This window comes from Budorcas taxicolor, chromosome Y, assembly GCF_023091745.1.
Source record: "Budorcas taxicolor isolate Tak-1 chromosome Y, Takin1.1, whole genome shotgun sequence".
NCBI lineage: Eukaryota > Metazoa > Chordata > Mammalia > Artiodactyla > Bovidae > Budorcas > Budorcas taxicolor.
Genome location: NC_068936.1, coordinates 10,631,764 through 10,703,852, shown reverse-complemented (window position 1 = coordinate 10,703,852; position 72,089 = coordinate 10,631,764). Strand labels below are relative to the sequence as shown.

General features: G+C 44.3%; 1 protein-coding gene and 2 pseudogenes across 1 annotated transcript; 1 reads left to right on the top strand and 2 right to left on the bottom strand.

Moving 5' to 3' along the window:
* Positions 1 to 19,013: 19,013 nt before the first annotated feature.
* LOC128070988 (zinc finger protein 280B-like) lies at positions 19,014 to 42,729 on the bottom strand (annotated as a pseudogene).
* Positions 42,730 to 43,884: 1,155 nt separating this feature from the next.
* Positions 43,885 to 44,388, bottom strand: LOC128070996 (heat shock transcription factor, Y-linked-like; the record flags this gene model as incomplete). Its single annotated transcript, XM_052663992.1, has 1 exon — positions 43,885 to 44,388. A coding segment is annotated over exon 1 (504 nt), but the record flags the coding sequence as incomplete, so codon positions are not given.
* Positions 44,389 to 62,703: 18,315 nt separating this feature from the next.
* LOC128070987 (testis-specific Y-encoded protein 1-like) lies at positions 62,704 to 64,766 on the top strand (annotated as a pseudogene).
* Positions 64,767 to 72,089: the final 7,323 nt, after the last annotated feature.

Sequence of the window (72,089 nt, the reverse complement as noted above, 5' to 3'; positions counted from 1 at the left end):
TTATGAAGTGGCTTATCAGAATCCTTTGATTGTTTCTAGAATTGAGTGAATTTGGTCTAATTCCTATGTTGTCAATCTGGGGTTTACTGGGAATGATTAAGTCACTGAGGAAGGTCTAGTCTCTTTGAGTTGAATTTGATTCCTTGAACTGAGTGTGGATATTTTGCCTTAGTATTAGGAGCCCAAAGAGTGTTTAGGGGTCAACCTAGATATTTTCTGGGGATTCCTAAGCATTTCTGTGATTCATATGAGTAAAGAATCTCCAGAAGTTTGTCTGATTTCTGTAGGAAAAGACTCAGTCTTTTATCTAGAAGTTGACTAAAAGTCAACAGAAGTTGACTGTGCTGTATGCTTAGTTGCTCAGCTGTGTCCAACTCTTTGCAATCCCAAGGACTGTAGCCTGCAAGGCTCCTCTGTTCGTGGGATTCTCCAGGCAAGAATACGGGAGTGAGCTGGCAAGAATACTCACTGATGCTGACTACATATTCCAAAATATAAGGAGCTCTTTGCTCCTGGGATAATAAGAGATCTCATACATTGTTTTCTTGGGATGAATGTGTTAAATCTTAGTCCGCTACTGTGAGTCTTGATTTTTAATGGAGGATTTGTCTTCCTTTGATGAGTCTGGTTTCCCTGACCAATCTCTGTTCATGCATTGACTCTCTGTTCTTGTACTGAATCTGATACCCTGAGAGGGATATGGGTCCCTGAGTGATATTTTGCATTCAAAATATGTTATCTGGTAATAATGGAGTAATCTGAGTCAACATTTCTGAATTACCTGATGTTGGCCAGTAGCCCTCTCAAGTGTTTTATCAGAGACCTGAGCTGACTGTTTAAGTCCTGATCAGGTCTAGAGTCCCTGAATGTTACTAGATCCTTTGACATATGTGTGGAGGTCATTAAGACACCTTTGCAGTCCTTTGAAGTAGATTTCTACTCTTGAATTACTATGTGAACATGATTTATGTTAGTATTTAAACCCCAAATTGTGCTTTTTTCTGTGTGTTTTTATTTAGGTATGTCTGAAAGTAAAATGAAAGTGTGAGTTGTTCAGTGATGTCTGACTCTTTTTGACCCCGTGTTCTGGGGCCTACCAGGCTCCCCTGCCCATGGGATTTTCCAAGCAATAAATCTTCTGTATAACAGGATTTCCCACTGGAGTGGGTTGCCATTTCCTCCTCCAGGGAATCTTGCCAACTTAGGGACTGAACCTTCAGGTCTCCTGCATTACAGTTGGATTCTTGACCATCTGCTACCAGGGATCAGAGTTCGGTGGGTGTTCAGTTCACTTCAGTCGCTCAGTCATGTCCGACTCTTTGCGACCCCATGAGTCGCAGCACACCAGACCTCCCTGTCCATCACCAACTCCCGGATTTCACTCAGGCTCACGTCCGTTGAGTCAGTGATGCCATCCAGCCATCTCATCCTCTGTCGTCCCCTTCTCCTCCTGCCCCCAATACCTCCTAGCACCACAGTCTTTTCCAATGAGTCAACACTTCGCATGAGGCGGCCAAAGTACTAGAGTTTCAGCTTTAGCATCACTCCTTCCAAAGAAATGCCAGGGCTGACCTTCTTCAGAATGGACTGGTTGGATCTCCCTGCAGTCCAAGGGACACTCTCAAGAGTTTTCTCCGACACCACAGTTCAAAAGCTCAGTTCTTTGGCACTCAGATTTCTTCACAGTCCAATGCTCACATCCATACATGACCACTGGAAAAACCAGAGCCTTGACTAGATGGACCTTTGTTGGCAAAGTAATGTCTCTGCTTTTCAATATGCTATCTATGTTGGCCATAACTTTTCTTCCAAGGAGTAAGCATCTTTTAATTTCACGGCTGCAGTCACCATCTGCAGTGATTTTGGAGCCCCCCAAAATAAAATCTGACGCTGTTTCCACTGTTTCTCCATCTACAGGTGGGTGTATATCTGTAGAATTAAGTCTAGTTTTCTTATATAGATCTCTGTTCCTTTGATTACTTCAAATTTGTCTTTCTTATATCTTTCTATCACATGGCTCTGGAATGAGAATTCTTGATCCCTTCTAAGGAAGGGCTCATGCTAAAGCTGAAACTCCAATACTTGGACCACCTGATGCAAAGAACTGACTCACTGGAAAAGACCCTGATGCTGAGAAAGATTGAAGGCAGGAGGAGAAGGGGATGACAGGAGATGAGTTGGTTGGATGGCATCACTGACTCAATGGAGATGAGCTTGGGTAAACTCCAGGAGTTGGTGATGGACAGGGAGGCCTGGCACACTGCAGTCCATGCAGTCACAAAGAGTCAGACACGACTGAGTGACTTGAATTGAACTGAACTATGCATAAATGTTTATAATGGCTATATAATCTGTTAAACTTCTCCCTTGATCATTATGTAGTGTCCTTCCATTTCTCTTTTAATGGTTTATATTTTCAACTCTATTTTGTTTAATGTGAGCATTTCTACTCCTGCTTTCTTTGGATTTCCATTTTCATGGAATAACTTTTTCATATGGAAAAGCCCCTCACTTTCAGACTGAATGTATCCCTTTGTCTGAGGTGGCTTTATTGGAGAGTATGTATGTTCGTTTGTTTGTTTGTATGTTGTTGTTTTTAATCCATTCAGCCAGTCATGTCTTTTGGTAGGAGCATTTAATCCATTTACATTTAATGTAATTATAGGCATATGTGAACCTATTGCCATTTTCTTTATAGTTGTGGGTTTATTTTTTGTAAATCTTTTATTTACCTTGTGTTTCCTGATAGAGAAGATCCTTTAGCATTGTTGAAGTGCTTGTTTGCTGGTAGTGAATTCATTCAGCTCTTGCTTGTCTGAGAAGCTTTTGATTTCTCCTTCTAATCTGAATGAAATCTTTGTTGGGTAGGGTAACCTTGGTAATAGGTTTTTCCTTTTCATCATTTTAAGTATGTCCTGTCATTCCCTTCTTGCCTGCAGAGTTTATGTTGAAAGATCAGCTGATATCCTTATGGGGATCCACTTCTTTGTTATTTGTAACTTTTCTCTTGCTGATTTTAATATTTGCTTTTTTGTGTTTAAGTTTTGCTAGCTTGATTAATACATATCTTAGAATGTTTCTCCTTTGGTTTATCCTGCATGGGACTCTCTGGGCTTCCTGGACTTGGATGACTATTTCCTTTCCCAAGTTAGGGAAGTTTTTGACTATAGTAGCTGTCTCAACTATTGTCTTATAGATTTTCTTTTTCTCATCTTCTTCTGGTACCCCTACAATTTGGATGTTGGTGTGCTTAATATTGTCCCAGGTTTGAGATTTTCCTCATTAGTTTTTATTCATTTTTAAAAAAGAGAGATAAGGTTTATTCAGGGAAGAAACACACTCCTTAGACAGAGTATGAGAGATCTCAAAAGGCAAGAGAGGCACCAGGATTTGGGGTTGTAAGTTTTTATAGGGGTGGGAAATTTATTCTGCTTTGCTTTGGTTATTTCCATCACACTATTCCAACTTATTTATCCATCCTTGTACCTCAGTTATTCTGCTATTGATTCCTTCCAAAGTATTTTTAATTTTACTTTTTATGACTATTATATCTGGTTAATTTTAATTCTGCTAGATGACCTACACCTATGTATGGAAATAGCAAAAACAGTGCTAAGAGGGAAGTTTACAGCAATTCAACCTTACTACAAGAAACAAGTGAAATATCAAATGAACAATCCAAACTACACCTGAAGCAACTACAGCAAGAACAAGAAAACTCAAAGTCAGTAGAAGAAAAGGAATCATAGAAGAGAGAGCAGAGGTAAATGAGCAAGAAATGAAGAATGTGGTAGAAAACATCAGTAAAAGTAAAAGTTGGTTCTTTGAGGAGATGAACAAAATTGATAATCACTTAGCCAAACTTCGCAAGATAAAGGGGCAGAGATTTCAGACTAATAAAATTCAAATTGGAAAAGTAGAAATCACAACAGTGTATAAATACAGATAATCATAAAAAGCTATTACAAGTAATCATATAATGATACAATAGACAACAAAGAAGAAATAGACAGATTCAAAGAAAAGTACGTGACTGAAGAAACATTTTAGAAAGGGAAAAGAGATTCATGACAAGTGATGATTTCAGCTGTAAGTAAAAATCTCCCAAAGCACAAAAGCTCAGGTTGCGAGAGCTTCATTAGCAAATTCTATCAAATTTTCAGAGAAAAACTAACACCTATTTTTCTAAGACTTTTCCAGTCATGGAGGGAAGAACATTTTCATATCTATTCTACAAGGCCACCATCACCCTGATAGCAAAACCAGACAAAGATCACAAAATAGGAAATTATATCAATACAATTCATAAATATAGATGTAAAAATTCTCAACAATTCTAGCAAACAAACTCCTACAACACATTAAAAGGGTCATACGCAGTATGATACTGGCACAAAGACAGAAATATAGATGAATGGAACACAATGGCAAGTCCAGAGATAAATCCACGCACCCATGGACACCTTATTTTTGACAAAGAAGGCAAGAATATATAATGGAGAAAAGACAGTCTCTTTAACAAGTGGTGCTGGGAAAACTGGTCAACCACTTGTAAAAGAATGAAACTAGAACACTATAAGACCAGAAACTATACAACTCCTAAGGAGAACATAGTCAAAACACTCTCCAACATAAATTACAGCAGAATCCTCTATGACCCACCTCCCAGAATATTGTAAATAAAAACAAAAATAAACAAATAGGGCCTAATTAAAATGAAAAGTTTCTGCACAACAAAGGAAACTATAAGCAAGGTAAAGACAGCCTTCAGAATGGGAGAAAATAATAGCAAATGAAGCAACTGACAGACTTATTAATCTCAAAAATTATACAAGTAACTCTTTCAGCTCGACTTCAGAAAAATAAGTGACCCAGCCAAAAAATGGGCCAAAGAACTAAACAGACATTTCTCCAAAGAAGACATACAGATGGCTAACAAACACATGAAAAGATGCTCAACATCACTCTTTATCAGAGAAATACAAATCAAAACCACAATGAGGTACCATTTCACGCCAGTCAGAATAGCTGCTATCCAAAAGTCTACAAGCAACAAATGCTGAAGAGGGTGGGCGTAAAAGGGAACCCTCTTACACTGCTGGTGGGAATGCAAACTAGTACAGCCACTATGGAGAACAGTGTGGAGATTCCTTAAAAATTGGACATAGAACTGCCTTATGACCCAGCAATCCCAATGCTGGGCATACACACCAAGAAAACCAGAATTGAAAGAGACATGTGTGTCCCAGTGTTCATTGCAGCACTGTTTATAATAGCCAGGACATGGAAGCAACCTAGATGTCCATCAGCAAACGAATGGATAAGAAAGCTGTGGTACATATACATTCAGCCATTAAAAAGAATACATTTGAATCAGTCCTAATAAGGTGGATGAAACTGGACCCTACTATACAGAGTGAAGTAAGCCAGAAAGAAAAAACACCAATACAGTATGCTAACACACATATATATGGAATTTAGAAAGATGATAACGATAACCCTATACGTGAGACAGCAAAAGAGACACAGATGTATAGAACAGCCTTTTGGACTCTGTGGGAGAGGGAGAGGGTGGGATGCTTTGGGAGAATGGCATTGAAACATGTATAATATCATATGTGAAATGAATCCCCAGTCCAGGTTCAATGCATGATACAGGATGCTCAGGGCTGGTGCACTCACTGGGATGACCCAGAGGGATAGTATGGGGAGGGAGGTGGGAGTGGGGTTCAGGATGGGGAACCCCTGTACTCCCGTGGTGGATTCACGTATGGCGAAACCAATACAATATTGTAATTAGCCTCCAATTACAATAGATAAATTTATATTAAAAATAAATAACTGTCATCACCCACACAAAAGGTAAAAATATAAATAAATAAATAAAAGGATCATATATTATGATCAAGTGGGGTTTATTCCAGGGATACAAGGATTTTTCAACATATGCATATCAAATAATGTGATATAATATACCGTATTAACAAATTGAAATGTAAAAGTCATATGATCTGCTCAGTAGATACAGAGAAAACTTTCAGCGAAATTCAACATCCAGTTTTGATAATAATTCTCAAAGAGGGAACCAAATTCAACATTTGTTGTTGTTCTGTTACTAAGTCTTATTCAATTCTTTGCAGCTCCAGGGAGTGCAGCACACCAGGATTCCCTGTCCTTCACTATCTCACAGAAACTTGCACAAACTCCTGTCCATTGAGTCAGAGATACCATCCAACCATCTCATCCTCTGTCACCCACTTCTCTTCCTGCCCTTGATCTTTCCCAGCATCAGGATCTTTCCAAAGGTATCATTTCTTTATTTAAGGTAGCCAAAGTATTGGAGCTTCAGTTTTAGCATCAGTCCTTCCAATGAATATTTACGGTTTATTTCCTTTAGGATTGACTGGTTTGATATCCTTGATGTCCACAGGACTCTCAAGAGTCTTCTCTAGCTTCACAGTGCAGAATTATCAATTCTTTAGTGCTCAGCAGTTTTATGGCCCAGTTCTTACATCACTGCATGACTTGAAAAAACTATCTCTGACTATATGAACCTAAAGCGATGTCTCCACTTTTTATACACTGTCTAGGTTTCTCATAACTTTTCTTCCAAGGAGAAAACATCTTTTAATTTCATGGCTTCAGTCACCATACACAGTGGTTTTGAAGCACAAGAAAATAAAATCTGTCACTGTTGCCACTGTTTTCTCCACCTACTTGCCATGAACTGATAGGACTTACATGGTCTTGAATGTTGAATTTAAGCCAGCGTTTTCTCTCTCTTCTTTCATCCTCATCAAGAGGTTCTTTAGTTCCTCTCAACTTTCTGGCATTAGAAACCTATAATCTGTGCATCTTAGGTTCTTTATATTTTCCCCAATAATCTTGATTCCGGCTTGTGCTTCATCTTGCCCCGTATTTCACATGATGTTTTCTGCATATAAGTTAAATAAGCAAGGTGACAATATACAGCCTTGATGTATCATTTTCCGATTTTGAAACAGTCTGCGGTTCCCTGTCTGGTTCTAACTGCTGCTTCTTGACCTCCACCCACATTTCTCAGGAGACAGGTAAAGTGGTCTGGTATTCCCATCTCTTTAAGAACGTTCTACATTTTGTTGTGATACAGTCAAAGGCTTTGACATAGTTAATGAAGCAGAAGTAGATTTTTTTCTGAAATTTCTTTGCTTTCTAAATGATCCAGTGAATGCTGGCAATTCAATCTCTGATTCCTCTGCTTTTTCTAAACCCAGTTTGTATGTCTGGAAGTTCTCAGTTCATATTCTGCTGAGGCCTAGCTTGAAGGATTCCAAGCATAAACTTACCAGTGTGTCAAATGAGCACAAGCGCACTGTAGTTCAAACATTCTTTGGCATTGCCTTTCTTTGGAATTAGACAATTGACATTTTCCAGTTCTGTGGCTACTTCTGAGTTTTCCCAAGTTGATGGCATATTGAGTGCAACACTCTAACAGCATCATCTTTTAGGATTTGTAATAGCTCAGTTGGAATTCCATAAACTTGAGTATATATTGTTCTTTGTAATGCTTCCTAAGGTACACCTGACTTAGCACTCCAGGATGTCTGGCTATAGATGAGTGACCACACCATCATGGTTATCCCCATCATTAGGATAGAGCTCTTTTGTATAGTTCTTCCTTGTATTCTTGCCAGCTCTTCTAAATTTCTTCTGCTTCTGTTATGTCCTTATCATTTCAGCCCTTTATCATGCCCATCCTTGATGAATGTTCCCTTGATATTGCTAAGTTTCTTAAAGGGATCTCTAGCCTTTCCCATTCTATTGTTTTCCTCAATTTCTTTGCACTGTTCACTTAAGGAGGTTTTCTCATTTCTCCGTGCTTTTCTCTGGAACTCTGCATTCAGTTGGCTATATCGTTCCCTTTCTCCCCAAACGTTCATTTCTCTTCTCCCCTAAGCTATTTGTAAAGTATTCTGAGACAACCATTTTGCCTTCTTGTGTTTCTTTTTCTTAGGGATGGTTTTGGGTCACTGCTTCCTATACAACGTCGTGAAATTCTTTACATGGTCCCTCTGGCACTCTGTTTACCATTTCTAATTACTTGATTAATCACCTCCACTGTGTAGTCGAAAGGTATTTGAGCATCTTACCTGCATGGCCTAGCGGTTTTCCCTACTTTCTTCAATTTAAGCCTTAAATTTTCCAATAACATGGTCATGACCTGAACCACAATCAGTTCCAGATTTTCTTCTGTTAACTGTATAGAGCTTCTCCATCTTAGGCAGCAAATAATGTAGGCAATCTAATTTTGGTTTTGACCATGTGGTGATATAAATGTGTAGAGTCATCTCTTGTGTTCTTGTTTGTTGAGGGTGGTTCTATGACCAGTGTGTTCTCTTGGAAAAAAATTTGTTAGCTTTTGTCCTGCTTCATTTTGTACTCCAAGGCCAAAATTCCCTGCTTACTTCAAGTTTTTCTTGACTTTTACTTTTGCATCCCAATCCCCTATGATGAAAAGAATGTCTCTTTTTGGGGGAGGGGCAGGGTATTAGTCCTAGAATGTCTCATAGGTCTTTATAGGACCATTGGCATTAGTAGTTGGGGAATACACTTGGATTACTATGATACTGAATTTTTTATCTTGTAATTAAACTGAGATCATTTTATCACTTATGAAATTGCAGCCAAATACTGCATTTCAGACTATTTTGTTAACTCTGAGGCCTACTTAAAGGCTGTTTATAACAAACCTACTGCTAACATGGTGAAAAATTAAAACACTTCATCTGAAATCAGGAACAAGACAAGGGAGTCAACTCTCACCACTCTTATTCCTCATAGTTGTGGAAGTTGTGGTTCTAGCCACAGCAATCAGAAAAGAGAAAGAAACAGAATCCTGATAGTAAAAGAAGTAAAACCCTCTGTTTGCAGATGACATTTTTTCCCTTTTCGCCGCAAACCTAAATGGTGCCACCAGGAAATTAGTAGCACTAATCAATGAATACACTAAAGCAGCAGAATACAAGCGTAATAACACACAAATCAATGCACTGATATACATTCAGAAATCTAAGATCATGGCATCCAGTCCCATCATTTCATGGCAAACAGATGGGGGAAACAGTGGAACTAGTGACTGATTTTATTTTTCTGGGCTCCAAAATCACTGCAGATGGTGATTGCAGCCATGAAATTAAAAGATGCTTACTCCTTGGAGGTAAAGTTATGACCAAGCTAGACAGCATATTAAAAAGCAGAGACATTACTTTGTCCACAAAGGTCCATCTAGTCAAGGCTCTGGTTTTTCCAGTGGTCATGTATGGATGTGAGAGTTGGACTGTGAAGAAGGCTGAGCGCCAAATAATTGATGCTTTAGAACTGTGGTGTTGGAGAAGACTCTTGAGAGTCCCTTGCACTGCAAGGAGATCCAACCAGTCCAACCTAAAGAAAATCAGTCCTCGGTGTTCATTGGAAGGACTGACGCTAAAGCTGAAACTCCAACACTTTGGCTACCTCATGTGAAGAGTTGACTGATTTGAAAACCCCTGATGCTGGGAATGATTGAAGGCAGGAGGAGAAGGGGACGACAGAGGATGAGAAGGTTGGATGGCGCCACCAACTCAATGGATATTGGTTTGGGTGAACTCCGGGAGTTGGTGATGACCAGGGAGGCCAGGCATGCTGCAGTTCATGGGGTCGCAAAGAGTCAGATACGACTGAGCGACTGAACTGAACTGAACCTCCTGACTAGTGAGCCACAGAAGCCAATGAGTAAGTTCACTGGGGGTGTCTGGGAATGATTTTCCTCCATGATTAGAGAGGAGTACCTTGAGGCCTCTTTCCTCCTTACTTTCCCTTTTCATTTGAATGCTGGCATGTTAGTATGTGGTGTATGGAGCTGTGGGAACTGTTTGAAATCATGAGGCAATGTAGCAGAAGTGAAAAGCCAAAGATGTATAGAAAAGTAGAGCAAAATGATGGAAAGTGATACTTGGTGAATTTTTGGACCAACTGAAACAATCTAAGGTACACCTACTTCTAATCTTGTTAGGTGAGCGACTGTTTAAGTCTTCGTTACAGCTAAAAGATACTGAGCCTCCTCAAGACAGTCACTGGCCTTCAATTATTAACTGAGTGAACAGAGGGTGCTTGATGAATATATATGAATGCCTCCACTTGGGGGGCATTCCGTGGTATATCTGCTGCCCTGTGAGGTTCTGTGTCTACAGGGTAGAAACTATACAAGTGTCCTTTTGGTTCCAGGAGCACAAAAAACCCTTTCCTGCCTCTGGGGGCTCTATACTTTTGATAGCTGGGTCAGGGCAGGCCTCTCTGGAGGGGTGATATTTAAGTAAGCCCCAGAGAATGGGAAGGCAGGGGCCATGCAAATGTGGGGGGAGGTAGTCAAGGGTGAAGGCACAGAAAGTGCAAAGGCCCTGAGGAGTGTTTGAGCTTGGAAAGTCATGTTCACTGCTGCCTAGTATGCCTCTTGGCCCACAGTGTGCACTTAATATTTGTGGAATGAATGAAAAAAGGAAGGGAGGGAGAAAAAGAGGGAAGGTGAGTTTCTCAAAGCAGTCCTCGGAGGACACAGCTTTTTCTCTTTTGCCCAAACGAAGCAGAAAATTACCCATCATGGGCAACAGATGCTGTCTCTTTCATGCCTTTCAGCTCCCCCACTCTCCGCCCCTCAGCCTGGCTGAGCCTTTCATTCTCTGCAAGGATGGATGTTGGTGGCTGCCTGGCCAATCCAGTCCCTGTTTAAACAACGTAATTTATTTTTCTGGGAGGAAATGAGCAAAGGAGAAAAAACTGTCTCAGCAGCTTCCCTCCCAGGCCTGGTGGTTACAGTGCCCAGGTGGATTTATCAATGGTGGGGAGGTGGAGACAAATAACCTGCTAAACTGGAAATATTAACAACACTGTCAGCTGGAACAGCCAAAGCACCCTGTCCTGTCGTGGCATTTCACACTGCTCAGGTGTCCACAGCCTGGGCTAATGAGGCCCACCCATCAGGCCAGGGGAGATGCTGGAGCCCAGAATTTCTCATTAATGGGCTGAGGCTGCTGCTTCAGACACTGGTAGGAGTTTTCAGGGGAGCTTGCCATATGAGGGTGGTGTATCCTAGTTTTCTTTGGTGGACTCCACTCTCTGCTTATCAGCTCAGGGGTGTGGAACAGCAGTGTTTGAAATTCCTAAGTCCACCTCCTTCCTCCCAGGTGTTTGCAGCAAAACACATAGCAGTTTGCATGTACCAGCTGTGTGACTTTAAGTAAATTAACCTCTCTGAGTCTCAAACATGTCCTCTATAAAATGAGAGGGGATAGTACCCACTTTGTGGGGGGAGGGGTTAGAGGATTAAATAAAATGATGACATCAGTAATCAAGAGTAGTGGGTAAGGCCTGGGATTAGGTAGGGTGGCAGTTACAGCCCCACCACCTGCCTGCTGGCTGTGATGGAGACTGCTGGCTGGCTCCCTGCATTTTTTCTTCCCTTCTCTCTCATAAAATGCTCCCATATTTGTTTCTTTCCTTGCTAGGCAGGAGTGGCTGAGAATAAAGTCTACATCTTCCAGCTTCCTTTGTGGCAAGGTGTGATTTTCTGACTCAACAATCTGGCCAAATGGATTTGAGCAGCAGTCATGCTGACCCGTGTCAGCTGTGCTCTTAAAGGGAAGAGGAGTCAGTCCCTCTTCCCTCCCCCTTAACTTTCCTGGTGCAGGGGCAGTGCAGAGGTTGAGGGGGTGAGAGGGCAGCTTAGACTGTGTGGTAAGAGCAGTACTTGGATTGGAAGAGCAACAAAGACAGAAGCGGCCTGGGTCCCTGGTGCTGTCCCAGCTCTATGGGCAGCGAATGAGACAGAGACAGCTCTCGATTGTTTAAGCTGCTGGTCGGCATCCCGGGCAACACAAACCCCACTGCACAAAACCTGGCCTCGCTGGGGACTACCTCATCCACTCCCATAGCCTGGATTCAGTGATACACTGCTCCTGTGGACTTTGCCGAAACAAGACATTGAGGTGAGTTTTCATTATGTGGGCACTCCCCACCCCCCCTTATTTAAGGTATTTTATTAGGTTCTTGCAAATTTAGCTCAAATGAATACTTTTATACTTCTGAATTTTTAGTAATGATTTTCACCTTAAAATCCATTTCCTTGATATTAATACAGCTGCATCTGCTTTCATTGTTAGTATACACACAAATACTTTTTCTGTATTTTTCAACTGTTCTATGTATTATGAATCTTTCACATTCAGCCAGCTTAAAAAAAATCAAAGGTCAGAAAATCACTGACTTTGAAATTTTCCTTCATTCCCATATATTGTGATGAAACTTGGTTTTATTTTTATATCAGATTACTTTGTGTTTTCTATTTGTCATACGTCTCCTGTTTTCTTTTATAACTTCTCTGCCATATAAAAAAAAAATGTATTTATCTTTGGTTGTGTTGGTCTTCATTGCCATGAGGCTTTTCTCTACTTGAAGGTGGCAGGGGCTACTTTTAGTTGTAGTGTTCAGGCTTCTCGTTGCAGTGACTTCCTTTTTTGTTGATATAAATTCATTTATTTTAATTGGAGGCAAATTACTTTACAATATTGTAGTGGTTTTGCCATACATTGGCATGAATCAGCCACGGGTATACATCTCTCCCAATCCTCATCCCCGCTCCTACCTCCTTCCCCATCCCATCCCTCTGGGTCATCCCAGTGCACCAGCCCAGAGCACCCAGTTTCAGGCATCGAACCTGGACTGGTGATCTGTTTGACACATGGTAATATACATGTTTCAATGCTAGTCTCCCAAATCATCCCACCCTCGCCTTCTCCCACAGAGTCCAAAATACTGTTCTATACGTCCATGTCTCTTTTGGTGTATCGCATGCAGGGTTATCGTGCAGTCGCTTCTATTGTTGTCCAGCACGGACTCAGGCCAAGTGGACACAGAGGTTAAGCCTCCGGTGTTCTAGAACACAGGCTCCGTAGTTGTGATGCATGGGCTCAGCTGCTCCATGGTATGTGGGATCCTCCTGGATCAGGGATCGAACCAGTGTCTCCGGCATCAGCAGGTGAATTCTTTACCACTGAGCCACCAGGGAAATCCCCTCTTCTTTGCTTTATTTTTAATTGGATTCTTTGTTTATTCAGACTTTCCCCTTTGTTCTGTGCAGATTCAGACTCCTGTGTTCTTTCTCTGCTGGCTTCCCTGGAAAGAGACCCTCCTCTAAGTTTCTGAAGATGGGTTTAGCTTTCTCCCTCACTCCCGCATCCCCCACAGTCACAGGGAGTATTAACCACGCCGGCTTTGGGTCACTGAGGGCAAACTCTGCACAGTTCTTCTGCTGCCCTTCTTGGTATCTGTTCTCTGAAGGTGTGACAGATAAAAGGCAGCTCAGAGAGGGCTGACACTGGCTGAAGGCCACACAGCCAACAATGGCAGAGCAGGGATTTACGGCAAAATGTGCTCTCCTGGTCACCTGTTTCTGTGAGAGCCAGGTGGCTGTAGGGTGAGCTGAGGGAGGCACCCGAAACATAAAATTGAAAGAGGCACCTCCGGGACTTCCCTGCAGGCACAGTGGTTAAGACTCTGTGCCTCCACTGCAGGGGGCATGGGTTCAATCTCTGGTTGGAGAACTAAGATATCAATAAAAAAAGAACTCTTGTATTCAGCTTTCCTCATAACTCAGTAGATAAAGAATCCACCTGCAATGCAGGAGACGCCAGTTCCTGGGTTGGGAAGATTCCTGGGTTGGAAGATCCCCTGGAGAAGGGATAGGCTACCCACGTCAGGATTCTTGGGCTTCTCTGGTGGCTCAGCCGGTAAAGAATCTGCCTGCAATGCTGGAGACCTTGGTTTGAACCCTGGGTTGGGAAGATCCCCTGGAAAGGGAAATGCCACCCCCTCCAGTATTCTGGCCTGGAGAATTCCACGCACTGTATAATCTATGGGATCACAAAGAGTCGGACACAACTGAGAGACTCCACTTCACTTCACTTTAGTTTATAAAGAGGCATCTCTGTCAGCTCTACCTCCTCCTGGCTCACTAAGGGAGGGCGACCCTAGACTAGGCGACCCTAGTTCTTGAAGAATGAGTGACTGTGAAAAATTTAGGGGTGTGATTTTTGACTGTTGTCATGATATGGGGGGGCACTACACATGGGGGCAGATGCTTGCTTCATCGCATGCCTTAGGCTTGAATGATTTTCAAATGTTCTGCCAGATAGTTAAATAAGTACAAACCCATTCATAATAACCTGGGTTGTTCACAAAAACCTTTATCTGCACTTTGTCACCTATATTTAATAAAAGTTTTCCAGGGCTGCAATTATTGTATAGACTGGAGAAGTCTATACTTTTTCTTATTCAGAGCCTAACCATGGGCTGCTCTGCAGTTTGTGGCAATCACATGATGGCCACAGTATATCGATGGCTTTGCGAATGGCTGCGGCTGCACACTTGCGTCCTCCTGCATTTGCCAGGCTGAATCCTCAGTGATGGCACATTTGGGTGCAAGGCTGTGTGCTCGTACATTTACCTACTGGAACACATGCTATTGTGAGTATAAATACATGTGTTCTCAGTCGTGTCCAGCTTTTTGTGATCCTATAGACCCCAGGCTCCTCTGTCCACAGGATTCTCCAGGCAGGAATACCAGAGTGGGTTGCCATGGCCTCCTTCAAGGGAGCTTCCTGACCCAGGGATCAAACCTGTGTCTCTTATGTCTCCTGCGTTAGCAGGTGGATTCTTTAGCACTACCGCCACCTGAGGAACCCTTGAGCATAGATGACTTTCTCTTATTTCTTAAAAAAAATTATTTTAATGTGGATCATTTTTTTTTCTCCCTGTTATTTTTATTGTCTTACTCTTATTTTTGCAACATAGTTTTATTTTTTTATAAATGTATTCATCTTATTTGGGGGCTAATTACTTTACAAGATTGTTGTGGTTTTGCCATACATTGACATGAATCAGCCACGGGTGTACATGTGTTCCCCATCCTGAACACCCTTCCCACATCCCTCCCCATCCCATCCCTTTGTGTCATCCCAGTGCACCAGCCCTGAGCACCCTGTCTCATGCATCAAACCTGGACTGGCAATCTATTTCACATATGACAACATATATGTTTCAATGCTATTCTCTGAAATCATCCCACCCTCACCTTTTCCCACAGAGTCCTAAAGACACACACACGTGTGTGTGTGTTTAAAGTGTTTGAACCAACCACTTGTTTTGGTTTTCTAATGTGTGATACCTGTTACTTAGATTCCTAAGGTCAGTCTCTCAGTTGTCTCTGAGTCTTGGCAACCCCACAGATTGTGTAGCTCTCCAGGCTCCTCTGTCCATGGGATTTTCCAGGCAGGAATACTAGAGTGGGTTGCTGTTTCTTTCTCCATGTTACTTAGATTACTAAGCCCTTCCAAACTAGATAATCATTCTGCACACCTGTCACTTAAAAGGAACCCAGGAATGCAGAATGCAAAAGTGAGAGTCTACACTGGGGGCTCCCCTCCACCCTTCAGTGTCGAAATCTGACCAGATATCTGCTTGCCCCCACCAGCACGCAGACCCCTAGGCCTCATCTCGCTTCTCCCACCATCAGATCTCATGGCTTGTGCTCTGAAAAAAATCAGAGTGTCTTCTTTTCAGACCCTTACATATGTTCCTCCAATTCAGAACAAGCTTCTGAAGATATGGAAGGATGTCCCACCTCACTCCCACAGACAGAAATGTCTATTTCAAACAACAAAAGCATCTGTCACCTATTCCATCCACAAAGGAAGCAAGAACAAACTTCATGAAGCATGTACATTCTGACTCAAAACCTCCCAGGCAAGGAATGGAGCATGATGAGCTACACACATACACAACACACACACACACACACACACACACACACACACACACACACGCACGCGCGAACTTGGGTACAAAGGTGTCATAGTGCAGCACTGTCTGCTACACAAATCCTCTAGAAGCACCATAAAAACATCCATGCACAAAGGATCTGTTACATACCCAGTAGACCATCCAGACCACCACAGAGCATCATGGAGTCGCTAAGACAAGTCGTGAGTCAGACCTCAGGGCACTCAACGTGGAACAAATTCCACTTTCATGTTTAAACACACAAGCACCCATCTGTTTCTAAAAGGATACCTAAGAGTATAGTACTGACACAGCCAAGCGAGGGGATGCAGAGAGAGTGGGAGAAAGATTGACGGATTTCATGCAATGAAAATGAATATTGGGACTTGCCTTGTGGCTCAGTGGCTAGGAATCTGTGCTCTGAACGCAAGGCGCTTGGGGATCCATCCCTAGTCAGGGAACTGGATCCCAGGTGCTGCAACTCAGACCCAGCACACCCAAATAAATAAAAATAAGAAATACTTAACAACGACAAGAGAAGTGAATGTTTTCCCATGTCCACATGTCAGTCTCAGTACTGAGAAATGTGGAATAAAAAGACACCTTGGGATAAAACTGTAGCTGGCATTCCAGCATCCACCCCTGAAGAGCAGTTGTTTTGACCACTGTGTAGTAAGCAAATCCTTTGGGGTATTGCTTAGAACCCTTTGGGGTTTAAACCTGCTGCTGACTCCTGTGAACACCCTTCACAAAACTTCAAAAACTTCTCCTCTTTAAAAGTGCAGAGGTTGGTAAAGTGACCCCAAAGAAACGAAACATCACGACACTATCTCTCAGATCCCCTCCACCTTAAAAAGCTTGGAAATGGCCATGTGGGGGTACTTGTTTTCGCATTTAGGAGGACAATAATCTATTTCATGGAGCAATGAAACTGCTCCATTAATGTGGCAAAGAATGAAACTTTTTTTTCCTTTTTGCCATTCTAAACCTCCTTCTTGGATGTTATTTTGGTTCATATATATGTATATGTATATCCTTTGGGATATGTCTTCAAGTCCATACTAAACACAGGAGTGCAGGGGATCAATTTACTTTTTAAAATTTACAGCCAATCTTGGAAGACTGGACTAATCCTATTAAAAAGGGCAGGTCAACACTGCACTGTGAGTGAGCCACCTCTGAAATACCAAGTTGAGGATTACTTCTGTATATAAAAGCAATCACGGGTATTTCTTGGCTGTGAGGTGTTTAAGACTCTGGCACTATCATTTTGGGACCTTGAGTTTGATCTCTGGTCAGCGTACTAAGATCTTGCAAAAATTCCATGGACTGCTCCAGGCCAGAACACTGGAGTGGGTTCCCTTCTCCCAGGGATCTTTCCAACCCAGGGATTGAACCCAGGTCTCCCACATTGCAGGTGGATTATTTCCCACCTGAGCCACAAGAGAGGCCCGAGAATACTTCAGTGGGTAGACTATCCCATCTCCATGGGATATTCTCAACCCAGAAATTGAATCCAGGTCTCCTGCATTGCATGGCCTTTCCTGGTGGCTCAGAACATATAGCGTCTGTCTACAATGTGGGAGATCTGGGTTCAATCCCTGGTTTGGGAAGATCCACTGGAGAAGGAAATGGCAATCTGCTCCAATATTATTGCCTGGAAAATCTCATGGACAGAGGAGCTTGGTAGGCTACAGTCCATGAAGTCACAAAGAGTCGGACATGACTGAGCGACTTCACTTAGCCTAACTTCACTCCCGCGTTGCAGGAGGATTCTCTACCAGCTAAGCCACAATGGAAGCCCAAGAATACTGGAGTGGGTAGCCTATCCCTTCTCTAGCAGATCTTCTCAACCCAGGAATAGAACTGGGGTCTGCTGTATTTCAAGCAGATTCTTTATCGGCTGAGCTGCCAATGAAGCCAGCAAGTTTTGTAGCCAGCATGGCCAAAAACAGTTACCAGTATCTCCAAGCTGCCCAGCAGTACTGTTCTAGTTCCTGTGTGTAAAAGCATCACATCCCCAATTTCCCTGACAACCTCAAATTACCCCAACTCCTATTCACAATTTGCTTTCGAATCAAGTATGCTAGCCCACCCCAAAGCGTGGATGTGGATGTCCATGTACATCGCTCCATATTAGCATAAGGCCTGAAAATCCGGTACCCTGCCACCTTGGGTTAAAAATGGCCCATGATATTTTGCTTCATTCAGAGCATCAGCTGTTGCCAGGAATAAGATTTAAGGAATCAAAATCACTTCATAAATCAAAAATTAACACTCAGCAGTAATGAAAGAAGGAGTCTTTTTCAAAACTGACCTTACAGAACCAGGAACTCCACTCAATACTCTGTGACAAGCCAGGAAAAAGTGAACTCACTCAGTCATGTCCAGCTCTTTGCAAACCCATGGACTGAAGCCTACCAGGCTCCTCCATCTATGGAATTTTCCAGGCAAGAATACTGGAGTGAATTGCCATTTCCTTCTCTAGGGGATCTTCATGATCCAGGGATTGAACCTGGGTCTCCTGCATTGCAGGCAGATGCTTTATCATCTGAGCCACCAAACAAGTACAGGAAAAGAATGTAAAAAAAAGAGTGGATATAAATATATAGCTGACTCACTTTGCCGTATACCTGAAACTTACACAATATTAACTATTAACTTAAATATGTTGCTCAGCTGACAACTTGTGTCTGACTCTTTGTGATCCCATGGACTGCAGCACGCCAGGCTTCCCAGTCCTTCACTACCTACCAGAGTTTGCTCAAACTCGCGTCCACTGAGTTGGTGATACCATGCAACCATCTCATCTGCTGCTGTCCCCTTCTCCTCCCACCTTCAGTCTTTCCCGGAATCAGGGTTTTTTCCAATGAGTCAGCCTTTTGCATCAGGTGGCCAAAGGATTGGAGCTTTAACTAAGTTAAATATACTTCAACATAAAACTAATAATAAGAGGTAATCCTTTAAGATTGTGATGTTGGATTCATCCTTAACCAAGAGATGAATCACTCTTGTACTTCCTAAGTGTACATGCTCACACATGTATGCACAGACACACACATGCTGACATTGAGACTGCCACAGTTGACACAGGGCAGCCAAGAGACTGCACACTTTGCTGGCCTGCTCATCTCTGTCTGTCAACAAGGCTTGACACCCAGGTCTTACCTTTTCACCTTCAGCTTCAGGGTCTTATGCAACCCCTTCACCAGGCAGATGGCCTCCTGTCTAAACCTGGACAGACCAATGTCGTTGATGCCCACAGTCTCATGTCCAGCCAGCAGTTTGTCCATGGCTGCAGCTTTGCTCCTTTCTTTGACCTGCAACTCAGAAAGAGGGTCCAGGAACCTTCCCCCACACCAAAAGAGCAAACCAGTCCCCAGAACACAGACAGGAGGATGTGTCGGTGACAGCTCTGTGCCACCTACCAGTTGTCAGACTGGCTTCAGGATAACCCAGAAGTGAAGATATCCAACTTGGGCCAGGATTCCCTGTGGGAGACAAGGGATGCACCCTTTTCCTGGTCTGTACCCCTCATCTGGTTTGTATCTGCAAGGCCTACCTCTTATGGAAGGGACCCCAAAATACACCAACACTCAAAAATACACCAGAAACGGGGGATCCAGGGAGATCCCTTCGCTTTCTAGATCTCCTCCCCGCCCCCACCAAAAAAAAAAAGAAAAAAATACGGGTGTTATAAAATTATTGACTAGTTATTTCTCACTCATCAATCCTGCACCTAGAGCTTTCCTGGGGATCCCATAGTTAAAACTCTGCCTGCCAGCACATCAGACATGGGTGATATCCTTGCTCAGGGAAGCGTCCACATGCCACAGTGCAAGTAAGCCGGTGCACGACAACCACTGAGCCTGGGCTCCAGAGTCCAGGTGCTGCAACTACTGAGCCAACGTGCTGCAACTACTGAAGGTGGTGTGCCCTAGAGCCCATGCTCCACAACGAGAGACGCCATCACAATGAGAAGGTCACATGCTGCAAGTGGACAGGGGCCCTTGTTTGCCACACTTGGAGAAAGCCCACATGCACCAACAAAGTCCCACCAGAGCCAAATAAATAAATGAATGAATAAACAAATATTTTAGAAAGGTCCTGCACCTAGGACTTTTCCTGTAACAGCTTTCTTTTAATATTTTATTTTTTTTATTTATGTAACAGCTTTACTTAGCTATAACTCAAGTAAACACCAATCCCCTATGTACATATGAATGAACTGTACTCCGAGTGGTCGAACTTTCAACACCCACCCAGTTGAGAACAGGCTTCCTAAGCCCAGAAGAAACCTCATGGCTGTCAGCAGTCACTCCCCAGCCCTCCTGGGCCCTGGAAACCATGTGTGGGTCTTGGATATACCTCCTATGGACACTTGATATACACAGAGTCATACAACAGGTGGCCTTTTGTGTCTGGTTTCTTTCACTCATGATGTGTTTTCCAGGTGCATCCCTGTTGACCTCTGTGTGGGAACTCCATTCCTTCTTATGGTTGAGTGATATTCCATTATACCAATTGACCACATTTGATTTATCTGTTTATCAGGGATGGATATATTTACATTGTTTCTACTGTTTGGCTATTGAGCCAGTTCAGTTCAGTTGCTCAGTCATCTCTGACTCTTTGTAACCCCACAGACTGCAGCATGCCAGCGTCCTTGTCCATCATCAATGCCCAGAACTTACTCAAACTCATGTCCATTGAGTCAGTGATGCCATCCAATCATCTCATCCTCTGGCATCCCCTTCTCCTCCCACCTTCATTCTTTCTCAGTATCAGGGTCTTTTCCAGTGAGTCAGTTCTTTGCATCAGGTGGTCAAAGTATTGGAGTTTCAGCTTCAACATCAGTCTTTCCAATGAATATTCAGGACTGAGTTTCTTTAGGATGGGCTTGTTGGATCTTGCAGTCCGAGGGACTCTTAAGAGCCTTGTCCAACACCTTCTCCAGCACAAAATATTTGCAGGTCAAAAGCATCAATTCTTTCGTGCTCAGCTTTCTTTAGAGTCCAACTCTCATATTCATACATTTGGCTATCAGCACACATGAACACTTGTATACACATGTTTGTGTGTGAATATGCGTCCTTATTCCCCTTGTGTGTAAAACTAGGAGTAGAATGGCGGGGTCATGTGGCAACTAGATTAAACATTTCCATGAACTGCTAGACTGATTTTCTGTCATGGCATAGAGTCTTAGGTCTGGAATGTGGGAACTAGTTCCCTGACCAAGGCATTGAACCCATGTATGTAAAACATTTCCTACTCAGAGTTATACACAGTATGTATACAAGTATATTGGCTGACTCCTTAAAAGGATTTTATGATTTTATGCTGAGAATTTTCAATCTGTAAGTCCTTAACTCAGCTTTTATTATATAGTAATAACCCAACTAAGCATTTAGTAAGCCATCAATTAACCAACCTACTTTCAGTACCAGTGCCCTGGAAACTGAATGCTGTGCTTAGTCTCTCAGTCATCTCTGACACTTTGTGATCCCATGGACTGCAGTATGCCAGGCTCCTCTGTCATGGAGGTCTCCACACAAAAATACTGGAGTGGGTAACTGTTTTCTCCCTCCAGGGGAATCTTCCAAACCCAAGGACTGAACCCAGGGTCCCTGAATTGCAGGCAGTTTCTTTACACCCTGAGGCACCAGGGAACTCCAAAAATACTGGAGTAGGTAGGCGAACCCTTCTCCACTAGATCTCCCCAACCCAGGAATCGAACCTGGGTCTCCTGTACTGCAGGTGGATTCCTTAATAGCTAAACTCTCAGAGAAGCCCTATGGCCCATGAATCAAATCCAGCCAGCTAGGACTTCCTGGTGGTCCAGTGACCCATGGTGGATTCATGTGGATGTATGGCAAAACCAATACAATATTGTAAAGTAATTAGCTTCCAGTTAAATATATATATATATATATATATATATATGTAATGAAGATAATGGAGTTCAAAACAAACAAACAAACAAAAAAGACTCCATGCTCCCAATGTAGGGAGCCTGGGTCCCATCCCTGTCCAGGAAAACCCAACATGCTAGATGGTGTATCCTATCCTCCCCCTGCAAAATATCTACACACCTGTCTTTTTTATTGGGGGGGTGGGGTAAATAAAATTTTACTGCAATACAACTACACCTATTTGATTATTCACTGCTACTGGAGAGAATGGAATAATCTGGGGCCCATAAAGCCAAAAATAATTACTACTTGGTTTGTTACTGAAAAAAAAAAATGCCAACCTCTGTTCTACACCAAAAAGCCATTCTTTTTACAAACTGCTAGGAAAAGTAGCAAAAAAGATGAATGTTTATGTACAGTTTTGAAAGTTTGCTGTGCTCCTACTATATAACAGGGTTGACCTGAAAATCAGTTCCAAACTTTACCAGGCACTAAAGCAAGGAAACATTCCTCCTCTGGGAGTCACAGAGCTGGAAATGCAGCCACTGACAGGCTCATGTATGAAACCACATGGTACTTGGACTTGTTTCTCCGCCTGGACCTGAGAACAACACATTAGGATAACAGAGCCAATTATTTATTGTAAGCTGACACGACAAACAAAATGACTACCCCTAACAGAACCACGAGCAATTCATTTGGCGAACAACTGGTTTTAAATTCTAGACAATTTTCATCCCAACATAATGACAGATCCCAACATTAATAAGCTGCCACCTGGCCAAGATTACATACTCACCCAGAACCAGCCAAGGTTATGGACACGTTGTGGAGAGCTTGTATTTTGACATGCCCCAGCTGGGAGGCCCAGGGGCTGTTTCCAGTCGGAGGGTTGGTGGGCAGTTATCTGGGGGGGTGGGGGGGTGGGAGGTGGAAGTCCCAGAGAAAAAAAATGGAGTGAACAACAGGGGAAGGAACTTAAAGACTGGAAAGGCAGTGATGGAGGCTGCCCACACAGAAAACAGACCCACGAACAGCAAAGGACAGAACCCTTGGGCTTCCTGGAAAAAGAGGGTGAAGGAGCAGGTTCAGTTCAGTCACTAAGTTGTGTCTGACTCTCTGCGACCCCGTGAACGGCAGCACGCCATGCTTTCCTGTCCATCACCAACTCCCGGAGTCCACCCAAACCCATGTCCATTGTGTCAGTGATGCCATTCAACCATCTCATCCTCTGTCGTCCCCTTCTATTCCTGCCCTCAATCTTTCCCAGCATCAAGGTCTTTTCAAATGAGTCAGCTCTCCATGTCAGGTGGTGAAAGTATTAGAGTTTCAGCTTCAACATCATGGAGGAGAAAGAAGGGGCGTGTGTCCCAAAAGAGACAACAACCAGACTCGCACAGAGCTGTTGAATTTGAGCATCACAAGAAAGCCTTTAGGTGAAACCATGATGATGGAGGAACATGCAGGATTTTAGGACAGGTTCTTAAAGTAGCACTCCCTACAGCAACCCATCATCTATAATGACTCAGCCATGACCTGGTGGGCTTTTCTTTCTCATCCCCACAAATCCTTGCACACAAGACTCTCTCAAAGTGCTGTCATTAGCGTTTGGCTAAGGGACTCGCCTGGTGGTCCAGTGGCTAAGACTCCGCGCTCCCTAATGCAGGGTGAGGGGTTCAATCCCTGGTCAGAGAACTAGATCCCACATGCCACAGCTAAAGATTATTTTCTTTAACACAAATTTATTTTAATTGGAGAGTGATTACTTTACAATATTGTATTGGTTTTGCCATACATCAACATGAATGTGTATACGTGTTCTCCATCCTGAACCCCCCCCCCCCTTCCACCTCCCTCTTCGTACCATCCTTCTGAGTCATCCCAGTGACCAACCCCAAGCATCCTGTATCCTGCATTGAACCTGGACTGGCAATCCATTTCATATATGATATACATAATTCAATGCCATTCTCCCAAATCATCCCATCCTCACCCTCTCCCACAGAGTCCAAAAGACTGTTCTATACATCTGTGTCTCTTTTGCTCTCTCGCATACAGGGTTATCATTTCCATGTTTCTAAATTCCATATATATGTGTTGGTATACTGTATTGGTGTTTTTCTTTCTGGCTTATTTCACTCTGTATAATAGGCTCCAGTTTCATCTACCTCATTAGAACTGTTCAAATATACACAATGGAGTATTACTCAGTTAAAGATTCTAAATGCTACAGTGAAGACAGAAGAGCTTCGAGGAAGATCTTACTTGGCCAAAAATATGCATATATATGTTTTTGAACGAACATCTGGCTTCACCCTGAAGCCCAGAGCATATTGTGTCGCTTCCCTTCGTCTGCAAAGACTGCCCAGCTCCTCCTCCAGCCACAAAGACTGCATTCCAAGGCAGCCCATCTGCCTCTCCCAAACCATACTCCACCTACACTCCCAGCAAAAATGGCTCCAGGTTTGAGAGACAGAGTAGCTGGGGATCCCTGCCCTCCTTGGCTTCCTCACCAAAACAAAGCATTTATTCAACATTTTTCTCACTCATGGTGAAGAGTGGCAAATAAGGCAGCTTTGAAGACCTCTAGTCTGAAATCTTGACACCATCAAACTTCTCCCATGAGGGAAACGTCGTTAGGCTTGAACCTGGTGAAGCACAGACCTGAAGCTGGACCTAGGGACCCAGGAATATGGCTTTGCCTGCCAGCTCTGTATAGTGTATCATATCTTACATGTGATAAGTCGTGCCTTAAGTGCATCATTCATTCCAGACATGTACATTCCTTTTATCGCCAGTCAAGAGAGTGCTGGGCACTGCCAGTTGCAGAGGGTACTGTCTGCAGGAGCCAACAATGGAGCAATCCTGTCCTACAACCCCCAGGCAAAGTTCTCAGCATCGCTTACTGTAGATCAGAAACAACAACAAACCACCCTGTACAAAAAGGCAAGCAGACAAGGATAAAGGAATCCACACCCCACCCACAATGCCTGTAATATGCACCAGTCAGAAGGAAAGCCCCAAGCTCTCTCGCCAGGTTGAATACTCTGACTTAAGATTATTCACTGGAATTTGGCTTGTAAAACTCCTCTTGAGGTCCCCAGTTCAGTCAGTACATTTCAATCTGTCAGTCGTGTCCAACTCTTCTCGACCGCATGAATCACAGCACGCCAGGCCTCCCTGTCCATCACCAACTCCCGGAGTTCACTCAAACTCACGTCCATCGAGTTGGTGATGCCATCCAGCCATCACATCCTCTGCTGTCCCCTTTTACTCCTGCCCCCAATCCCTCCCAGCATCCCTCCCAAAAATGAGCATACTGCTTTGCTGTCCTTATGCAAAGATTTATCCTGAAAACAGCAAGAGGGAAGAGGGAAAAAAAAAAAAAAAGAAAGAAAACCACTCATTGGAAGTCTTTTTGGAAGCAAGCTTTCATATTTCATTCAATGGACTTTACAGATGATGAAAGATGTTTACCTACGAAGGCCACGGGACCCCCAATTCTCATGAGAGTCAGGACCTACTTAGGAAGCGACTGGGTCATGGCAGTGGGGGTAAGAGGGGCAAAGCTTGTGGATGGCGATGAAAGACCTTCCCTGGACAGCAACTTGAAAGGCCCGGCACAAATAGGGGTGTATAGTCCATGAGAAGGGGTCCGAACCCAGGCCCCCGAATGAAGAATTTCAGCCTGAGGAGTGCAGTGCCCTGGCAGGGGAGCTGTTAAAGATAAGTACAGGAAGAGGAAGATGAGGAATTTGACCTTGAGTTTCAGAAACCTGAAGGATACCCTGGAGGCAGTGGTGGGTGGAGTGTGGGGGGGCTCCCAGAAGGACAGACATGGAAGCAGGGGAATGATCCTGTATCATGTGAGCAAATGCAGCTTATCCTTTAGGTAGACAGGTAAAAGCATCTCCCCCACCCAGAACAGATCACAGATCGGCAGTGGTTCAAAGCAACACAGGGCAGGGAATACGAATGTAAACAAGGACTAAGTGAGCTGGGAAGGCAGGTCAAGGGACATACTCGATGGACATTAAGGAGTCAACACAGGAAAGGGGTGTTCAGTAGAGCTCAGATGTGGAAAATCACAACCACCAGAGATCAGAACAAAAGGAGGCGGAACTTCTGTGCAGAATCAGATTTCAAAGGCCATGAATCACACTCATGACTTATCAGCTATGACTAGGAAGCCATCCAGAGGAGAGCATAAGATAGCACAGGCTTCTACAAAGCCAGGATATTCTTGATATCACCTCCCTGGTGGTCACTCTTCTGAGTTCCCTTGTCTCCAGAGAGCTGAGTCATGCAAAGAGGATGCAATTGCAAAGCAATTGGAGAGTACATCTCTGATAACAGAGAAGCCTGTCAAAGAAATAAAAATTAAAAATAAAAATAAAAAACCTCCACCCCAAGGCGTACAGTGATGTACTCTCATCATTAGTTTCTGTCTCTGTACAATCCCAGGGAGTATTTTACCACTGATCTGTGTAATTCAAGCTTTGCAGGAGCTCTCAGTTCAGTTCACAGAGTCAGTTGTGTCCAACTCTTTGCCACCCCATGGACTTCAGCATGCCAGGCCTCCCTGTCCATCACCAATTCCCAAAGATTGGTCAAACTCATGTCCATTCAGTCAGTGATGCCATGCAACCATCTCATCCTCTGTCACCCCCTTCTCCTCATGGCTTCAATCTTTCCCAACATCCAGGTCTTCTCCAATGAGTCAGCTGTTCGCATCATGTGGCCCAAGTATTTGAGTTTCTGCTTCAGCATTGGTCCTTCCAACGATATTCAGGACTGACCCCTTGTAGGATGTCCTGGTTGGATCTCCTTGCAGTCCAACGGATGCTCTCAAGAGTCTTCTCCAACACCACAGTTCAAATACATCCATTCTTGAGGGTTCAACATTCTTCATGGTCCAACTCTTACATCCACACATGACTACAGGAAAAACCATAGCTTTTACTAGATGAACCTTTGTGTGTCAGGTAACATCTCTATTTTTAGTACACTGTCTAGGTTTGTCATAGCTTTTCTTCCAAGGACTCGCAGCTCTAGAAACATCTTTTAAGAAGGACGGCCCATGTTATTACAATTTTGAAGTGTACTCTTTTTAAATTTTTTTTTTTTTAAAGAGGTGGAACTGTTCACAGATTATTTTTTCAGTGCAATCAGGAAAGAAGAGGGTAATGAATTTGCTATGGCTGACCTGGGCTTCCTAGGTTGGCACTAGTTGAAAGGAACGTGCCTGCCAATGCAGGAGATATAGGAGACATAAGAGACATAAGAGTCATGGGTTTGATCCCTGAGTTGGGAAGACGCCCTAGAGGACGGCACAGCAACTCATTCCAGGATTCTTGACTGGAGAATCCCATGGACAGAAGAGCCTAGTGGGCTATGGTCCACAGGGTCACACAGAGTCATACACAACTGAAGCAACTCAGCACAGCACACATCTTGAGTGTCAGCTGACTGTTTCATGGGGGATGGTGTCATTTTTAACCAAACAACACAAAACATACTCAATGGCAATTTGAGTCACAACTGTGCATGAAATATGTCTTGAACATCTAAGATCACCTCGACTCCCAGGTGTTTTAGTTGAATCATTTTTCAATGATTCAATTTTTCAATGGTTCTTTCTTGTTCCTCATCATGACATTCGTTTCTCATAATGTGCCTTGAACATGCCATGAAAAAATGAAAATCAAGCATACAGTTCTTATGATATCAAACAATGAGTTAATGGGGCCTATGATGGCACAGCCTATCAATGTTTGGTATCCCCTTAAGGTCAGGAAGCAACAGTTAGAACTGGACATGGAACAACAGACTGGTTCCAAATAGGAAAACCAGTACATCAAGGCTGTTTATTTTCACCCTGCTTATTTAACTTATATGCAGAGTACATCACGAGAAACACTGGACTGGAAGAAACACAAGCTGAAATCAAGATTGCTGGGAGAAATATCAATAACCTCAGATATGCAGATGACACCACCCTTATGGCAGAAAGTGAAGAGGATCTAAAAAGCCTCTTGATGAGAGTGAAAGAGGAGAGTGAAAAAGTTGGCTTAAAGTTCACTATTCAGAAAACGAAGATCATGGCATCTGGTCCCATCACTTCATGGGAAATAGATGGGGAACACAGTGGAAACAGTGTCAGACTTTATTTTTGGGGGCTCCAAAATCACTGCAGATGGTGAACATCAGAAAGTTCACGGTTTAAGTATTAGTGACACCTGGCTGGGAGAATTTTGAGCACTACCTTTCTAGTGTGTGAGATGAGAGCCATTGTATAGCAGTTTGAGCATTCTTTGACATTGCCTTTCTTTGGGATTGGAATGAATACTGATATTTTCCAGTCCCCTGGCCGCTGCTGAGGTTTCCAAATTTGCCGGCATAGAATGCAGCACTTTCATAGCATCATCTTTTAGGTTTTGAAATAGCTTAACAGGAATTCCATCACCTCCACTACCTTTGTTCATAGTGATGCTTCCTAAGACCCACTTGACTTCCCATTCCAGGATGTCTGGGTCTAGGTGAGTGAACTTTCTATCGTGATTATCTGGGTCATGAAGATCGTTTTTGTACAATTCTTCTATGTATTGCCACCTCTGCTTAATATCTGCTTCTTAGGTCCATATAATTTCTATCCTTTACTGTGCGCATCATTGCATGAAATGTTCCCTTAGTATTTCTAATTTTCTTGACGAGATCTCTAGTCTTTTCCATTCTATTGTTTGCCTCTAATTCTTTGCAGTGATCCCTGAAGATGGCTTTCTTTTCTCTCCTCGCTGTTCTTTGGAACTCTGCGTTCAAACGGGTCTATCTTTCCTTTTCTCCTTTGCCTTTTGATTCCCTTATTTTCACAGTTTTGTAAGGCCTCCTCAGAGAGCCATTTTGCTATTTTGCCATTTTATTTTCCCTTGGGTATGGTCTTGATTCCTGTCTCCTGTACAATGTCACAAACCTCTGTCCATAGTTCATCAGGTACTCTATCAGATCTAGTCCCTTAAATCTGTTTCTCACTTCCACTGTATTATCATCAGGGATTTGATTTAGGTCACACCTTAATGGTCAAGGAGCAGGAACTTTTTAATCATGGCTGCAGTGGCTATCACTTTGATGTTAGGCCTTAATACAAAATTTAGTAATGTACCAGTTTTATATTAATTATCTGTTTCTTTCTCTTTATTCTGATGCCCGCTTTTGTCATTTAAGTCAAGAAGACATTGTCCCATACTGGCTAATGCTTATGTCAGTGTTTTCAAGTGACAGAATTAGGTGGTCTCTTGACTATTCTTCGACATAATTGTTTTTAAACATTTCATGCCTTATCTTGAAATACAATTTTAAGCACTTTAGAACAAGCATCAATGTGATCTCAAGCAAAATATTGTTAATGATCAACCTAATTTTAAAATCAGTAGAGTTCATGAGGGAAAGGAAAGCCAAGATTTGATGAATACTGTAAGAAACGCTGTGGGAAGAAACAGCCACCTCTATGGACTGTTGATCAGGGCCTTTATTGGGCGGTCACTCTCAGGCAGCACTCCCGGGGGCGGGTGAGCAAGGAAGCAAAGGGAGTCTGCAAGGTATGAGGGGTGGGGAAAGGTTTTATAGCCAGGGCCGGGCTCCCATATAAGGTAGAAAGCACGGGCTCAGCGGTGATTGGTGTCCAAGGGCTCCGTGTCGGCACCTGATTGGACGGCTTGGTTGTCGGCCCGCCTCCGGGACTTGTGTGCGGCACTTTTCCAGGGCATGCCTCAACACGCCCGGGCAAGCCTCAACATGCCCGGCATTGCCCGACCTTTCAAATACGCAGTGTGAGATGTTGCTAAATCAGCATTTAGCGTGCCATTTGAAATGAGCCGCTTTGATGTCCAAAGGTAGAGCGTGTAGTCATGAAGACCAAGACTGAATTGTTTTTCTCATATTAACGGATAACTTAAATATTTCTAGTAGCAGATAGCTTTCTTGGAAATAGCATTTGTGATTTTGGATTAATAGTTGCACTTTTGTTGATTTTTACTTGCTCTAAAAATAAGGGGGTAAATACATACGTGTAGCTGAAGAGACTATAGACATTGTTTGAGAGAATAAAAGCTTTCTCATTTTCATGGAGAAAATTAATATATGTCACCTTGAGACAGCTCTCATTTGTTATAATCAGTTCAGTTCAGTCGCTCAGTTGTGTCTGACTCTGCGACCCCATGAATCGCAGCACACCAGGCCTCCCTGTCCATCGACAACTCCCCGAGTTCACCCAAACCCATGTCCATCGAGTCGTGATGCCATCCAACCATCTCATCCTCTGTAGTCCCCTTCTCTTTTATTAATAAAATAATTTTACCTGAAAGAACAAGCAAACCAGACAAGGAAATTCACAGAGGGCAATAACAAAATATCTTGACAGATATTCAACATATTTCTAAACAAACCAAAGTGTCATTGTGTGAAAAAAAATAGAGATATCAATAGAAAAACAGAAGTAGCTTCTGAAAGAACTCAACTCACTATTAACTATCTTTTATTTGAAGGCAAAGAAACTGACTCAAGTTAATTCTAAGAAGCAAAGCCCTGAGGTTATTATCTCTTTTTTTTTTTTTTTTTTTTAATGAAAATCTAGGAAATTTAGGCTGGAGAGGGAAGAAGAGGATAGAGACTTCAAGTGCCTTGAAGGAGGAGGAGGAAAGAGAGGGGGTTGGAGATTTGATTGTGTTATTTGAACAGCATTGGTGGAGCTCAAACAAGGGAGGTAGCAAGGCATGCAGGCCTACGGGAAGAGCATTTCCAGAAGAACAGCACTTGCAGTCTTTGGATTGGAAAGACATGGAATTTGATGGAGGAAAACCAAGGCCAGTGATGTCAAAAAGAGTACATTACTGGGGAAAATAGCAGAGTAGAAGGACAGAGAATGGAAGAGAGGAAGCAGTCAAGGACCATATCGCTGGAAACTTTTAATTTGGCAATAAATACAACTTGTACTCCTCAGGAGCATACTTCAAAGCAACTAACAATCACAGTGTTGATAATGCTAAGTAACAAAAAAACACATAACTAAAAGATTTCGTATTTTTACTATAGAAATTGAAGAAAGGAGATAAGAATGCAATAGTCTGCACATTTATTTATACATAGAGTTTTCACCTGAGACCAGAACACACACACACTTCTTTATACACCTAAAAGTGGTTTAAGCTGACACTTAGCAAAGTGCTTTGGCCCAAGTAAACTAACTGGAAAGGCCTAGTAAAATATTCAAAGGGCAAATAAACCAAGCAAGCTTTGAGTACATAAATACAATGTATTTGCATTTGAATTTACACTCAGGAAATTACCTAAAATGGAGACTGAAAGGTCGGGCATGTTGAGGCATGCCCCAGAAAAGTGCCGCACACAAGTCCCGGAGGCGGGCTGGCAACCAAGCCGTCCAATCAGGTGCCGACGTGGAGCCCTTGGACACCAACCACCGCTGTAGCCCGTGATTTCTACCTTATATGGGAGCCCGGCCCTGGCTATAAAACCTTTCCCCACCCCTCATACCTCGCAGACTCCCTTTGCTTCCTTGCTCACCCACCCCCGGGAGTTCTGCCCAAGAGCGACCGCCCAATAAAGGCTCTGATCAACGGTCCATAGAGGTGGCTTTTTCTTCCCGCGGCGTTTCTTACAGACACAATAGACTCACTACAGCTTAGTCATCTGTAGTCCTTCCTCTTCAGTTCTGAGAGGGATGATAACCCCTTGGTGATTATCACTTTCCAGCATTTTGGGAAAGCTTAGAGGATTTAAATAAATTGAGGAGGGGGGAGAGTGGGGAGAGACAAAGAGGAGGAGAAAGGAAGAGGAAACGGAGAGATTGCTCCTGGCACAGGTCTACAGACAGGATCCCAGCTTCCTTGAATGGTGCACAGAGATTGCTAGCTATCTGTGCCAGAAGTGGAGAAGGGGTGACATTCAACTCCAGGAGGAGACTCAACTCCAAGAACCTACGGAGGCAGCCAAGTGTGCTGATGTTCAGGAACCAATACTTAGAGGGTACCCCACAGGTCTGTGAAAGAGCCCTTGGAGACAGCAAGAAAAAAGATTTTCACACGTATAATCACAGATTAGATAGTTGGATAGATTAGAGGAAGGATAACTCTATGACCTGATAATTACTGAAATAAACGAGATAATTCTTGCACATCGGACTGTGTCAAGTAAGACTGAAACTCAGTTAGTTTGATACAATGGGAAATTACACACGCCAAGAATTAGCTGTTAACGCTACTACATTTGTGTCCAAGGCAAGATAAGATACAAAACTGAAATCTTCACATGCTCAACTAGGGTAAGACACATGTAACTGGAAAAGGTAAGGAAAAGTGCTAAAAAGGGTTTAATCATCCTGGACTATTTTTACCCACTATATTCACTATTCTTGGACAACTCCATTGTAGCTTAAGGGTAAGAGAACTTAATGTAGCCCAGTTCGAAAACTGAACAGATTCCCTGTGTTTGATCCTTTGCAGTTAAAACTATGGGTCCGGCACAAATCAAAGTGGACGTCAAGGCTCTTTTTCCTTTGGGAATTTTAACTTGCTTTACGACTGTGTCTGACACAGATATGCCTACCTCATTGGGACTACAGGCCAGCCAACTGGCAAAGGGGACGCAATGAATCAAATTCCCCTTTTGATCACTCAACAGGAGGTCCACAGGCACCAGGTCTCATTCTATTAACTATCTCTGCTTCTCCAACTGCAGTCAGTGATACACAGGGCCTGCTTGATGCTTGCAAGGGTCTCTCACCAAACACAGGCATTTTAACCGTTGGCTTCCTTGAGATGTCCCTGGGCTAGGTAAACGCACTCTGAGACAGTGTTCCTTCTACCTTGGCTCTATGCCTGGAGTGAATGTATGCCTCTTCCTCAGCTGGGACAAGAAGCCACAGCCCTTCACTGATTAAATCCCGTGTCTGGTCCAAACTCACAACATAGCTTCTCCATCAACTTCTCCACTGCACGCTTTCAGGGCCAGGTTATCTTCGATCAGCCCAAGAGGCACTTCAGAGAGTGACATTCAAATCTGGCTATATAGCTGATACTGAGAACTTCAAGGCATGAAAACAGTTGAAAATTACGTTGCTAAAACACTCTACAGATTATGTGTATAGTAGAGCCTTCGAACTTACAAGTAACATGAAATACCAGAGTAAGTTGTTACTTCTCCTTTCTCCACTTCTCATTCTCTCTCTCACACACGCACACATTCTTTTAACATGTTGACAATTCTATGAAAAACAGATAATAGATTTTTAAATAACGTCTCAATATGCAGATCAAACAAAACTGTACTTCCTGTATTTAAAACAAAAACACATAAATTACCCATCAGTTTCCCTATATTTGATATTACTGAATAACCCTATAATTTTTTTTGTTTTTAATGGGGTATTCAACTTTGACTGAAATACTTGCTTCAGACTTACTGAAAGTAGAATTAAGTTTTTTTTTTCTTTTTTTGACCTCCTACTTTTAGATTTGGGGGGTGATGATTCAAAATCAGATGTGTTCACAGTAATGGATGCTACTCCCACCAATCCTGGTTGAAGGACTTCCAGTGATACCTGAATAACAATTTTTGTTTCAGGAGATAATCCTTCTAGCTGCTTAGGCTTAAACATTTGATGACACTGGGTCTTGTGCTCCCTTTCCTCTTTGGAAGTTAAAAACTGCAGCCGACATTTGGAACACTGGTGAAAACTCTTTTCCCAGTGCCTTCTATGATGACGTCCGTAGGCTGTTGCAGTTTTAACAATTTTGAGACAAAATGGGCAAAGCAGATTCTTAGTGTTACCATGGTATGCTCTGAAATGTGCATCCACATCTGCAAAAAATGATGATCTGTAACTGCAAACCTGGCATACATAGGGCATTTCACCAGGCTTATGATTGTCTTTCATGTGCTCTAAGGGAACCTGATCTGTCTCAAAGGACAACTCACAGATGCAACAGACTGCGGAGGGCCCCTGGGGAGTGTGGACACTTTCAATGTGACACTGCATCTGGAAGGGAGTAGGAAACTGGCGGAGGCAGTGCCGGCAGGTGGTGTGGGTTTTCCAGCTGTCACCTCTCTGCCTCTCAAGTTCCAAATGGTGCTTCATGTGATTCATAAACTTGACATTTTTTAGAACTTTCAAGCAGCTGAGGCATTTAAACGCTGTGTGGGTCTTCAGTTCTGGCTACTCAACTCCTATATGCTCTCCATAGTAGAAGTCACGAAGAAACACAATCAGATTTCCTTCTGTGGGGTCAATAATCTTGTTTGGACTTGCTAAACTTGGAAAATCAGTTTTTGTCAGTCCATTTTCCCCTAAAGGTCTTACAGGCTTGCAATGAACACTGTCCTTTGGAAAAGGTGTTGGACAAGGTTCTCCATTCTGAACATGGCTTAGTGAGGTATGGACACTGTCTGGTGTGCTCTGCTGAGTAGTCACTGTATGAAAAATACCTGAAGGGGACAAAGCTAAAGAATGTTCCCCATCACTGAGCTTAGGCCTTCTGGGATTTCTGCTATTTGTTTCACAAGTGGAAAGTCGCTTTGAGACATGAGGACTTTTATTCATATCTTCTGCAGAAACCGCTCTTTCTACTGGATGCTGCAATGAACTTGTGAAGGTAATCAAAGAAGAACATGACTCCTTTGAAAAGCAATTTGGCACTCTTTGTGGTGAAATACTTTTATAATCAGCTTGAGACGGAGGTTCAATAATAATAGGACTATCTGTTGATCTTGATTCAGAGTCAGAAACTGGCAAGACAGTCTTTGCTTCTGATGTAGGAGTCACATGACTAACAGGCTGTAATCTGTGAGTGTTACCTTTCCTGCAGAGACCATACCTTTTTCTCCTTGAACAAGAACCTGGGTTAACTCTGTTCAGTATGTTTGAAACGACTGGTTTCGAAGCTGAGCTCATCCCAACAAAGATCACGTCAGCATCTTCATTTACAAGTTCCACTCCGACCAATATCACTTCATCATCATCATCATCTACTTGTTTGGTTTCTCCCTCCCTTTCCGTACTTCTGGCTCTTGTTCTTCTTCACGTAACATACATGGTAGTTCCATATTTTGAATCCTTTTTTATTCTTAGAGGGTGCGGCCACAAGTCCCAGTGCTTCCTTTATACAAACTGCCACCTAAGTATAAACATATACATATTAGTTAAGCACAGAAAAATGAGCTATTTGATTATCTCCAAAACTCTAGGGTAATTATAAACACCTTTATCTTACAGACAAAGGCACCGAGTGTCAACGAGACTCAATGACAGCTGAAAAACCTATGACTACAAGTCTACATGGCTCTAGAATCATAGCTTTGTCCCATGTTCACTTTAATCTCTTCTACTTAAAAAAATAAAGAAAAAAAACCCCAACACTACTGATCACTAGGTAAAATCACATGTAAAGGACGAGAGTTTTTGCAAAAGCATTATTGTACAGTGTTGAGAAACATGGACTTTGGAGGCAAAGAAGATTAAGTTGGAATTCTAAGTTAACTGCACACCAGCTGCATCTTCTTGGGCAAATTTATAACTTTTAAAGGTGTTTCTGTCTCTTAAAGACAAACATGCTTATTTCTTAGACTTAAGGTTAACAGCTCTTTTTAAAAGGCATCAGCTAGTCAATGGCATCTTGTTTTGTAGTAAAATTCGAAGAAAATGTATCTTAAATGCACATTACACCTGATTCACAAATTCTAATTTCATAAATGTTAACAAAGAAAATAGGTAGCAAATTCAAAGTATAATCTATCTATACCTAGTTAACAAACAGCATAATTCAATGTCAAGCACTTAACACAGGCCTAGGAAATTGACAATGAACTCTCTTGATAATCTCACCCCAATTCCACACTGATATATCCTAAATTTCTCCCTCTAAATCCAACAATGCTTCATCCTTCACGCCACAGGTCTCTTCCCCACATAGCAGGCAAAGTGATGCCAGTATTTCTCTCATACCAATATCAGACAGAGACATCACACACACACACCCCTGATATCCCTTATGAATACAAGTGAAAGAGTCCTCAACAAAATACTGGCAAACAAAATCTAACAACATATAAAAAAGACTGTATACCATGATTACATGGGATTTATGGAGGTATGCAAAGTTGATTCATTTTATGAAAGTGAATCAACATTATGCCATTTTAAAACAATAGAACAAAAAACACATCTGCCTGCAGAAGAAGCATTTCCCTGAATCTAGCACCTTTTCATAACAGGGGTTAAAAAAAAAACACTTAATAATTAAGAACAGAAGAGAACTTTCCCAATCAAAGGGTACCTGTAAAAGACCCACAGCTAACATCATGTTTAATAATGAAAAACTGAAAGCTTTCCCTCTAAGACTGGGAACAACACAAGGAAGTCTACGACACACTTTGGCTCAACATTATACTGGCAGTTCTATAACCAGAGCAATTATGTAAGAAAAAGGAACTGTTGCTGTTATTTAAAAAAAAAGAAGAAAAAAAAAAAAAAAAACAGCCTTCAGAATGGAAAGGAAAAAGTCAAAGTATATTGGAGATAACATACCTTTTTATATAGAAAATCTTGAAGAAACCACAAGTATTAGAATTAATATAAAGCTTGCAGAATACAAGAGAAATATTTTAAAAGTCAATCACATTTCTATACAGTAGCAACAAATGTTCTGAAAATGAAGTTAAGTATATACTTGAATCTACACTAGCATTAAAAATACTACTTAGGAAGTCAGAAAGAGAAAGACAATATATTCTTTATAATGGCTGAGTAATACTCCACTGTGTATATGTACCACAGCTTTCTGATCCATTCATCTGTTGATGGACATCTAGGTTGTTTCCATGTCCCGGCTCTTACAAACAGTGCTGCGATATACATTCGGGTACATGTGTCTCTTTTAGTTCTGGTTTCCTCAGTGTGTATGCGCAGCAGCGGGATTGCTGGGTCATATGGCAGTTCTATTTGCAATTTTTTAAGGAATCTCCACACTGTTCTCCATAGTGGCTGTACTAGTTTGCATTCCCACCAACAGTGTAAGAGGGTTCCCTTTTCTCTGCACCCTCTCCAGCATTTACTGCTTGCAGACTTTATACAAATCAATTCTAATGAGATAGATGAAACTGGAGCAGATTATACAGAGTGAAGTAAGCCAGAAAGAAAAACATCAATACAGTATACTAACACATATACATGGAATTTAGAAAGATGGTAATGATAACCCTGTATGCAAGACAGCAAAAGAGACACAGATGTATAGAATGGACTTTTGGACTCTGAGGAAGAGGGAGAGGGTGGGATGATTTGGGAGAATGGCACTGAAACATGTACACTATCATGTAAGAAACGAATCGCCAGCCTATGTTCCATGCAGGATACAGGATGCTTGGGGCTGGTGCACAGGGATGATCCAGACAGATGATATGGGGTGAGAGGCGGGAGGAGGGGTCAGGATTGGGAACTGATGTACACCCGTAGCGGATTTATGTCAATGTATGGCAAAACCAATACAGTACTGTAAAGAAAAATAAAGTAAAAATAAAAATTAAAAAAAAAAAGAAAGAAAGAAAAATATCATATGGTATCACTTACATGGACTCTAAAATATGACACAAATGAACTTATCTACAAAACAGAAACAGACTCACAGACATAGAGAGCCAGCTATGTGATTACCAAGTGGGGATAAGTCAGGCAGGCATAGATTGGGAGCTGGTGACTAGCAGATGCAAACTATAATATATACAATAGACAAACAAGATCGTACTGGATAGCACAAGGAACTATATTCATAATGTGTGATAAACAATAATGGAAAAGGATATGAAAAAAATTGTGTGTGCATATGTGTGTGTGTTTACATATGAAGGAAAGGAAAGGGAAAGGGAAGGAAAGGAAAGACAACTGTTGGCAAGCATGTACAGTAATTGGATCCTTGTGTGTTATGAATAGATTTAACATGGTGCAACTGCTACAAAAAACAGTTTAAAGGCTCCTCCAAAAATTAAAAACTAGAACTGATGCATGATTCAGCAATTCCACTTCAGGATATAAATTCAAAAGAAGTTAACATGGGGTCTTGAGATATTTGCGCAGCCGTGCTCACGGCAGCACTAACTGCAACAACTAAGAGGTGGAAGCTTCTAAATGTCCATCAAATGTGATATATACATACAATGAAACATTATTTAGCCATATGAAGAAAATTCTGTCACATGCTACAACATGCATGATCATTGCACACATCAAGCCAAATGAAACAAGCCAGTCATACAAAAAGACAAATACTGTAAGTTTCTACTTGTATGAAATAGCTAACATAGTCAAGCAACATAAAGGAAACAAAAAAGAACGATAGAGTCCATGGTCTAGGTCAACAGTCAAGAAAAGAGGAGTTGTTGTTTAATGGGACAGGTGATGGGTATAGAGTTTCAATTTTGCAAGATGAAAAGGTGTAGAGGTCTGTTTCATAACTATGTGATAAGGAATTCCCTGGTAGTTCAGAGGTTAGGACTCCACAGTTTCCTATCAGGGGCCTGGGTATGATCCTCAACCAGGGAACTGTCATTCAAGCTGCATAGCACAGCTAAAACAATGACAACAACAACAAAACAACACTGTGACTATGTGTGTGTATATGTGTTAGTCACTCAGGTGTGCCCAACTTTGCATCCCCATGGACGAAAGCTCACCAGGTTCCCTTCTCATGGGATTCTCCAGGCAAGAATACTGGAGTGGGTTGCCATTTCTTTCTCCAAAAGGCTGATGAAAGTGTGTGAAATACTTAGCATGCAAAAATGATTAAAATGGTAAAAATTTAAGTTGGATGTTTTCTACAACAATTAAAAAAAGAAAAGCATTTAACAACCAGGAAAAGAATTTGAATAGACATTTCCGACTCTTTGCAACCCCATGGACTGTAGCCTATCAGGCTCCTCCGTTCATGGGATTTTCCAGGCAACAGTGCTGGAGTGGATTACCATTTTCTTCTCAAGGGGATCTTCCCCACCCAGGCGTTGATCCCAGGTCTCCTACATTGCAGGCAGACACTTTCCCTTCGGAGCCACCAGGGAAGCCCCTAGCAAAATGTAAAGCAGTCTCTCTGAAATACTACTTCACACTCATACTACTTCACACCCAATCAAAATGACGAATAATAACAAGTGCTGCAGAGGATGTGGAGAAAAGGAATCTTCAGATATTGTTGAGGTAACTGCTGTAAAATGGTATAACCACTCTTGCAAAAGTGGTTTGTCAGTATCTCAAAAATTAAATATAGAGGAGCCATATGATGCAGCAATTTCGTCTTTTGTATATATCCACAACACTGAAAATGTTCAGTCCATGCAAAGTCAGTGTTCACAGCAACATTACTCACAATAGCCACAAAGAGTACACCATCCACGTATTATCCATTCATTGACGAACGGATAAGCAAACTGTGGTATATGCTCAAAATGGAATGCATGGAAGTCATTTACCATATTCATAATCCATATTCAGCCATAAAAATAAAACAAAAACATTCACTGCTATACAGCCATGAAATGGAGGAATCTTGAAAGTACACAAACGAGGGGACTTTCCTGGAGATCCAGCGTTTAAGACTCTCCACAGGTGCCATCTCTGGGCTGGGAACTAAGATCTCACATGCCACAGAGCTAAATAAATAAATATTGAAAAAGAAAATATGACATCTGAATCAAGCCAGACACAAAGGTCACACTTTGTATGTGGGAGAACTGTAGGTGGAAGAGAAACAGGAAAGAGAAGCACTCTGTAATCCAAGTGAAACATTTTTTTCAGGGAGGAGGAAATGAACTACTCTGATAAACGCTGCCAATAAATTAAATAAAATAACAACTAAAAATTGACCACTGAGTTAAACATTTGAAATTCACTTGTGGCCTTGACAAGAGTGGCTTTAAAGGAAAATGAGAGAACTCGAGATAACAAAGTCTAGGAACAACTCTGCAGAAGTCTATAATAAACAAATATGAAATAAAAGCAGCAGAAGCAGAATGTGTCACCCAAAGATGGATTTTTAACGACAGGTCACATTATAGTCAGTCTGTTTGCTGATGGGAACCATCCAGAGAAACAGAAAACTTAATCCGGGACAAAGAGGAGACTTGCTAGAAGATCAAGAAATGAGTAGGTCTAGAACTGAGTACATCAAGAATTGAGTAGATCAAGCTGGAGAGCACACAAGCTGGAGAAGGCAATGGAAACCCACACCAGTACTCTTGCCTGGAAAATTCCACGGACAGAGGAGCCTGGTAGGCCGCAGTCCATGGGGTTTCGAAGGGTCGGACACGACTGAGAGACTTCAATTTCACTTTTCACTCTCATGCATTGGAGAAGGAAATGGCAACCCACTCCAGCGTTCTTGCCTGGAGAATCCCAGAAAAGGGGGAGCCTTGTGGGCTGCTGTCCATGAGACTGCGGAGTTGGACACGACTGAAGCAGCTTAGCAGCAGTAGCAGCACACAAGAAGAGTACACAAGCCAAATAATTTGCTCACATTGACAGAGCTGAGATCATATGAAACAAAAGGCTGGCATGGTGGATTAATGGGTATGGTAACCAGCCTTCAAGTGAATCGAATCTCCTGATATTCCCACACCTGTGTAGTTCTCTCTCAATCTATCACAGGGTTGACCTGTGAGACTAAGCAAATACACAAGTGAAGATGTGTAACATCTGAAAGAAGACTCTGCACTTTATCATGGGTGCAAGTGCTTTCCTGAATCACTCATTTTGAGAAAAGACAGCAGCCTCCACAAGAGAAGCCCCTTGGAGAGGCCCACAGAAGGAGGAACTGAGGCTTCATGAGTACAGACAAGTGAGAGTGCTTAGATTCAACAAACTAAGTCTTCAGAGGTTGCCAAGCCAGACAAAAGCTTGACTACCTCAGGCGAGATCCTAGGCCAAGAGAAAACAAGTGTTAAGTTCTTTCAAACTACTCAATTTGAGATCATATGTACAACACAAACATTTCAAGTTATTCATACCACTCACATCATACTTACACACAGAAGAGTTCTCCTATAAATATAGCAAAAATTTTAAACACACACACACACACACAAACAAAACAATCCAAAGCACCGAAACACAGGAGTTGCCTGGCAGTCCAGTGGTTTGGTTAGGACTCAGTCCTCTCACTGCCAGGATCCTGTGTTCGATCCCTGGTTGGGGAACGAATATCCTATGAAGCCACATGTTGTGACCAAAACAAAACATGCTGTGAAGTTCAAAGCTGTACCAGCAAGATAAGTATACAACACAGCTGTAGGCACAAGTTGCTGGGCATAGAGCTACCTATGATCTTGTTTACATGCATGAAATGAACTCATGTGGTCCCTCGCCCCCATCCAGTGGAGTTCACTAACTTAATGAAATAAAGCCCTTAAGGGTACGGAAATGAGCAAGTAATCCCACGTGAACATGTTAAACCACACACATTTTCTCTGAATGAACCACTTGATTCATTTATTCATTTCGCCATGCTGCTTGGCTTGTGGGGTCCCGGTTCCCTGACCAGAGCCTGAATCCAGACCACTGCAGTGAAAGCCCAGAATCCGAATCACCAGGCCACCAGGGAACCCCCACACCTGCATTGCTTTGCTCTGCTAGCTAAAACCTTAGGATATGTGCATTCCCCATTTTAGCCTCACCAAGTGGTAGGAGTCAGCTCTACACAGCTTAAGACCCATGGTGCTCTTACTTTTTTTCTTTCAAGAAGGCAGGAGAAAGCAAGTCACCCTGCCTGTTTTTAAGCTTGCCACTCCGAAAGCTGCAAACCTGAAACCATGACTGCCCTGAAGTCAGCACCCGCAATCAGGGACAGGTAATCCCCAATCAGGAATACTCTCTCTCAACACCAACGTGTCAGCCGACGAATGAAAGGAGAAAAACGGAAAGTAAGAAAGCCACAACTTTGTCCCTTATTGTAAAGATGTCTGTCACCTTACCTCAGGGGCCCACTGAAATCCTGAGCGCTTGAGACCTACCAGGCAGCAAACGGTCACATCCTGGGGACAAGCAGAGGAAAAGCTCAGGGTGAGTCACCTGTTCCGGGAACATTCTATCCCCCCAGGCCCTACCTGGTCCTACCCTACGGATGCTGACCAGGCGTCTCACACTCAACCAGACCGAGTGATTGAACTCCTTTGCCCTGAGCTTCTTCCTCCCACCTCCCTTCTCTCAGTAACAAACAAACAAATACCTCATCTGCCAACTCCCCGAACCAAAGGCCTGAATCTCGGGGCCCCCAGGGACGGGGCAGCCCTGGAGTTCGAGGAGACGCAGAGGAAACAGGAAAACGACCAAAGCACCAGGGCAGTGAAGAGGCCACTAGATCGATTTTTTTTTTTTTTTTTTTGCTGCGCCCGCCTGACTGTGCCTGGGTGCAGAACCAGGTTGGGCCGTGAAGATTTGTGTGTGTGTGTGTTTAAATACATTAGGTTCCACAGGAGAGCTGGGGGTGGTGTCGGTGGCCAGGGGCCTAAGAGGCCCTTTCCGTGAGCTGGCCTGTCCCACCCCCTGGGCAGGAAAGCTGCTGGAGAGCACAGCCCGCCCAGACTAGAGAGGGGAGAGGGCGAAAGGAGCCTGAGGCCTGTGGGTCCTGCCGCACGCTCCCTCCTGAGGGCCCGCGGGCCCTCACCGGCCGCCCCGCCGAGCAAGGCCTGGTGCGAGTGGGGACCCGAGAAACCCTCCCTTTAGCCATCAGGCACCGCTTGGGCTGAACCACGCTCCAGTCCTTACCGGTCCCTGTTGGCGGAGGAGACAGAACTGCCTGTGGCTCACCTGTCTTCAGCAGTTCCCGGACCAAGGCTGAGGAGGCGAGCCTGAGGGGATGACGCTTCCTCAGGTCCGGGGCGCCGCCTCAGCTCCCCCTACAGGCGTGCGGGCGTCTCCCATGATTGGCGGCCAGGTGTCGGCGCCTGCAATCTGATTGGCCTCGAGGCCGAGTTGGGCGCATGCGCGGGCGATGAGCCCTCCCCCCACCCCCTCACCCCGTACAATCGCCTGCTGGAGGCGTGGTCAGGCTGAATCTGAATCTCAAGGGTCTTGGCTCAAGATTGCTCAGCTCACCAAACGCGAAGAGAAAACAGATGCACAGGGCTGAGAACGGCCTCCGAGTCTACCAGGGGAGTCCAGTGATGGTGTCCAGCACTCACAGCCCTCAGGGATGACCTCCCTTAAGCAAGTTCTTTGCTTAAGGAACTTGACCATACAGTGGATCTTGACGCCCCTCCTCTTGGAATTACATTTCAATCAAGGCAGGGCAACCTGCCCCTGTTTTTGCACTGTCTGTTGTGAGCTGAGAATGAGCTTTACTTTTTCTTCTTCTTCTTCTTCTTTTTTTTTTTATTTTATAGCTTTGCACTTTTAATGGCTGAGGAAAACCAAAAAGAATTTTATTTTCTGACATGAGAATTGTGTGAAATTCCGTTTTCGGAGTCCTTAAAGTTGGAACAGGGACTTGCCAGCTTCTTTGGTTATTCTCTATGCCTGAAAACTTAATTAATGCCAATGATGATATTCGCAAAGCCTAAAATATTTCTTTTTTGACCCTTTAGAGAGTCTTTTTTAAAGGCCCTGTTCTGCTGGAAGTCTCCTAGCAGTCATATGGGAAAATAAAGTTTTGGTTTTGTTACATTTTCTTCTCTATTATATTCATTTTTCATTCTTTACTAATTTAATTCCTTCATATCTCTATGTTTCCTTTAATGGAAGCAATGAAATAACATCAAATAAAATACCTCTGTTGGTAGTTTTCACAGGTAACATGTTAGAACGTATATGCTCAACTAAAAATACGTTGTATATATACAGTAAATACCACTTTAAGTAGCTTCAGAACTTGTATCTGGTTTGAAGTTACTAGGAAGGTTTGTTAAACATCCAATATTCTAACCTCCAGCTGTTCTCAACTTCAAAAAGAAAACGTTTTCAATAATTTGTTACCTCAAGTTTCAACTCCGTTTTAGCTACATATATGAACATGCATTCTAGGTCACATGATTTAATCTGATATATTGCCGATAAGTGAAAATTTTGGAATACCTTACTCAAAAGAGAGATGTTGTTTTCTTCTTCCAGAAAGACAGGTAGTGAAGCCGATCTTTGAACGGTTTGTCGGTTTTTATTAAATCCATAAAGATTAAGCTGTCGAATTAAACTTTTCGTGCTCTTGGTTTCAAATATTCTGAAAGGCTCCTTTCTTTCCAAGACTTCTTTCCTAAAGAGTTCTTCACTGATCACTCTACATGTGCCTGTCTCATCCCACCAAATAGACTCAAACTGATCACTTTCAACTATATTCCAAAGCTTTTGTGGAAATGTGAGTGAAAGAAAATCATTCACATCATCTGTTTCAGAGACAGAATATGTGTAGTGTGGCCTTTTGATCACAAGATCCTCAGACAAAGCCTGAAAAGCACATTCTTCACTCATAGATCTCAAAACTGAGTCCCCAGGTGTATAATCATACCAATAAGATCTAATGGAGGTTTCTGAACCAGTGGATTCATCTTTAGGAGGTCCATCTTGAATTTCTGAAGAAATATGTGCCATCTCAGGGAAAGCTTTCTTCAGATAATTTTCTCATTTGTCTGCTTTTACACAATGCAACTTCAAATGATGTTTGGCTGGCCTACAGAGAGAAACTCTCTGGACAATCACAGAGGTCCTCCCGGTCAAAAAGCTGTGACATCACAAAATCACTGGTCTCCTAGCAATTGAAGAGTAATGTTCAACCAAGTGTTTACTTCAGCATCAACTTCAAATACAGACTGCTGACAGAAATAGTAACCAAAACCATGAAGCATGCAAAATCTCATTACTAAAGTTGTTGGCTTTTTTTTGGTTCCTGTGTTTGGGATGGCCTTTCTCTTTCTGGCAGTTTGTGGTTCCTCTTTATTGTGGAGGTTCCTCCCTGTGGCTGGGGTTGGACGAGTGGCTTGTCAGGTTTCCTGGTTAGGGAAGCTTGTGTCAGTGTTCCGGTGGGTGGAGCTGCATCTCTTCTCTCTAGAGGGCAATGAAGTGTCCAGTAGTGAGGTTTGAGATGTCTATGGGTTTGCTGTTTGGGCAACCTGTATATTGAAGCTCCGGGCTCTGTTCCTGTGTTGTTGGAGAATTTGCATGGTATGTCTTCCTCTGGAACTTGTTGGCTCTTGGTGGTGTTTGGTTTCAATGTAGGTATGAAGCTTTTTGGATGATTTCTTTTTTTTTTAAATAAATTTATTTATTTTAATTGTAGGTTAATTACTTTACATTATTGTATTGATTTTGCCATACATTAACATATATCTGCCACAGGTATACACATGTTCCCTTTCCTGAACCCCTTCCCTTCTCCCAACCCGTACCATCCTTCTGGGTCATCCCAGTGCACCAGCCCCAAGCATCCAGTATCATGCATTGAACCTGGGCTGGGGACTCATTTCATATATGATATTATACATGTTTCAATGCCATTATCCCAAATCATCCCACCCTCGCCCTCTCTCACAGAGTCCAAAAGACTGTTCTATACATCTGTGTCTATTTTGCTATCTCACGTACAGGGTTATCGAAAACTCACATCAATAAATCTACTTTATTTCTGAAATAAAAGTGATGTATCATCCTTCTATACACACATTCTTAACATTCAGTCCTGTTACCCTAGCAGACTTGGTCTACTTGCTTCTGTGCAAAAAAATTTATGAATTGACTGTGGGTTTCAGTTGGCGGGGGGGGGGGGGGGGGGGGGCGGCGGGAAAGTGCTTATTGTAGGACCAAGCAAGGTGTCTTAGCAGCTGGTGCTTCAAAGACGCAAATCCCCAAACACTGTCAGGGGAAATATTTTAATGGCTGAGTGAGGGTGGAACATGGGGTCTGTGATCAATATTGGGACATTCTACTAGTGGCCTATTACTGAGGATATTGGGAGTCCACATCATTGACCGTCTAGTTCCAACTATGCACTTAAGTTTCAGCCTGGTTTGGGCTTTAGCATCTCTAAAATTGTTCACAGGAGATTGCTCAGAATGTCATCGATGGTCCTTGCTGCTGCTGCTAATTCGCTTCAGTCGTGTCCGACTCTGTGCGACCCCAAAGATGGCAGCCCACCAGGCTCCCCCATCCCTGGGATTCTCCAGGCAGAACACTGGAGTGGGTTGCCATTTCCTTCTCCATGCTGGCCCTTGAGGAGCGACTAAAGACCCTTGAGGTTGACTAGTGGCTAAATCATTATTATTGTCTATCGCTTGATTACTTTCCTTAGTTTCTGTCTTTTCTAGCTTCTCCGATTAAAATTACTGTTGAACATGAGGACGTCTACAATCTCCTACCTCTCTCTCTCGATGTCCATGCTTTTCAGTCTTAAGAAGGGACTGCTTAGTACAATAAAGGAAAACAAGTCTCGGACTTAGAGCTCGATCATAAATATGACACAAAATCTCAGTGCAGGTTCAGTTTCTTTTTCAGGTTTCCCAGCTCTTGGAGTGAGTGAGTCAGCAACAACTTTGGCTCTTTCCTGTTGAGATGGAGCATGGAGTTGGAAACAATTCTAAAATCTAAGCTTGCTATCAATAGTTTATGATATGAAAACATCTCTCTATTTTATATATTATTTATATATATTTCTGTATCAGTATTTTGTCATGAAACTGGACAAACATTTGAAAATGGGTATATATTTATGAAACGGAGAGAGGTGAGTGATATAAAAGAGTCCTCGTATTTTACATGCGGCCAAGAAAACATATTTGGAAGTATTTCAACTTACATAATATTCAACAATCGAGTAGAATTTGAATCATTCTACATTTGGGTTTTATTTTTTTCCCATTTCTATTACACCTAACATGAATTAAAAGCCATTGCACTTTTTTCATACACACACTCATGCATAGACAGGTGTATATATGTATAGATGTCAAAATATAATTTTAGGCAACTTTATGTAGGTGACCACACTCACTGCTAGCTCCCAAGATCGTAATAAACTGTTTGGGAAGCCCTACGTTACTTAGTATCTTTCTGGCTGAAACATTCGTATCTTGTTGCTGAAAAGCTCTCCTTTCATCTAGCTCATTTTCCACTCTTCTTTCTGTGATAAGAGTTAGGGCTCATACTTATGAGGGCACCTTGAACCCAGAAAATTGCAACTCAAGCTTACTTAGTGATATTGTTCAAAAAATGCTGTTGTTTTCCTCACGTTGGACACAATTTTATTTGATTTATTTCTAATATAAATTTGTTTATTTTAAGAGTAGTCTAATTGCTTTACAATATTGTATTGGTTTTGCCATACATTAACATGGATCTGCCACAGGTATACACGTGTCCCCTATCCTGAAATCCCCTGCTACCTCCCTCCTCAAACCATTCCTCATGGTTATCCCAGTGCACCAGCCCCGAGGATCCTGTATCACGCATCGAACTGGTCTGGCGATTCGTTTGACAAACAATATTATACATGTTTCAATGCCATTATCCCAAATCGTCCCACCCTCGCCCTCTCTCACAGAGTCCAAAAGACTGTTCTATACATCTGTCTATTTTGCTATCTCACGTACAGGTTTATCATGACCATCTTTCTAAATTCCACATATATGCGCTAGTTTACTCTATTGGTATTTTTCTTTCTGGCTAACTTCACTCTGTATAATAGGCTTCAGTTTCATCCACCTCACTAGAACTGATTGAAATGTATTCTTTTTAGTGGCTGAGTAATACTCCATTGTGTATATGTACCACAGCTTTCTTATCCATTAGTCTGCTGATGGACATCTAGGTTGCATCCATGCCCTGGCTATTAGAAATAGTGCTGTGATGAACATTGGGGTACACGTGTCTCTTTCAATTCTGGTTTCCTTGGTGTGTATGGCCAGCAGTGGGATTGCTGGGTCGTATGACAGTTCTATTTACAGTTTGTTTGTTTGTTTGTTTAAGGAATCTCCACAGTGTTCTCCACAGTGGCTGTACTAGTTTGCAATTCCACTAACAGTGTAAGAGCGTTCCCTCTTCTCCACACCCTCCCCAGCATTTATTGCTTGCAGACTTTTGGATAGCAGTCATTCTGACTGGCGTGAAATGGTACCTCATTATCGTTTTCATTAGCATTTTTCTGATACTGAGTGATGTTGAGAATCTTTTCATGTGTTTGTTAGCCATCTGTATGTCGTCTTTGGAGAAATGTTTGTTTACTCCTGTCGCCTATTTTATCATGGGGTCATTTATTTTCCTGGAATTGAGGTTCAGGAGTTGTTTGTATATTTTTGAGATAAATTCTTTGTCAGTTGCTTCAGTTCAGTTCAGTTCAGCTCAGTTCAGTCGTGTGTGACTTTTTTGAAACCCCATAAATTGCAGCACACCAGGACTCCCTGACCATCACCAACTCCCGGAGCTCACGCAAACTCACGTCCATCGAGTCAGTGATGCCATCCAGCCATCTCATCCTCTGTCGTCCCCTTCTCCTGCCTCCAATCCCTCCAAGCTTCAGAGTTTCCCAGTGAGTCAACTCTTCATATGAGGTGACCAAAGTACTGGAGTTTCAGCTTTAGCCTCATTTCTTCCACAGAACACCCAGGAATGATCTTCTTTAGAATGGACTGGCTGGACCTCCTTGCAGTCCAAGGGACTCTCAAGAGTCTTTTCCAACACTACAGTTCAAAAGCATCAATTCTGCAGTGCTCAGCTCTCTTCATAGTGCAACTCTCATATCCTAACAAGACTATTGGAAAAACCATAGTCTTGACTAGATGGAACTTTGTTGGCACAATAACGTCTCTGCTTTTGAATGTGCGATCTAGGATGGTCATAACTTTCCTGTCATAGGGCAAGCGTCTTTTACAATTTCATGGCTGCAGTCACCACCTGCAGTGATTTTGGAGCCCCCCAAAATAAAATCTGACACTGTTTCCACTGTTTCCCCATCTATTTCCCATGAAGCCATGCGACCAGATGCCATGATCTTAGTTTTCTGAATTTTGAGCTTTCAGCCAACATTCTCACTCTCCTCTTTCAGTTTCATCAAGAAGCTTTTTAGTTCCTCTTCACTTTCTGCCATAAGGGTGGTGTCATCTGCATATCTGAGGTGACTGATATTTCTCCTGGCAGTCTTTGTTCCAGCGTGTGCTTCTTCCAGCCCAGTACTTCTCGTGATATACTCTGCATATAAATTAAACAAGCAGAGTGACCATATATAGCCCTGACGGACTCGTTTTCCTATTTGGAACCAGTCTGTGGTTCCATGTCCTGTTCGAACGGCTGCTTCCTGACCTGCATATAGGTTTCTCAAGAGGCAGGTCAGGTGGTCTGGTATCCCCATCTCTTTCAGAATTTTCCACAGTTTATTGTGATCCACACAGTCAAAGACTTTGGCCTAGTCAATAAGGCAGAAATAGATGTTATTCTGGAACTCTCTTGCTTTGTCAATGATCCCGCTAATGTTGGCATTTTGATCTCTGGTGCCTCGGCCTTTTGGAAAACCAGCTCGAACATCTGGAAGTTCATGGTTCATGTATTACTGAAGCCTGGCTTGGGGAATTTTGAGCAGTACTTTACTAGCGTGAGATGGATGCAACGGCGCCGTGATTTGAGCATTCTTTGGCTCTGCCTTTCTTTGGGACTGGAATGAAAACTGACCTTTTCCAGCCCTTTAGCCACTGCTGAGTTTTCCAAATTTGCTGCCATATCGAGTGAAGCACTTTCACAGCATCACTACAAGGGGGTAAATCCCTCAACGGACATTTCTTTAAAGAAGACATACAGATGGCTAACAAACACATGAAATATGCTGAAAATCATTCATTATGAGAGAAACAAAAATTGAAATTTAATGTGTAGTCATATCACACTGTTCAGAGTGGCCATCACCAGAAATTCTACAAGCACGACATGCTGGGGAGGTTGTGGAGAAAAGCTAACCCTAATACCCTGCTAGTGGTGACACAAACTGGTACAACCTGTATGCAGAACAGTTTGGTGATTCCTTGAGAAACTTGGACTGGAACTGTCATATGACTGAACAACCCCCCTTCTTGGCATATACCCAGAGGGGATTACAATCAAGAGAGACACATGTGCCCCAATGTTTATTACAATTCTCTTTACGAAAGCTATGACATGGACGTAATCTAGATGCACATCAGCAGATGAAAATATAAGGAAGTTGTGCTATATATTCAAATAGAATATTGCTTAGCTACAGAAAAACATATATTTGTGTCACTTTTAGTGAGGCAGTTCAACCTGCGGCCTATTATTCAGAGTAAAAAAAAAAGTTAGAAAGAAAGAGGCAAATATTGTTTATTAATGCGTATAAATGGGATTTAGGAAGACAGTAACAATGATTCTGCATGAAGGCTAGTAAAAAAGATCCACATATAAAGAACACACGCTGAGACCCAATGGGAGAGTTCAAGGGTGGGATGATTTGAGAAAATAGCATTGAAGGTACATTACCATATATAAAAGAGATGGCCAGGGCAAGTTCAATGCATGAAAGATGCATGCAACTCTCGTGCTGTGGAAGAACCCAGAAGCATGGGGTAACAAGGGAGGTTTGAGTTGTGTTCAGGATAGGGGGACACATGTATCCATGTGGCTGATTCATGTTGATGTACATGTCAAAAACCATCACAGTAATACACAGTAATTCTATTCCAATTGAAATAAATCATTTTTTAAAAGAAATATGAAGCAATAAAAAAGAATGCATTCAGAAATAGCAGGGACATGCTCCAGAATACAACCTCAACAGTTGTTTCATATCTATTCAAGAAAGTGGGCTTAGGAGGGGCAGAACACGTGTGCTGGTATAAAAGCTGAAAGTCGAAGAAGATAAGCTTGAGACTGCCACTATGCAGTTGCAGCATGACCTCAGTATCATAGTCTAAATAGTGAAAGATGCATGCGGCAGAATGCAAGCTTAGTAGATCGGCATGACTACTGTGGAGCGTAGGCTCAGTAGGAGTTAAATGCATGCACTTGAGCATCCTTTCAGGAGTGACGGTACATGTGTTTCAGAGTGAAGATAAACAGGTGCAGCACAAGTGCTCTAAAATGGTGGACAAATACTTGTAAGAAGGAAGGTTCAGAGTGGAAGCTCAGTATCTGCTATAGACTTAGACTTAAGTTGATGACAGTAGGGAAGACCACTAGATGATTCAGGTTTGACCTAAATCAGATCCCTTATGATGGTACAGTGGACATGAGAAAATATTTAAGGGATTAGGTATAATAGAGTGTTTGAAGAACTGCATATGGAGGTTCATGAAATTGTACAGGAGGCAGTGATGAAGACCATCCCCAAGAAAATGAACGCAAAAAGGCAAAATGGTTGTCTGAGGAGGCCTTACAAATAATTGAGAAAAGAACAGAAGCAAAAGGCAAAGGAGCAAAGGGAAGATATACCCATGTGAATACGGTGTACCAAGAAGAGCAAAGAGCGACAAGAAAGCCTTCCTTGGGGATGAGTGCGAAAAATAGAGGAAAACAACAGAATGGGAAAGACTAGAGATCTCTTCAAGAAAATTAGAGATACCAAGGGAACATTGCATGCAAAGGTGGACACAATAAAGGACAGAGATTGTACGGACTGAACAGAAGCAGAAGATATTAAGAAGAGGTAGCAACAATCTATACAGCAAAGATTGAAGAACTATGCAGAAGAGATCTCCATGATCCAGATAATCATGATGATGTAATCACTCACCTAGAGCCAAACATCCTGGAATGTGAGGTCAAGTGGGCCGCAAGAAGCATCAAGAGAAACAAAGCTAATGGAGATAGAGAACTCCAGTTGAGTGATTTCAAATCCCAATAGATAGTGCTATGAAAGTGCTGAAGTCAACATGCAAGCAAATTTGGAAAACTCAGCAGTGGCTACAAGACTGGAAAAGATCAGCTGTTCCAGTATACGCATTTTAGAGCTTCTTCTCTGTAGTGGTGAAATGTGTTCCACACAGAGTTAGACAGGACTGAAGCAATCCTGTGCAAATAGTTAGTTGCCAGGTTTTTTTTTGTTCAACCTGTAGCAGTTTTTTTCCAATGAGAGTTAACTGTGAAGGTGGAGCAGCTGCTTGGCTTTGAGGGACCCAGGTGGTGTCAAATGGGCAGGGTGCAGGGACACAGACTGACTACACCACAGGAGTTATGGCCCTGTCAGAGTCTTTTTTTTTTTTTTTTTTTTGAGCTCTTCTTTCTGGTGAGAAGAAGGCTTCTTTGGCCAGTCTTCTCCCTAGTTCCACCTATTCAGCCATTCAGAAGGCTTCCTTGCCTGGGATCCTTCTCTGTCGTTCCATGTGTCAGCACATAGAGAGAATTTCCTGGCTGGGGTCCTACTGTGTAAATCAGTGCATTTGACACTTAAAGGAGCATCCTAAGTGGGATTCTACTCTAGTATGGTGCATCAGGCACTTAAAGGAGGACGCTGGGTGGTGTCCTGCTGTGCATTTCAGTGTGTTCAGCATTTGATGGGTCAGCCTCACTATTGTAGTAACTGGTGAGGCTAGCATGTGGGGAGAGAGAGGCTATGGTGATTGCTCCACCCCCTACATGTGACTCGGCGTTATTGCCTTGCTTTCATGGCTGCCAGGCTTTCCTCCACAGGCATACCCTACCACAGTGTCCTCCTTCACACCCCCTCTCTCCATCTCTCCCCAGTAAACAGCAGCCTTCCCCGTGAATTGCCGCAAAGTCCTTAAACTGCAGCTCCCAGCCACGGGGCCTTTCAGGGGACAGATGCCCTTGTACAGGGTATGGACGGCTGCAGCAAGGACCCTCTGATTCTCATTGCACCTAGCTTTCCACAGATCAGCTGTTTCACTCTCAGCTTTAAATGTGTATTCTATGATTCAGACGATTGACCCAATGTGGGATTGGACCTCAGCTTCAGTGCCTTCACCCACTCAGGGCAGATCCAGTCCTACTAACCCTCCTGATTTCCCCCCAGTTCTTTCATCCTACTGAGTTTTGCGTGGTTCTATATATTCCTTTCCACTTGTCAGGTACTCCTGTCTGCTTTCAGCTGATGTTCTGATTACTCTTCTGTGCCTGAAGATGTATGCCTGATGTATCCATGGAGAGAAGTACTCCACATCCACCTACAGCTCCACCATCTTGTTCTCTCATCTCACGAGAGTTTTAGAGCACAGAATCCACAGTGGTAGTAGGTGTGCTATAACATGGGAGTTCAGATATACTCTTGAGGGCAAGCTCAGTGATTTTAGCACAGCTGATCTAAAGCGTGGATTTAGTGTTGGCCAGACATATGCTTCAAATGTTAAGAAAATTATGTATGGTGTGCCAATTCTAGAGCACAAGGTCAGTGTTTGTGTACCATTTCCTGTAGAATGCAAGTTCAGTTGTAGAAAGAGGTATGCTCCGCAAGGAGCTGAGCAGTTTTAGACATCTTGTGGTAGAGTACATGCTCAATAGTGGCAGGAACTGTGCTCTAGTGTGCATTCAGCAGTGGCTGGACGCATGTTGCCAGTGCCAATGGGATGGCTTCAGACAGCCTGCTCTAAAGTGCAAGCACACTAGTGGCAGAACGTGTGCTCCGGATTGCAAGCTAAGCTGTTTCAGTACTTCCAGGCTAGAGCTGAGATGCAGTGGTGATGCATGCAGGCTCCAAAGTGCCATCCTACTGTTTGTGTCACACCCGCTCGAGAGCACAGTCTTAGTAGTGGTGGGGAGAATCCGCAAAAGCACCATCTCAGGAGATGAAGCACGTGTTCTCTAAAGCCAAGATTCAGTATTTGAAGCATGCCTGCTCTAGATCATGGGTCTGTATGAAGAGGGGTATGCCTAAAGTGTGTTTCACTGTTGAGAGGCATGCTGAAGAGCTAAGTTCAGCAGATGCAGCATGCCTGCTCTACATGTGCTTCAGAGTGTTGTCTCAGGAGTTGCAGTGCCCTTGCTCAAGAGTGCAGACTGCTGAGGGACATGTTCTCTTGAAAGCTGGGTTTTTATTTTTGGTTGCATATCCAGAGATCAAATTCAGAAAATGTGATATACCTGCTCTGCCACACAAGCTCAGTAGTGGGAAGACAAGCCCTCAACAGTGCAAGCGCAAGGGTTGTGGCATATGTGTATTGTGATGCATGCTCAATTGAGGCAGGAAATATGAAGTACACACCAGGTCTGTAGTGGTGGCAACATCATCCATAGATATACAGGTACACTACTCACAGCTTGCACAGTCTAGAGTGCTGGGTGACTAGCAGCAAAATGGCTGGTATAAAATGTCACTGGGGTGATTGTTGCACGCACCTTCTCGAGCAATACCTCAAGGAAGTGACTTTATTCTTCAGAATTCAAGGTCACTAGTGGTCACACAGTTGATCTAGAATGACGGTTCACTCGTGGGTAGGATATGGGTTTTAGAAAGCAGCCTCCTGGAGTAGGTCCTCCAGAGTGCAACCTCAGTAGTTGGGACACCTGCTCTAGAGTGCAGGAAGAAGAGTGGGGAAAATATGCAACAGAGGGCAAGCCAAGTCATTGGCAATTTTCAGCTGCAGAGTGTAGGCTCACAGGTTTAAGCACACAGGCCATCGAGCAAGATTAGTAGTAGCGGAACTCATGCTCTATAACGCAGGCTCAGCAGTGATAAAGGAGTGTACCAGGGTGCAAAATCAGTAGCTGAAACATGAATATTTGGGGGCCTGGGCTTCCAAGTGGCAAGACACAGGCTTCCGAGTGTGAAATTAGCAATGGCCACACATATGCTCTAGACCACATGCCCACTAGCTGTGCCATGCCTGCTTAGTGTAAGGACTCAGAAGTGACACGTGTGCTGTAGTGCTAGGATTTATACTGCTGGGCTGCATGATTCAGTGTGCAGTCGTGTAGTTCAGGCATTCTTACTCTACAGCGCAGTCTCAGTGGGTCAGAACATTGGCTCTTGAAGGCACACGCACTCATGATGGGAGGTATGCTTCTGAGTAAACCTCAGTAGTGCAAAACCCATGATGAAATGTGCTCACTCTGTAGTCATGAGATCTGTACCCCCAGCTGCACGTTCAGTTACTGTGGCATGTGTGCAACTAGAGCATGTTCTCACCAGAGCCCGGATGCCTGCACTTGAGCTCATGCTCAGTAGAGGCGTAGCATGTCCTCCAGTGTTTAAACTCACTCTGTCTACAGGAGTGCTGGCTCAGTTGTGTCCAGAAGCAAACTTCAGAGTGCAAGTTCAGTAACTGTTCAGGCACGCCTGAACTACAGTGCCGGTTGAGTAGTGGCCTGACTTACCTATAAAGCAACAAGCTAATGGTTGTGATATTTATGCTTCAGAGTGAAAGTTCAGCCGGTGATGAACTCTTGCTCTGGAAGGCAATTTCAGTAGTGCAGGGATGCAGAATCCAGAGTGTAATACACCAGAAGTGTATGTGTCCTTACAACAGGCATGTTTTAAGGACAGGCTCAGTAGTGGCAGGCCATATCCTAAAGAGCCCGGGTTTAGGAGTGATGGGATGTATGCTCTACTGTGCAGTCTCAGTGACAGCAATGCACTGGTTCTAAAGCTTGTTAACAGTCTCAATTGCGGCAGGAAAGGGTGATCCAGATTGGAAACTTAAGTAGTTCCGGCGAGCGTCCTCTAGATGGCGGCCTCAGTATTGACAAGCGCGTATTCCAGAGGGCAAGCTCAGTGCTTGTAGCATGTGTGGTTTGACATAAGAGAAGGGAATGGCAACCCACCCCAATATTCTTGCCTGGAGAATCCCGTGGACAGAGGGGCGTCGTGGGCTACCGTCCGTAGGTTCGCACGGAGTCGGATAAGACTAAAGCGACTTAGCATGCATGCACGCATTGGAGAAGGAAGTGGCAACGCACTCCAGTATTCTTGCTCCGAGAATCCCAGGGATAGGGGAGCCTGGTGGGCTGCTATCTATGCGGTCACACAGAGTCGGACACGACTGAAGTGACTTAGCAGCAGCAGCAGCAGCAGCGGTTTCAACTCAGGGGTCAGTGATTGTGAAAAGCTTCTTGCATTTTCAGTCGTTACCGCATGCCAGGTCCGGAGCGCAGACGCACTTGGTTGTGATACTTATGCTCTAGAGTTGTAATGTATGCTGCAGAGCGCAAACTAACTAGTGCACCTGTCCTAATTCAATTCTTAGTAAAAGCAGAATGCAAACTCGTGATTTTAACCTCAGTAGGCCCAGCATGTGGCCTGCATGGCTCCTTGACCTCAAGCAGATTATGAACCACGCTCACGTTTCTGTCATGATCAGCAACCAAGATAAAGACTTTCTTAACTACAAGACTGACGTGAAGGTCAGTGAGGGAGAATGAGGGCATGCGTGTACGGGACTTGGTGGGGAGTTGGGGGGATCATGTTATCTATGTTCATGTGATGTGAGAATGTGCAGAGGTTTTGTGGAAACTGTTAATGCCTGCCTGGGAGGCAAGCTGAGGCACCTAGAAGCTTGTACCTTTACCCTCATCCCTGTCCTAGAAGGTGCAGGTGCAGAGCCATCCAAGGTCCAACGGCAAGGTGATCATTTCCTTTGGGGACAACGCCTACTTCTGGAACATGGTGATCATTAAGGAGTATTACCTTGACATCACTGGTAAGACATGGCTTCATGGAGGTGTAGGTGTGTTAGGGGATGGATGATCCACCTGCGGAATCCACCCCTGTGTTCCCTGTCTTTCTGCAGGGTATAGGGCGCGTTATTCCACGCCACTCCACTGGTTCTTGGACTTTGAATGAGGAGCACCCAGCTGCAGGCTGTATATCAGGAGTCTTAAATTTCTCAACTGGTTGTCAGGCCACAACTGCCCAGGATCGAACAGGATTGCTGAGGTGGAGTTGCTTTGGGCCTGCATACAGTTGATGACTGATGTTGGAGTTCTTGGATGCTCACGAGAGTGTTTGGGCCTGGTCAGCCCTGGGCTGACCTTGCTTGTGTTGCCAGCAGATCATTGGTCAAGACATGTGGGACAATCCTGTGACGTATTACCCGAGGAAGGAAAGTTCTGCTCCGAGCGGTAACTGACAGAGACACATGCGGGGAGGGTGTCTGGAGGCGGGCCCTGAAGGGACAGCCGTGTCGTGGTCAGGACACTGTCCTTTTCCAAATGGGGATGCTCAGGCTCATGCAAGCTGGCTGCAGAGCCAGGCTTTGGGTCCTGCATGTAGCACATGACCTGCTGAGACTGGGGGCTTTGGAACTCGGTGTGTCCAAGTGAAGCAAGTCTTCCTCAGTGCGGGAGTCCAGGTGATACTACTAGAAACAGGATGAATTAAGTATCTTTGTCAGAATCTTCTTTCCATGTGTCAAGCCATCCCCCAGCCTCCTGTTAGTCAATGAGTTTAAGAATGCCTGTGCCTTACACTCCCACCCCTTACCCTGGGAAAGCCTATCATTGAAAGGGCGTCCTGTCCGGTGTCCCAGGGCACCTGTGTGCTGACCTTGGGATCTTCTGTGAATTTACACATCCACCAATCGGCGTCTCTCCACAGCCACACATGCTGCGCTGGAAGCTGCTTCAGGCTGCCTTCGGAAAATACGGAAGTGCTCAGGGAGGAGGTGGACAGGGAGCTCCAAGGGCAGGACATGGTGCCTACTGACGCCATCTCCAACAGTGCTGGACATGGTGCCTTCAGCTCCTGAAACACCTGTGTTCCCTGTACACGTTTGTGTCTCTGTATCAAGCCTGTAATTGTATACACGTGTATGCTTGTGTTGCCTGTGTTTATGTGTGTATGTGTGTGTGTGTGTGTGTGTCTGGTCCAGGGAAAAAGCAGAGATGAAGGCAACAAGAGAGGAGATGCCAAGCAACCAGAAGAGGAGACACAAGGCATCACAAGTCTGAGGGTGGTTGCTCACTGTATCTCCGCAGTGACCCTGTCCAGGATGGGAATGAGGAAAGGATGGCCAGTAGTAACACAGGAACTTGGCTCCAGACATCTGGAATTAGAGGAAATACAGAAACACGCTCACCATTTCTCCCGTGTTGTAGTATGTGTTTGGACCAGGAAGAGCGGGTGCATGGTCTCTGGATTCACCCAGGGCAAATCAAGTGGTGTGGGGATTTCAAACCACCGCCTGTGGAGCCCACAGTCTGTGCGGACATGAGCCGGCATGCGGAAATGGTGGATGCGGATACAGAGGACCTGGGATGGTTGAGGAGGCTAAGGTCTTGCTGAGAAGGAAGAGACCTGAAGGAGAAAGAGACACAGATTGCCTGCTGCACTGGAGACTTGTTCCACACACATAAAAAGGAGACCCGGGAAAGTCCTGGACCAGGGCTGCCCAGGATCAGCCCATCAGCCAGCACGCTCTCTCCATGAGGGTGGCACACACTGGCACGATGCGACAGAAAATGCAAGACATGCTAATAAGGTAGGTTGTCCGTGCAAAACCACAGGCATCCTAAGAGAGACAAGGTGTGAGCGTGGCATGCCTCCAGGCACTTCCAGTCTCCTGGTAGTGCAGAAAGGCGAAGAAAGTGCAGGTGTTGGTGTACGCGTGTGTTCCTCTGCCGGGGTGTGCCTATGAGGGAGGGAACAGGGAGGAAGCAAGGATGGTGGGCTCATTGCATGTCCCAAGGGACCTCAGGAGAGCGGGAGACAGGGAAGCCCCTGGGGGCAGTTCAGGGCCTGCTGGTTTTCAGGGTCTAGGGAAAGTCCTGCCCAAGATACCCCATGGCTCATGCTGGAAGCCCTGACGTAAATTCCTTCTGTCATCTGGGCCTTGCCTGTGGCTTTTGGGGCCTGAGGGGCAAAGGTGTGTGTCTGCACCTGAGAGAGGATTCTAGCAGTCTTGCTGGAGCAGGCTGTCTGGTGTTTTCAGAGGGGATTTGCACCATCGGAAACTCAGAGGGAAGCTGCGTCCTGGCTGACCGTCTTCGATATCCCTGTGCCCAGCCGAGGACTGGCTTCCTAGGCACACGGGCTCTGTAGGTAAGCAGGGATGCCTGACTGTAAGGAGTCCTACCTGGGCCTAATGAGACCAACTGAAAGAGAGTATTCACATTTAGCAAATCAGTGAGGGTGGGTGGAATCAAGCCCTCTTGTTGTTTTTGAGATAGAAAAACTGCTATCTGCCCAAGGGAGGCTTGATCTGTGGGCCCAGTAAGGGCAGGTTTCCCAGGTCATCATCTGTTGGGGGATTCCGTGGGTCAGGGTAGTCATAAACACAAGGGACTACGTGTGGAAATGCCACCTTATCTTTATGGCCTCAGGTTGCACGCCTTGTATCAGAAGTGGCCCTTTATCTATGTGCTCCTTCCTCAATACATGGTTATGTATTTATATTTTTAAAAGCTTTATAACTTTTTGTTATCAATATACATATGGAAAAATACATAAGTCAGGAGTGTACAGTTCCATGGATACTCACCAACTAAACACATCCACGTAATTAGCATCCAAATCAAGAAACAGAACATCACCGGCAACCCTGAAAACTCTCTTGTGTCTCTCCCAATCACCGCACTCCAAAGATAACTAGGATATCTGACTTTCAACGCATAGATTAGTTTGGTCTCTTTTGGACCTTTACATGAACGGAATCATACAGTATGCATCCCTGTGTCTAGCTTACATTACTTACCATTATACTTAATGAGACGTATCTATGTTTTCCCTGCAGCAATAGCTTGTTCGCTCTTGGCCTACAGTTCAAGATCTTTCTTAAATCTACATCTTGGCAAACTCATCTTTAAGAAGTAGATTGGCGATGCCCAGCTGGAGTTCTTATCATGTTCAATTTTCAGGTGACTTTCCATGTTTCAGTGAAGACAGTTTCTGCCTCTTTTTTTGGAACACTATTTCACAAGTCCTGACGTAGAAAATGTTCCTGAGAGTCTGAATTTTCCTTCCCAAGGATCCTTTTTATATTATCTAAATACTCTCCCTGGGACCATTATATTTTTCCAATGATAGAAGACTATTATTGTTCCCTCTTAGTCATCTTTTTGGCAGTAGTGCCTTTCTCCTTGCTTTCGCAGAACAACGTCTAAATGTCTTTCTACCTTCTGCCATCATTTTGAAGTTTAGGGTCCAAACCCATCAGCGAAATTCCAAGGACCATGTCCAGCCAATGGACACACACTGGGTTGTAAACAATCTTCATCTAAGGGAAGAATTTGGTTTTCTCTTTTTAATTCTTATATTTTTTATTTATTTTACTTTACAATATTTGTATTGGTTTTGCCAAACATACACACGAATCCTCACAGCACTGGATCACACACAGGCCCATCACAGTCCCTGGGGGCCCTTGGAGGCTCGGACATCTCTTTGGCCTCTTCCTGCTAAAGGGAGATAGCACTTGGAAGCACAGGTAGACAGGTGCACATCGAAAGCTACACAGATAGAAAGAACAGGGGGCCTCACTCAGAATGTTGTGGGCCCTAAGGGGTGGTAGGCTAGCAAAAGGGACACGGATTTGACCAGGAATGACCTAGATAGGTGCACACCAAGAAGACAGTTCTCCAAGTCAGCTGAGCCCAGACGTCCTTGTTTTCTGGTGCCCTGAAGGATTGCACAGACAATGGATCAGAATAGCCTGACTGGTACTGGGAAGCTGTCCAAGGTGATGGGAGAATGCAGAACGCAGGTGCCTGTCACTCAGCTGTCCAGGGCGAGCGTTTCCAACCTGCCCAATTCTCTGCAGATCGGTCCCTGTCAGGAGAAAAATGCCAAAATTTTGTAGCCTTTGAGGCTAAATCACAGAGTTAGAAGTGCAACCTGACATGATCGATGAGCATGTGAAAGAAAATAACCAGGACAGAGAAACTCGGGTGGTTACCAAAACTCATGTTCCTGGAGAAGAAAGCTTGTACTTCTGCATATCTGCAAGTTTCCTGTCAGGGATATTAGTGTGTACACACGCATGTGTGTGCATGTGTGCGCACAAAATTGCCTGACAGTACGCTTGTGAATATGAAGTGTCGGAACTGACCCAGCCAGGTGATGGAAGTTGGATAGCGAAAACATGAAAGCCATAGGGAAAGGTACATACTCAGGCCATGAGACGCACTGGAGCCAGGGTACCAATGCCTGTTATCTCACTGAGTGAGCAGTTTCTAAGTGGAATCACAGTGGTGCACCCAGGAAGCCTGGCAGAAAGGAGAGGCAGGAAGAAATTGACTGGGGGCCACCAGGGAGAGTGCAGAGGAGCCAAGACACAGAACAGGCTGCAATGCCAGACACAGAAGCCACAGCGGGTGACCCCACAACCCTTTGGACATGCAGCTACAAAGGCCTTTCCATCCTTCTCGAACACTGGGAATTCTTTCCCTGACCGTACCGTGAGCATGAGCAACACTTGCCGTTTATGTGAGGTTTCAGAAATGGACCAGCACCGCAGCATAGGCACTTGCTACCTGCATAGTCTTCCAGTCTGAAACGTCACTCTTTGTACTCTTTGCAGAAAGCATATATAGGGGGTCACGACTATACGATGGATGGCTTAGATTGTTCCTGTTGCTGCCCCCCGCCCCACAGGATTGGGTAACTGGGCAGGCTGGTACGTGTTCTCAGATGGAGAACAGAACCACCTGAAAGGGCCTCGATAGGGTAAATGGGCAGACGTACATGTCTCCCGCACCAGTGAGTCACGGAACTTAACAGGGAGTTGTCCTTAGCGACTCACTGGCAGGAATTTGAACAAGGTTCAGGGAGCTTCCTCATGCCAGCAGAGCATGCCCCATTTCTCCCTCTGTGAAAAGTGTGGCCAAGCCACCTCAGGCCTGTGCAGGTTCATGTCTGTCCAGTGAGGGAGGGAGGGTTACCCGACCCCTTCTGCGGTTCAGCAGGGACTGCCCACTGTTGGCTTTCAAGATGGAGAAAGCACTCTCGAAACCTGTGGAAAAAATAGCTGATCTCCCGTCGGTGCAACTCACTCAGGAGGAGAAGGGCTTGCCTTCACTCCAAGGATAAGCTTCTCCTATAAGCGCTGGTGTCCATAGAGTGGCAAATGGCAACAGCACCACTTAAAGAGAAGGAGACACACAGACACCAGCCCTGGAACACACAAGGAAGGATTGCTCCAAACAGTGCTATGCCAAAGCAGAGACAAAGAGACAAAGAGAGAGCTCTATACCCTAGGGTCCTGGTGTCCCTGAACAATGGAGATCAACGTGGCAAACGGTGGGGTTTCTCCCTACTCCCCTAGCATCCGGCCAGCAACAGTCTGTCTGTCCCATGGAGAAAAGTATCCAGCCACTTGGCACCCCTGTGTATCCTCTGGATACTCAGGGAGAGCTCCCAGATATTGAAGGTCCTGTGGGACACAGGAGTGTGCTGTTTGGATTGTGGATCAGGAAACCGTGGCTGGAATTTCCAGAACCAGATCAATGACAGTGCCTGAGGTAGCGGCAGATGCAAAACCTGCTAGCTCTCTGGATCAGAGTCTGGCCACGTAGTGGAGCTGGATCCCAGGAACCACGGAAGATGCCATCCGGTCTAGGGGCGTGTCCATCGTGTGCTGTCCACCACCCTCTCGGCCACTGATCTAGATTTGGGTCAGCTGCCTGTGCATGGCTCACAGCCTAGGGCCCTGCCTGTATGGCTGATGTCCCAGGGCCCGTTCACCCTGTCCTGGGCTGCCACCGTCCGTTTCTATAGTTCAGGCCACCCACCCCCCCGGCCCCCACACACACGCGAGCCATAGCCTCTGAAGCATGCCCCACACTCCCCACAGCAAAAACGCTAGTGGGCCCCACAGGATTACTGCACCCTGGGCCGCCATTGCTCACCACTTGCTGTGGTGCTATTATGTCCTGTCCCTTAGCGTCTGACCCAGGCTGGGGTCATGGCCAGAGCCAAGAGGAGCATGAGAGGAATGCGGGAGCGTCCTGGGACCCCAGACCTCCTTAGCTGTGAGCTCCTTAGGTGCTCAGGGGGATGGGGCCCCGTGGCTTGTCCTGGTGATGCTGCGCATGGCTGGGACGTTGCAGCCACCAGTGGGCACGCCAGGCAAAGATGCCACCCTCTTCAGAGTGGAGGCAGGAGAGGACGGCGAGGCCCAGGTGGACGGAGTCGTGGCAGGGATCAGACGGGGTTTCCAGCTGCTTCCAGAGGACATCATTGAGGATGTGGAGGTTGTGCCGCATGAGTAACAGCAACAGGGGTCCTCCCTGGAGCTGGAGGAGAAGACGGTGGAGGAGCAGTGCCAGGAAAGGCCTGGAGGCCCGAGTGAGCTCCCGGCACTAGATGTGATGCAGGCACTGGCGACCCTGCAAGTGGAACTGAGCTCTGAGCCTGAGAAAACCTACAGGGCCTACGTTTGGTTCATGTGCAAGAGCCATGAGAGGAGGAAGCGGGACTTGGCTCAGAAGAGTGCCATCATCCAGGGCATCCCTGGCTTCTGGGCCAACGTGGTATCCTTCCTGCTACTCCTTGTGGTCCGCTGCTCAGGAGGAGGGGGAGGTGCAGAGGCAGGAGCAGGAGGAGGGGTGGAGGCGAGGGGGCAGGATGGTGGACCCTGAAGGAAGTGTGGTACTAGGCAATTGGTAGGCTCCAAAGGCACAGCTGAGTAGAGTCTGGGCAGGGCCACACCTGTAAGTGTCGCAGCCATGACCCTGTGTGTCTACTTCAGGCCTGCATCTGAGGAGGAACAGCCTCTAAGTCAGAAATGACCAGAGACAGTACACCAGAGCCGCCTTAGCTGACAGTTATTGTTGTCAAGATGAATGATTCCTTAAATAACTGAGATATGGGAGTCACACACACACACGCACACACACACACACACACACACACAAACCCACAGAACATATGTAGACATACACTAGCCAACCCCAACCCCTTTGCTTTCAGACATGGTTTGTCACAACGATTGTTAGTCCTACCATGTAGGCAGTGACATGCCACTACCCAGCATACACAGGTCTGGGAAATAATAGTTATCAGAAACAGCCCCTGCCTGGGGAATGCAGACCACCTCAGATACAGAACACCATCAGGAACACAGAGCCATGAGCTTGTCTGATGGTATGGCAGGGCCTGAGCTCATCAGTAGTGGCTGGGTAAGCAGAAGTGCCCAGCATCCTTGAAGATGCCTCTTCCCGTGTCCTTCTTCCACCCCAGACTAGGGCTGATGCGCCTGGCTCTTCTGGGCCCAGCATGTGGCGTAAATGGCTCCTTGACCTCAAGCAGATTATGAACCACCCTCAAGTTCCTGTCATGATCAGCGACCAAGATAAAGACTTTCTCAGCTACATGATCGACTTGAATGTCAGTGAGGGAGACTGAGGACAGCTGGGCATGGGACTTGGTGGGGTGTGGGAGGATCATGTTATCCATGTCCTACACTGTGAGAGTTTGGAGAGGCTTCGTGGAAGCTGTTAATGCCTGCCTGGGAGGCAAGCTGAGGACCCTAGAAGCTTGCACCTTTTCCCTCCTCCCTGTCCTAGCAGGTACAGGTGCGAGCCGTCCACGGTCATGCAGCAAGCTGATCTTTTCCTTTCGAGACCACCCCTATTTCTTGAAAAGAGTGATCATAAAGGAGTATTACCTTGACATCACTGGTAACACGTGAGTCCGGGAATGATGATTGTGGGTGTGCAGGGGTGTGGATGATCCACCTCTGGGATCCACACCCATCTCCCCTCTCTTCCTGCAGGGTATAGGGGACATCGTTCCACTCCAGTCCGTTGGTTCTGGGACTTTGAACAGGGAGCACCAGCTGCAGGCTGGACACCAGGAGCCTTAACTTTCTCAACTGGTTGTCAGGCCACAACTGCCCAGAATCAAACAGGATTGCTGAGGTGGTATTGTTTTGGTCCTGCATACAGTTGATGATTGTTGTTGGAGTTCTTGGCTGCTCGTGTGAGGGTTCAGATCCTGGTCAGCCCAGGGATAAGCTTGCTCAGCAGCAAAGTGTTGCCAGCAGATTATCAGCGAAGATCAGTGGGATGATCTCCTGAAGGACTACCCCAGGAGAGAAGATTTTTCCATGACAGAAACACGTGTGGTGAAGGGGTCTGGAGGTGGGCCATGAAGGGACAGCCTTGTGCTAGCCGGGACACTGTCCTTTCCCAAATGGGCTTGCTCAGTCTCATGCACGCTGGCTGCGGAGTCTGAATTTGGGCCACGCATGTAGCAAGTGGCCTGCTGAGACTGGGGGCTTGGGGATTCAGTGTGTCTGTGAGTGAAGCAAGTCCCCTCAAATCAGTTGTGGTTGCAGAGTTGAGAGTGCTAGGTGATACTATTAGAGGCAGGGTGAATTAAGTTCCTTTGTCAGAATCATCCTTCCATGGGTCCTTCCATCTCCTGGCCTCCTGTTGCTCACTGAGTTTGAGATTGCCTGTGCCTTACACTCCCACCCCTTACCCTGGGAAGGCCTAAAATTGCAAGGGCGTCCTCTCCGGGGTCCCAGTGCACCTGTGTGCTGACTTTGGGATCTTCTGTGAAATTCCACATCCACCACTTGGTGGCTCAGCACCACCACACATGCTGCGCTGGAAGCGGCTTCAGGCTGCCTTGGGAAAATACGGAAGAATTCGTGGAGAAGGTGAACAGGGAGCCCCAAGGGCAGGACATGGTGCCTACTGTCGCCATCTCCGCCATTGCTGGCCTCGGTCGCCTTCACCTCCTGAAACACCTATGTTCGTTATTTGCATTTGTGTCCCCGTGCTGAGCGTGTGTGTGTATACACACGTGCTTATTTGTGCTGCCTGTGTGTGTGTGTGTGTCCAGCCCAGGGCAGAGGCAGAGATGAAGGCGGCAGGAGAGGAGGTGCTGAGCAACCAGAAGAGGAATCATGAGGCGACCAGGCTGAAGGTGGTCAGTCGCCGTATCTCTGCATTGACCCTGCCCAGGATGGGAACGAGGAAAGGATGGCCAGTGATAACTCCAGACTGTGGCTCCAGATATCTGCAATTAGACCAGATACAAAACATGCTCATCAGTTCTACCGTGTTGTTGTGTGTGTTTGGATCAGGAAAAGGGTTTCATGGTCTAAGGATTCACACAGAGCAAATCACGTGGGGTGGGGCTTTGAAACCACTGCCTGTGGAGCCCTCAGTGTGTGGGGCCACGGGCTGGCCTCTGGAAATGATGGACGTGCCTATGGCAAGACCCAGGATGGTGAGGCTAAGGTTCTGCCGAGATGGGCAGAGAGCTGAAGGAGAAAGAGTCACAGATTGCCTGCTGCACTGGAGACTTGTTCCACACACATGTGACAAGGAGAACTGGGAAGGTCCTGGGCCAGTGCTGCCCCAGATCAGCCCAGCAGCCAGCACACGCCCTCCCTGAGGGTGGCACACACTGGCACGGTATGACACAAAACATGAGATGTGCTAAAGTATGCTGTATCTGCAAAACCACAGGCATCCTAGGAGAGACATGCTGTGAGCGTGGCATGCCTCCAGGCACTTCCAGCCTGCCTCCCTGGCAGTGCCCAAAGGCGAGGAAAGCGCAAGTGGGCTTACCTGTGTGACCCTATGCCGGGATATGCCTGTGAGGGAGGGAACAGAGAAAAGACAAGGGCGGTGGGTAAACTGCATGTCCCAAGGGACCCCAGGAGAGGGAGACAGAGAAGCCCCTGGCACAGTTCAGGGCCTGCTGGTTTTCAGGGTCCAGACACTAGGCAGTAGCGGTCCTGCCAAAGATACCCCATGGTCCATGCTGAAAGTTCTGACATGAATTCCTTCTTTTCTTTGGGGTCTTGCCCCTGGCTTTGGGGGCCTGAAGGGCAAAGGTGCACGTCTGCACCTGAAGGAGGATTCTGGTAGTCTTGCTCAAGCAGAGTCTCTGATTGTGTTGTAGGGGATCTGCACCCAGGTGACACTCAGAGGGATGCTGCCTTCCAGGAGACCGTCTTGGATGTCCCTGGGCCCAACCGGGCACTGGCTGCCTTGGCAACAGGTGCTGTGTAGGGAAGCAGGGATGCATGACTGTAGGGAGTCCGACCTGGGCCTAATGAGAGCAACTGAAACAGAGCCTTGGCATTTAGCAAATCACTGAGGCATGGGTGGTTCAAGCCCTCTTGGTCCATTTCAGATAGTAACACTGCTTTCTGTCCAACGGAGGCATTAGCTCTGGGCCCAGAAACTGCAGGTTTCCCAGGGCATCATCCGTTGGGGGACTCCATGTGCATGGGTAGTGTTAAACACAAAGGAAGATGTGTAGGGATGCCACCTTACTTTTATGGCCTCCAGTTCCATTCTTGGTATCGGAAGAGACCCTGTATCCATGTGCACCTTCTTCACAACCTTGCATCAGACCCAGGCCTGTCACAGTCTCTGGGGGCTTTTGGAGGCTCAGGCGTTTCTGGCCTTTTCCTGCTACGTGGAGATAGCACGTGGGGGCACAGGCAGATGGTGCACACAGAACGCTACACAGATAGGAAGAACAGGGGGCCTCATTCAGAATGCTGGGGGCTGTAACGGGTGGTAGGCTAGCAAGAGGGGCACAACATCGACAAGGAATGACCTAGATAGGGGCACACCGAGAAAGCAGTTCTTCAAGTCAGCTGAGCTCAGAGGTCCTTGTTTTCTGGTCCCCTGAAGGAATGCACAGGCAATGGATCAGGCCAACGTGACTGGTACTGTGAAGCTGTCCAAGGTGATGGGAGAATGCAGAAGGCAGGCACATGTTATACAGCTGTTCATGCCAAGAACTTCCAACCCTGCCCGCTGCTCTGCAGGCCAGTCCCTGTCAATAGCAAATGCCAAGGTTTTGGAACCTTTGAGGATAAGGCACAGAGGTAGAAGTGTAACATGACATGATCGATGAGCAAGTGAGAAAACAAGGACAAAGACATGTGGGTGCTTACCAAAATTCACGTTCCTGAAAAAGAAAGCTTGTACTTCGGCATATGGACAGGTTTCCTCTCAGCGATGTTACTGTGTACACACATATGTTTGTGCACATGTGCGCGCAGAAATTTGAGTGCTTACCAAAATTCATGTTCCTGGAAAAGAAAACTGTACTTCTGCATATGGACAGGTTTCCTCTCAGTGATGTTACTGTGTTCACCCATACATTTGTGCACATCTGCGTGTGGACATTTGAGTGCTTGCCAAAATTCATGTTCCTGGAGAAGAAAACTTGTACTTCTGCATATGGACAAGTTTCCTCTCGGGGATGTTACTGTGTACACGTGTATGTTTGTGCACATGTGTGCGTAGAAATTTGAGTGCTTATCAAAATTCATGTTCCTGGAAAAGAAAGCTTGTACTTCTGCATATGGACAAGTTTCCTCTCAGCGATGTTACTGTGTACACATGTATGTTTCTGCACATTTGCAGGCAGAAATCCCTGCCAGTTCGCTTGAGAGTATGAGCTATTGCAACTGACCTAGCCAGGTGATAGAAGTTGGACAGCAAAAACATGAAGTTCTTAGGGAAAGGTACATAGTCTCTGGCCAGCAGAAGCACTGAAGCCAGGGAATCGCTCCCCGTTATCTCACTGAGCAAACACGTTCTAAGTGGAATCACAGTCGTGCAGCTAGAATGCCTGGCAGAAAGGAGAGGCAGGAGGAAAGAGCCTGGGGAGTGTGAAGAGGAAAGTCCACTACACCTGCAGTTTATGAAAACTAGAAAATGTACCTAATGTGCTGGGAGGACAAACTGTACTTAATTAATTGACTTATCTAAGAGGATTTCCATCCAAACAGCCAAAAGTGCTTCCTGGTCTCTTCTTGCTGCCTGTAGTAAAACATGAAGGGAATTTTTCTAAAAATTTGGCAATTTTTCAGTCTTTTAAGACGACAGAAGATGTTAAAGTTAATGACTCTCAAGCAAGATCATATCCAGGGCATTGAGATTAGGTGGTCTAAATATAACATTTTACACCACCAACAGGCCAGTTCTTCTTCATATTATTTTTTATAAACAAAGGTGTTCTAAAGGTGAGTGTGACTGTAAAATTGTTTGGTAAGCCTCAGAAAGCTGGAAGGGGATGCCTCATGGCATTATTTAGTCAGGCCAATACCCTCCAAAGAGTTTAGGGGTGTCACTCCGAGATCCTTTCAGTCACATAGTAAGACTTCTACCAAGGTTCAGGGTGTTATCCCTCAGCTATCTCAGCAGAAAACCAAGACAGAGTAAGCCTTATTATGAAGACATGTGTGATTGTGGCTTTGGAGTCGGGTGCTTTGCCATGAACACCAGTAAGAGTATCAGGAGACACACCAAGGTTTTAAGATAACATATTTAAGTTCAGCTCGGACTGCAAGGACCAGCAATAGTACAAAATAGGAGCTCTGGACTTCTACCTTCTACAAGCAGGAAGCAGGCTAGGGAGACTGTTTCATGTAACCATATACTAGCCACCTTTCATGCAACGGCATCACGTCAGGGGTTAGAGTTAAAAATTCAGAGACTGAAGCCGAGGAAGTTTCCAGGCCTTAAATACTAATCAAAGGACTGCCCACAAGAACCCATGGGATTTCACAACTGCTACTACTGACTCCCATCTCCCCTCCCCTTTCTGGAACAGGAGTGTCTATGAAGGTTATCTATGCCCCAACATACCACCACTGTATGTCGGCTGTGAAAGGGAGCAGATTTACTCATCTCTTTTGCTCACACATCCTCCGGTCTAGAGGAACTACACTTGTATAATTTGAACTGATGTGTTGGAGACTTGAGAGGCTCTTGGACTGCAAGGAGATCAAACCAGTCAATCCTAAAGTAGATCTCTCCTGCATATTCATTCGAAGGACTGATGCTGAAGCTGAAGCTCCAATACTTGGGCTACCTGATGCGAATAACTGACTCTTTGGAAGAGACCGTGATGCGGAAAAAAATGAAGGTAGGAGAAGGGGACAGCAGAGGATGGGATTGTTGGATAGCATCATCGACTCAATGGACTTGAGTCTGAGCAAGCTCCTGGAGTTGACGGACAGGGGAGCCTGCAGGGCTGCAGTCCATGGGGTCGCAAAGAATACGACACAACTGAGCAACAGAACACTTGAGATACTGTACACGTGGACCCTGATCCATAGCTGGACCTGACTTAGACGACAAGGTCCTGAACTTCAAGTTAATGCTATAACAGATAAATCGTTTGAAAGCATTGGCAGGAAAATGCATTTTGGACATACAAGCATGTAAACAGTCTCCGGCCATCTGTGTACCACGCGGTTTTAAACTATGTCCACGGTTCCTTCCTTCTCCCCTTCACATGTGTGGTGGACTTAGTGGCTCACTTCTCATGTTAGAATATTGTAGAAACGAACAATGAAGCGTCTGAGACTAGGTCATAAAAGGCACTGCAGCCTCCTTGCTCATCCTCTTGGATCACTCACTCTAGAAGCCAGCTTAGTCATATCTTGGGAACACTCACGTAGCCCTGTAGAGAGGCCCATGTGAAAGAACCGAGGCTTTCTCCCAACAGCCAGCAAGCAAACTGGTTTCAACAGCTATGTGAGTAAGCCATCTTGGAAGGAAATCCACCGGCGCATGGCAAGGCTTCAGAGGATGGCAATCTCATGAGACACTGAGCCACAACACTCAGCTGAATTACTCCTGGATTCGCAACTTTCACCAGCAGTATGAAACTATATTGTTTCAAGCTGCTAGTTTTGGCTAATTGGTTATGCAGCACTCGTTCATTAATGCACTGCCAACTTTGGGCAATGCCTTTATTCAGGGCTGCCTGTCCATCTAGTCCAATCTAATCCAGAATCTGCTACTTCACTTTAGAAAACACAGCCCACCCTTGATTTGACCACCCTCAGTATCAGATCAAATATCATTTCACTCACCTGAATATCTTATCAGCCTTGCCTAGCCTCAGCAATGATCCTCTCAGTTGAGCCAGAATCCACCCTCACCCTTATAGTCCTCTTAATAAGTTTCCATCCACTGACACCCATTCTGTTATTGTTGTCCATTGCTTTTCAGTCTCCCATCTCTGTTTGTAATCCCATGGACCCACCCTGTTCCTTAGCTATAAATCCCAGCTGCATCCCTGCTGGAGTCAGACATAAGCTCAATCTCTCTCCCATGTTATAATACCCCACTGTAGTACTCTTACCTTGAATCAAGTTTTCCTTACCACCTTTCGGAAGTGTTATGAATAATTTTTTAACATTGCCAAGTTCTGTTAGTAAGGATAATTCTCAAAGGAATATAGTTTTATACCTTACTCTCTATACTATATTCATTTGGCGGAACAAATATCTAAAATTAAAACATTTTATGTTTTCACCATACAAACAGAAAATATCTTTGAAACTACATTTACATATCTTAAAACATGTAGGAATCTGAAAAGGATGTGTGTATAGACATGTCAGTGTATACACACACATACCCTCAGAGCTCCAAGGAAAACTTAATTCTCAGCAAACGATAAATTAAAACATTCAGCCTGAAAATAGTGAAATCTTTGGAATCAACTTGCCAAAAATCTTAGACAATGAAATTTTAATTAAAAACCATGTATACATAAAAATATTTGGGATTCAGACAAAATTGCTAAATAAAGATAGGTCAATCCCTAAACCATCTATGAGAAGAAAAAAAAAAAGAAATCCTCAGTATCATGTAATAACCTATAACGGAAAAGAACCTACCAAAGAATAGATACGTATCTGCATAACTAAATCACTCTGATATACATCTGAAATTCAAGACTGTAAATTTAATACATTAACAGAGAAAAAAATTGTAAAGAAAGCTTCTAAAATACAAAGTTACAAAGGAAAAAATCCTAAGAATGTAGAAAGTATATATGAATTGAAACAAAAATAGAAAACAACAAAAATAAACCTTGTTGGGATAATAAAGCAAGAGCTGCTTCTTGGAAAAAGAAAATCAGAAACATTGATACAACGGTGGCAAATCTAATAAGGGGACAAGGAGGTTAATTATGGGATTCTGAGAGGATAATATTCAACTCTGAGTGGAATTACATTTGTTTCAGGAAAGGTCCAGTCAAGCAAAAACCTGGAGAAAGAAAGGGAAGGAAAGAAAGAGGAAGAGAGACAAGGGAACAAAGCAAGAAAAAGAAAGGAACGAACGGAGAACGAAAGAAAAGTAAATGTCTCAACAAATGTTGTAAACTATCCAATCAAACAATTCTCTTCAAGATCTAAAAACAGAAACGGAAATTTATTAAGCCAGATACTCACTGCTTTTGATGGTACTCAGAACAAGAAAGCCCATTTACACATCACTATTTAGAAGTTCAGAACTGGCCAACACCAATACGATTATTTAAAAAAATAAAAATATGCCATGTTATTTATAAAAAGACAGCAGAAATAATTTTTTAAAATTATTTCTACAAATACTAATTTTACTTACAATGTTTGGCAACATTAATAAAATAATAAATTTTTCCCGAAAGAACAAGCACAGCAGACAAG